The sequence below is a fragment of the Myotis nattereri genome (genome assembly GCF_964212035.1).
Source record: "Myotis nattereri genome assembly, chromosome: 7".
Lineage (NCBI taxonomy): Eukaryota > Metazoa > Chordata > Mammalia > Chiroptera > Vespertilionidae > Myotis > Myotis nattereri.
The window spans coordinates 35,144,002-35,214,223 of NC_138082.1; the positions used below are offsets into that span (position 1 = coordinate 35,144,002).

Below are 70,222 nucleotides of genomic sequence, written 5' to 3' on the forward strand. Positions count from 1 at the left end.
TGACCCTGGGCCTTGCTTCTTGGTCCTGGTAGTTCCTCAACTAACCTTGTATGGAGAGTCGGAGCTCGCCTGGCTGCTCCCTCCATCCCGCCACCGGACTCGCCGGGCAGCCTTCCTCCCTGTCATGTTAGGGGTGAGTATCGCTACCTCGATAGGCCTCGCGGGGGGGGGTCCTCGGGAACAGTCTGGTCACTGCTCAGGACTTTAATGACAAGCTCCAGTTAGCCCTGGAGTCCACTACTGCTTCTTTAGCTTCCCTACAGCAGCAGATAACATCAATAGCCCAAGTAGCCCTGCAGAACCGGCACGCCTTAGACCTTCTGACTGCAGAAAGAGGAGGAACCTGTATATTCCTTCAGGAAGAATGCTGTTATTACATCAATGAGTCCGGAGTAGTGGAACAAAAGGTACAGACCCTGACTAAGCTGAGTGAAGAACTACATGCAGGACACTTCCAGGACAACTCTCCTTTCAGCTGGTTCCAAAGCCCCTTAGCTACCTGGGTCCTACCCATGATAGGGCCCCTGATTCTCATTTGTGTCTTTTTTCTCCTAGCCCCCTGCCTCCTCAAGTTCATCCGCTCCCGGATCGCGGAGATGTCACGAGTGACTGTGAATCAGCTCCTGCTCCATCCCTACACTCGGCTCCCCTCCGATCTGCCTCTGCCTGACCCTGGCCTTTAAATCCGCTCCCCCTCGTCGCCCATGGTCAGCTGGAAGTAGCTAGAAAGAGTCGCCGTCCCTTATCACCAAAAGGCCGGGATGTTAGGTTGGAGAGAGAGCCCAGGTTCAGATGCATGCAGGCATGTGATGAGATAATGGACTTCCCCTGGAATTTCTCACAGATCAACGTGCCAGACCCCTGAATTCACATACCCCCACACAGATAAGAACTTCGTCCTGAATATTCCGCCCACTCCCCTGCAGCTGAGACTTTTCTCAGTTGAATGTCAAGATGATCCCTGCTGATCCCTGCGATGCAGACTTCCTCAGTTCAGGCCCCCCGCCCTCACCAAACACCTGAATAAAAAGATCCCCCTCCCTCCCTGGAGGCGCGACATTCACTGACCCCACCTTTTGGGTCAGTGGGTCTCGCCCGAGAACGCAAATAAACTTCTCCTTTTTCTTTCTGATTCACTCGGTTCTCTTTGTTCTCTTCGCCGCTTTTCTGGGCCACCTCACAAGATGTATAAGTGCAGGAATGTTCTACATCTTGATCGTGGTGGTGGTAACAAATGTATAGAAGCCTGAACAGTTAAAATGGGTGAATTTTATTGTATGTCAATAAAAATCAAATTTAAATTTTAAGTATAAAAAACACTCCATAAACCTATGGGCAAACTTAAAAAGAATGTCTTGAAGGTAGACAGACACACAATAGAACAAAGGTAGGAATGATAGAAGACTTCTCTACTCTGTAACCTAGAAATCAGTAGAGTAAAATCTTTAAAGTACTGAAAGAAAAAAAAACACGACCCAGAATTCTAAGGTCAGTGGAACCACTTTCAAACGTGAAGGTGCAATAAAGACTTTCAGACAAACAAAAGGTGAGAGAATTCATTGCCAGGTGACCTGTGGAAATAATAAAGGAAGGTTTTCAGACAGGAGGAGCATGACACCAGATGGAAATATTGGTCTTTACAAGGAACAAAGATGATTAAAAACGGTAAAAAAGGAATGTAAACAAAGGTATCCATTAGAAGAACTACAGCCAGACCGCCAAGCTTCCAGGTAGCGAAAAGGGTCTCTGCACCGAGCTTGTGCATGGTGGATGGAGACAGGTGGCAGAACCACCGACACTTGGCACAACCCCGGGCGTGACTTTGCACTGGTTACTGGGCGCCAACGCACAGTTCAATCCTCACCGCCCTGGGAGTGAGGGAGGCTGGCACATACTGTCCCTGCTTTATAGGAACAGAAACGGAGTCTCAGAGAAAACGAGTGACTGTCCTGGCGCAGGAAGCCATGTAACAGACAGGACTGGGCATTTTCTATCCCGTGCGAGCTTAGTCCAGTCTCCTGGGAGTCTGTGAAACAGCCACACAGATCTTGGAGGCTGTGTTGCCGTTAAACATTCCTCGGCGGCCACCTCTAACCCGGGGCGAGCACCCACTACCCGGGACCGTTAGGAGGGTCCAGGGAGAGGGCGCCGTCACTGCAGACAGGGGCGAGCCGGCTTCCGCGCGCAGCGGGGCAGGGGGCGCCGCCCGGTGGCGTCCGTTGCTAAGGCCGTGCTGCCCTGGCGACCGAGTGCCGCGGCTCCGCGCACGCGCAGTGGCGGACTCCGGTGCACTGTGGGATGGAAACCAGAGCGGCGCGTCCGGGCTGGAGCGGGCGGCGGCGGCGGGGCCGGGGCGGCAGGGCGGCGGGGCTGAGACTCGGCGGGCCGGCGGGGGTGCGGGCGACGCCGCCATGAACGCGGCGGTGGTGAAGCGGACGCAGGAGGCTCTGGGGAGGGTGATTCGGAGGCCGCCGCTGACGGAGAAGCTGCTGAGCAAGCCCCCGTTCCGCTACCTGCACGACATCATCACTGAGGTGGGCGCCAGGCCGGGGTCCAGGCCCTGGCGGGATCGGGGGCGCCTGGGTGTGGGCCGGAGTCTGGGCCCAGGTGCGGGTCGGGGCCCAGGTGTAGGTCCGGGAGCAGGGTCCGCCCGAGTGTGGGCCAGGCTGTGGGCCAGGGTCGAGGTGGGGGATCGTCGGCCGGGGTGGGGATGAGGGCTGGCGTCGGGGTCGGGCCTCGCGTGGCTGAGCGCAGCCCCTGCCCGCCGAGCCACGCTTTGACCTGGCCTTGGGCCGGAGGGGCGACCGCGGGCCCAGTTCAGTGGTGCCTGTGCGCCGGGTGCCTCTCCACTCCTGCGCCGCCCCTGTCACCCATCCCCTTGGGCCACCTCTTCCGGGGAGTCCCTGGCCATTTCTTTCCAGCCTGCCCTCGTATGTTAGAGCACATCTTACATTCTACCTGCCAGAGCGGTTTCTGTGATTTTTTCTTCAGTGCCAAGCACGTGGAAGGCGCTCAGAAATCCTGGGAGAAGGAAACGACCCTTTTTTATGGTCCCCTCTACCGCCTGGTTTTCCTCCACAGGGCCCTGCACAGGTTCTCTGCATATCGTACGTTTGGTAAATACCCGTGGGTGAATTTACTGAAGGTGGTTGTAGGGGAGAAGCTATAAAAGAGCACTTTCATATCTGCTGATCAGTGGCACAGCCTGCCTCGGTTGAGTGGTGGTAACTTTTCCCTAGTGGAAGGAAGGTGAATTCCTGAGCCATGGAGACCGTAACTTGTTGACATGTTCCGGGTGAGCTGCCCGGGTGCAGTACACAGAAGGTGCACACAAACATTCCGTTACCTAGAATCTGTCAAGACTCGTGGTAACTCCTGTGAAGACATCCATCTCCATGGTGCACCTGGGGCGGGCATTGAACTCCGGCGTGCTCTGTGGAGTTAGGACTCAGCTTGAACTTGCAGACTTCTAGGGGGTCCTGGTCTCCCCCCTTGCTGGTTCTCAAATGTCATTTATCACTCTTTCCAGCAGGTTGGGCATCTTACTCTTCCACAAACGTTGCTTTACTCATTTCTGCTGTCTTATAATATGTTTATAATATGTGTCTCTGTGTTAAAAAGCCCTAATTGTGCTTAAAACTCTCTGGAATCCCACCCACATACAAAGGGCTGTCTGGCCTCTTCCTCCTCCTGCAGCCCTGGACGATGTGTGGGGAAGGGAACCAGCCATGTGTTTCATCACCTCCAACTTGTGAAGCAGGCAGGTAGCGTCTTCTAACCCAGGAGGGTACAAGTCAGTCCCCAGGATGGGAGCCTGGCTGACTATAGCCTCACGCTTTATCTTCTGTGTTAGTCCTGTCTGCCCACTGAAACGGAGAGTCTGGAAGGGAGGTGGGGGCATGCCTCCTCCCCTGGGTCTTGGCGTGTCGTTGGGCAGACGCATTGGAAAGCATTTTCAGATAACAGGTGCAGAGCCTTGTATGAAAATTCTTTACTGCCCCTGAGTATTATAGTTAAGTCATCTCTGAGTATCTTAGCTACAGCTAAACTAACTTTGCCTCTTTCATAAATCAAATAATTGATCTTGTGATGTTAATGTGTCTTGTCACTTAAAATTATTGCTTACAATTTTAACTGCCCGCTAACTGGGAAAACCTCAAAAGAGACAAAAGTTTCCAGGAATACGAAGTACAGGGTACTCTTTTTTAAAAAAATATATTTTTATTGATTTCAGAGAAGAAGGGAGAGGGACAGAGAAAGAGAGGAACATCATTGATGAGAAAGAATCATTGATCATTGATCAGCTGCCTCCTGCACACCCCCTACTGGGGATAGAGCCTGCACCTGGGCATATGCCCCTGTCCAGAATCAAACCCGGAATCCTTGAGTCCGCAGGCCAGCACTCTATCCACTGAGCTAAACCGGCTAGGGCCAGGATACTCTTAATGTTCTACCTGTTTTCTCAGGAAAAATAATGGCACAGCTCTTACATAGTTTGATGAGGAATAAATGCTTAATCAGTAGCCTGCTGAAGCTGGGTCTCAGAGAAGCAGTTGACTTTAGCATGGGACTGTTCTGTTTTATTTTGTTTTGTTTTTAAACATGTCTTCCAGTAGTAAATATGCTTTATATCCACCTGAAATGCACACAGATAGATGTATTTATACTTACTATATAAAAACACAGTCTGATTTTTTTTGTTTCACTAAAATAATGCTATTGCTATCCACTGTGTTGATTTTATAGTAACCGACCACATTTTGAGAAAAGCTGGTCTTGGAGAACCCAGGGTCCTGGCTGTGTGTGGGGAGGAGGAGGACCAGAAAAGCTCGTGTTCGGGGTCATGGGGAGGTGCCGGTTGACTGAGGGAGAGGACAGAGGTGATGGGGCACGGAGCACCCTCTGTCCCAGGAAGTGAGGGACACAGTGAAGGAGAAAGACCTTCCACCTAGTTTCAGAAACCCAGGCTGAGCGGTTCCTCTTCTTTCTGGAATCCATTCTTTCCACTGGGCCTGAGTGACCCTTGTAAGATGTTGTCTCCTGCTTTTGAACCTCCCAGGGCCTCCTTGTGGTCCTTAGGCTAAGTCCCTATTCCTGAATGGCTTCAGAGGCCATCGGGGTCAGGCCCCTGCCTGACTCTGGCCTCAGGCTGCGATTTTCTTGGTCTGGACCTTTCCAGAGCTGTTCGCTTAGACTGGCACGTGCTTCCTCAAAACCCCCTCCCCCAACTCTTCTCCTGTATGCCTCTGGTCTCAGTTTAGGTCTGACTGATGTCTTCTGGGAGGTATTCCTTGACACCCTCACCCCTCCGGAGTTTGGATGGGTACTGTTCCCCTCTTCCCTTACCACCCCATAAGACTCTCTGATGTTTACCTGTTCCCACAGTTAGGCTGGTTTCTCCTGGTCAAGGCCTCACGCATGATAGACTTGTGTTTGTGGGGTGAGTACGTGAATTAGATCTTGGGTGCAGACAGATTCGGGGTTCAATGAATGAGGCTGATGAAGAGGCTGCCCTGTGGGGTGCTGATCATGTTTTACTTTATCTTTTGAAGGTGATTCGGATGACTGGCTTCATGAAGGGCCTGTACACGGAGGCCGAGATGAAGTCAGATAATGTGAAGGTAGGTTTGAGGGGTGCCTTAATGAATGGTTTGTTTTTTTTATAAGCTGTGTACCTTGGTGTGTGTCATTTATATGCTGATTATGGTTGGATAATTTGTGAATTGCTGTGTACTCTTTTTCATTTCATTTTCTCATTTTTGGCAACTGTATTCATGCTAATTTTATTCACTGAGAAATGGGATTAGTGTTGCAAAGGTTAGTGCTAGCACATCAACTAATATTAAAAGCTTTATTGAATTTTTTTGTTTTGTTATAGAGGGTCAGTATTTTTCAATTGACATCTAAAAATAGCTTTTTATGCAAACAGGAACTGTGCCTACCGAACATACTAAAGGTAACACAAACCATTTGAAGTATTTTATTATTTGTATTTTAAATGAAAATCTTTCAGGATAAAGATGCAAAAATTAGCTTCCTTCAGAAGGCCATAGACGTGGTTGCGATGGTCTCGGGAGAGCCATTGTCGGCGAAGCCAGCCCGGATCGTGGCGGGGCACGAGCCCGAGAGAACAAACGAGCTGCTCCAGAGAATTGGGAAGTGCTGCCTCAGCAAGGTAATGCTGCAGCCGGGCCCTTCAAACTCACCAGCACGAGAGCAGCGATTACAGAAGGAGTTTTGGGTGATGTGTGTTGGACGCTGCACTTTGAATCTGATCCCACCTAATCTGGAACCTCGGAGTTACATGGGAGTAACTTAAAACTGTGTAATGAAACAGAGACCCAGGTTCCACAGGCTTTCAGTGTAAAATTGGGACTCACAGGCCCTCGGCTCCTGGGGCCGGTGGCCTGAGGCTGTGTGCCCAGGCTTCCTGGCCTTGTCCTCCTCCTTTCGGGGCCCCTTTCAGGGCAGGTGACTGTTTCCAAGTGGGGCCCAGATACATGGAGGAACTCCTTTTCTTACTTGGGGCTCATGGAAGTCCCAGTTCTCTGCTTGCCTTCCCAGCCTCTGGTGTCGCTTCCTTCCCTCCTTTCTTCCCTATTGCCCCTCCCCTCTCCTGGTTGTTGTTTGCAGAGCTGTGCTGCCTTCAGAGAAACCCTGTTTCAATTGTACAGGGACTGGAATTGTTACTTCCTGAGGTCCTCACTATGGCCTGGAAGCATGGCCTCTGGTTAGGTGCAACCTGGTCCTGTTTGCTGAGAAGATGGAGAAGGTCATCCCCAGGGCCTGCCTTCTTTGTGGGAGCTGGGTAGCCCCCCAGGGGAGTGGGGTTGGACCTTTATGAAGGGCTAGCTAATAAAGCCCTTTGTGTACCTGGTGGGTTATGGGCTGGGGGCTAACCTTCATTGTTGCTGATAGCAGCAGTGGTGGCTACTAGGAGGCCTCAGGAGAGCCTCTCTGGTCTGTGTCCAACTCACAGGCTTGGAGATGCAGAAGCTGAGTTTGCCAGTGCGGGTGGTGGGGAGAGAGAATGTTTCTGTCCCCAATCCCCACCCCACATCCTTCATGTTGCTTCTCTTTCTAGAAAGCAAATCTGACTCCTGTCTTCCCTGCTGAATCCTTTGAGGCTTCCTGTTGCCTGGGTGTGTGTGCGTGTGTGTGTGTGTGTATGCGTGTGCACGCATAGACAGCTCTGTGATGTGGCTCATAAGGCCCAGAGAGACCTGCTGCTATTCCCCGTCCTCCAGTTCTATCTTGTCTACTGCACCTGTGCCTGCCCTGAGGTTTCCTGCCCTGGGTGTTCTCCCGCCTCCCAGTTTCATCTGGCAGCAAAGCGGGACCCCTAGCCTTTCCTCCTCCCAGGCTGGCTTGTGTTTCCATAGCACACACATAAGCACAGCCGTTTAACCATTGTAGTTAGCCATGTCTCCCAGGACATCCCTTAGTATGCGGTATATCCTCCAGGACAGCGGTGGCCAACCTTTAGGACCTCACGGACCACCGGTTGGCAACCACTGCTCCAGTAGATCCTCGCCCCGGGTCTAGTGCCTCCTGTGGAGAGAGTGCGGGAGTGTGAGGTGTGCCCAGGCTCTGGCCGGTGGGCGGGGTGCTGCAGAGGGATTCTCTCATTTCCTTCCTTCAGGCCTTTAATGCTGGGTGTCTGTGACCCTGTAGGGACTGGGAGGCATTCATGGAGTTGTCCTGGAACAGTGTGTCCACACTTCAAGCACGATTCATTGGGCTCGGGTGGGTTCTGCTGTCCACACTGCAGTGCTGCTAGTGTACTGCCAGCAGGTGGCGTACTTTGTGGCGACAGCACTTCCTCTTCACCTCTTATCCTTCGAATCTCACTGATAGACGAGGAATCTGTAATGAGCTGCCTTTGAGTTCATGTTTGTCACGTGTGCTAATCCCAATTTCACCCGCATTTCATTTCCTCCCGTTGGGACAACAAGCTGTCCAGCGATGATGCGGTGAAGAGAGTGCTAGCTGGAGAGAAGGACGTGAAGGGAAGGGCCTCACTGACGTCGAAACCTCAAGAACCGGACAACAGGAATGTGAGGGAAGAGGAGCCCAGGGTTCCTAAAGATGAAGAGGTGATTCCGAGGCGACATATTGGGGCATGAGACAGCGAGTCTTTTTGTAGGTCAGGCAATGACATCTGTAAATGAGCTTGTTATTTGACTTCTTTTCTCCAGGGCAGAAAAAATTCTGAAATAAATGAGAGAAGTACAAGCAGAGATCGCAAACAAAAAGAAGAATTGAGAGAAGAAAGCAAACAGAGGGAAAAAGAAAGGGACAAGGAGAAGACCAAGGAGAATGACCGTGATCGGCATAAAGACTCTGAGAGAGACAAGGCCCGCGAAGGGGAGAGAGAGAGGGCCAGGGCCAGGGCCAGGCCCGACAGGGACAGAGACAGAGGCAACAGGGACCGCGACAAGGATGTGGACCGTGCGCGCGAGAGGAGAAACGAGGGAGGAAAAGAAAAGGAGCGGTGGAAAGACAGGGAGAAGGAGCGCGAGCGAGACAAGGGCAGGGACAGGGATAGGGACAGGCGGAGGGTGAAAAACGGGGAGCATGCCCGGGACCCCGTCAAGGAAAAGAGCCGAGAGCATGATAAGCCGGAGAAGAAGGTAAAGTCCTCTTTGAAAGTGTGAGCCTCTAACTTAGAGTTTGTGGTGTTCTCTGAAATGATTTTTGTCTTCATTAGAATGTGACTAGGAAACTGATTTTTTAATTGCCAATTTAAAATTAAGAGGGTCTTGGATTCTCAGTAGAAACTGGGAGAGATGCCAGTTTTTTGCAGGTGGTTTCAGATTTGCTCTGTGCTGTGAGTGGTGTTTGGGTGTTTTTCTGAAGTCTGTGGAACGGCCGGGACCCAGCGTTGTGATTAGTGTGCACAGGCTGGCTCAGTGGTGTGTGGGCCTAGGAGCCTGGTTGTGGCTGCATTCATTAAGGATTATGGCTACTTCCTGAGTCTTGTAGGTATTAGTGGGCAAGTACAGTAAGTCCTTGGTTTCTGTATTTCTTGTTTAGTTAAATGTTCAGATAAATTTAGGATTGACCAGAAAATTAGTTTGGTTTCAGTGTTTTCTGAATGTACAAGTTGCTTTGGGTTCCCTATGGATGGTATAGGTGTCCTGTCAGGCTAGTGTTCCAGCTGTCTGTTCTCCTGGGGGCATCATGTGGTTCTAGAGTGTTCTGGGAAGAAGGTTGTGGGGGTCTTCTGGCCTCTAGCTGCTAGAAAGGAGGGACCCAAGGTCTAGAAAGGTTCAAGGTCAGTTCAAGGTGGTGAGGGGCGAGGCCTGAGCTGTGCTGCCTCCAGGGACAGCCCTCTGGTTTTGTAGCATGGTACCTCAGGGTGCTGCACAGGGGGCCCAGGGGTAGATGGGCCTGGCTCTGCGGAAGGCCTGGGCACTGCACATAGGTTTGGTTAGTAATTGAGTTGTGATCTACTGGGAGCCTTGGGGTCCCCATGGGCCCTGGAGTAATATAACCTATGGCAGGTGTCATGAAAACCAGGGTCACCGCAAGAGTCTGAGAAATACAAAGACATTCCCCATGTTCTCTCACGCATCGATGCTCTCTCTCTCTCTCTGTCTCTTTCTCTCTCTCCCTTCCTCTTTTCCTCCCTTCCATTCCCTCCCCCTCCCTCCCTCTCTCTCTTCTTCTCTCTGAGATCAGTTAAAAAAGAGAATGTTTAAAAAAAAAAAAAAGACATCCCCCATGTTTTGCTCTTTCCAGAGGTCTAAGAAGTTTGTCACCAACCTGCTTTTTCTGAGGCGCTGGCACATTCTGGTGTGTTTTACTGTGCGCTAGGCAGCGAAGTGAATGGCCAGTGCTCCCACCTGTTCTGTTCACTACACTTGCTGGTGCTGTGACGAGGTTTTGATGGAGAGACAATTCTAAAGAGCGGTTTTGCGGGTGGATATGTGGCACCTATTGGAGCCAAGTAAGAGCAGTGGTTTTGTGTAAATGTATGTGAGACCAGGGAGAAGGCACTGTTCCTGCTTGGAGCTGGGCCGCCAGAGAGAGACAGACAGACAACAGTCCCGACTTCTGTATGTAACTGGTAGCTTAGGAGGTGGGAGTTGCCTCCCTTCGACTTCTGTCCAGCTTAGATGGCATTCTCAGCCTCCCTCTGGGGTTTGTGAGGAAAAGGTGAAATGGTGGATGTGAAGTGCTCTGAGAAGTCACAGTGACATGTGTGGGGGTGAAGGACCCAGGCCATCTGTGGGCGTGACACCCTGTCTCCTCTGAGGAGACAGCTGGGTGCACCTGGGCTGGGGGCGCCCCGAGCAGGGTCATTATGGCCAGTGCCGTCTGTCCCGTCAGGACTAAGTGATGAGGACATTTAGTCGTCGAAATGCTGACGAGGCATAATGCCCTCTGACTTCACAGAGGAACCTCAGTGATTGTATCTCCTCTCCCAGTACGAGATGTGTCTTCCAGGGAATTTGATTCAAGGTGCGAGGTGGTTTTCACAGTTTCCCTGCAATTTGTCTAAAGAGGGCTTTCCTGGCGCACAATCTGGAGCCTCCCTTTGAGGGTGCCTGGCTCTCAGAGCCGGGGCGGGAGCGGGCCACTCTCCCCCACGGCCGGGTCCCTGTCTCTCACTAGGATGTGCCCGAGAGGTTTGGCCTGGCGCCAGGAGACACTGTCCTGCAGTTTCCCCGAGAGGCACTGCCCTGAGTGTGCTTCCCCTGCTCTGCCCCATGTGGGAGTGGTCTGGATGGTCTTTTGGGATCCAAGCAGCTAACAGCCACAGGGGTCCGATGTGCAGTGGGACACGGGGAATGGTTATCTCACTGTTGTCAGCAAGAAGCATCTTGCATTTGGATGTCATTTTAGATGTAGTGAATTTGAATAATTATAGAATTTGAAGAAAAACACTTTTTTTTTATAGTCATCAAGCTCCGGGGAGATATCTAAAAAGTTGTCCGATGGATCTTTTAAAGACTCCAAAGCTGAAACAGAGGTAAGCTTTTAAAAATAACTTTAAGAGACGCAAAGCTGTGGCTGTGTGGAAATAGTAACTGCTGTGCCGGGGCCTCTCCTAGCCACAAGACGGGAGGAGCGCGCAGCGTGGGCTGCAGGCTGGAGGGCCCTGTTCAGCTTGTCGTAGGAGCGATGATTTGAGTGGCTTACTGCCTGGACACACAGCTGGGGAGTGCAATCCTCCGGTCTCCTGTGTGGACCCCTGGGCTTCCTTAAAGCTTCATTTGGCAAGTGCTATGTGTGGTGTACAAAGGGACAAGGTAGTCATTTGGGAGAGGGGGAGGTGGCACTTTGGATGAGTCTGGGAGAGGACTAGTCACCAGGCAGACAGGGAGACAGAGGCCAAGCTCTGCGGGGCTGTGTGGGACCCTGCAGCGTCTCCAGTGGCAGGGGGTGGTTGAGGCTGGGCCCTTCCTCTCCACGTGGGCCATCCTAGGGAGGTCAGACTTCCCAGCTCTCACAATCTAACTTGCTTTCAGAGAGCGCCCCCAGGCAGCTACAGGAAAGAGGGACGAGGGGTGGGACTGAGGTTGGGAGGCCAGTTAGGAGGTCAGTTAGGAGGCCGTCATGGCTGGTTGAGGGAGGTTGCAAGGCAGGAACTGCCAGTGGTGGGAGGGGTGGGGTGAGCTGTTTTCTCTGACCTGGGCTCACAGTTGTCTACGGATGCGTGATCAAGTGTATAGCCATAGCGGTTGAATAAGGTGTGGTTGGCAAGTTTCTGGCCTGCTCAGGGCTGTACAGAAGACAGGATCCTAAATCTAGAGCGAGAGCGGGCTCAGCCTCCCTCTGCCTCCTCAGGCCTGGAGTGCTTTCAGTGCACCTAGTTGGTGTCAGTCCCTCTAAAGAGTATGGATGGCCTTGTTCTGTGTCCTGTTCTTCCTCGAGCGGAGCTTGGATCATAAATCTGCTCGTGAGTCTCTGAGGGATGCATCAATTAATTTTTTTTATTCTCTTTAAGACGGAGGTTTCCAGTAGAGCACCCAGGTCAATGGCAACAAAGACTTCAAAACGGCGATCTAAAACCTCATTGGAAGGTACAGCAAACTGTATCATATAAGTGCCTAAACATGTGGAGAGTCATTTCTTTGCCTTAATCACAGTATCTATGGGAAAACACTCCTGTGGCTTGAAAGCAGTTCTGCCATTGTGGGGATGAACAAAGACTGGGAAAGTGATGAAGATATGTGGCTCTTACACACATACATGAGCTCATGACACTGGAGCAGAGAGCACCTCCTTACTGGAGATCACACCTAGAAGATGTGATCCAATTTTAATTCTCTGGAAATATGTACCAGTCATCCATGTTTCAGCGACTCTTACCTTTGTATGATTGGCTGCATTTAATCCTGATGCAGGAGGGACAGCAAGAGCCTCCTGTTCTCAGGCAGATGGTCCCTGTGCGTTTAAAACAGCAGAAGCTATCTCTGGGAAGCTGCAGGGAACAGGCCTAGCCTGGGTTTGCCGAAGGATAGACTCATATGACAGAAATAACTAGGTGGGGAGAGAGCGAGCCAGTGCAGGGAAGTGCTGTTGAAGGCTTTCAGTTCAGTATAAGGTTACTTTTCCTAAGTTGTGGAAGTAAAGAAGTGAGGCAAGGATGTCATCTTTGAAATTTTTCACTTAGAAATGAAGCTTGGGTGTTTGTTTTGCGTTTTTTGGACATGGAATCGTCCATCCCCTTTAACCATAACATGTAATACTTAATGAACGTCTGTGTGGGATGGGTTCCCGGAAGGGTAAGCGCTGGCACGAAGCTTTTAGCTGCGGGGACCTGCCGTGCCCTCTGCCCCCTCCTGCTCCAGGGCTTCAGAGGCTCGCTGTCTCCCTGGGCTTCCTAGTGAAACTGCATCCTCTGTGGGCCAGTAATTCTCATCGACTTCCTCATTTGTCTGTTCTTCCCTTTGCCTGATTCCTGATTACTCTCCTCAGAGCCTCAGTCTTAATTTGCATAACTTCCCTGTACATGAGGGACATCTGCCAATTTTTAAAAAAGTGTTTGTTTTTTACATTTTTTAAAGTTCATTTCTATTAATTATGTTTGATTTCTGACTTGCCCAAGTGTTTAATTTGTTTGCATTGGAAGCTGCCAGTCTTTTTTTTCTTTTTGTCCAGAGATTTGAGAGATGAAGACTTTGTCTTTTGTCATACATTATTATCATTAATTGTTTTAGCTATTTCTTACTTTAATTCAGGGGTCCTCAAACTTTTTAAACAGGGGGCCAGTTCACTGTCCCTCAGACCGTTGGAGTGCGGACTATAGTTTTAAAAAAAAAACTATGAACAAATTCCTATGCACACTGCACATATCTTATCTTGAAGTAAAAAAACAAAATGGGAACAAATACAATATTTGTATTTGCATGTGGCCCGCGGGCCGTAGTTTGAGGACCCCTGCTTTAATTTATGGTGGAAGGTGAGGTTTCAGAGTCTTTCTTTCTTTCTTTCTTTCTTTCTTTCTTTCTTTCTTTCTTTCTCTCTTTCTTCTTTTCTTTTCTTTTCTTTTCTTTTCTTTTCTTTCCTTTCCTTTTCTTTTCTTTCCTTTCTTTTCCTTTCCTTTCCTTTCCTTTCCTTTTCTTTTCTTTCTTTTTTTTTTTTTTCCAGAATAACTCAGCAGTATTCCAGGATCACTTACTAGTGATTTTCCTTCCCTCTGCTCTCTGGTCTCCCTACATGCCTTTTTAAACTTCCACTGTTTTACTACTGGTTTCCTATCATTGTTCTTTAAAACAGCTTTCAGCCCTTTTGTCTACTCTTCCAGATGTATTTTTAAATCACTTGATGAGTCAAAGAATCCCATGACCCAGAAACAAAACTACCTTAACTTCCCTGGATTTAGTTGGATATGTGTTAAACTCAGGCTTCATTATGTGGGGAAGATTGGATACCTCTAATTTGGAGTTATGCAGGCGTCTCCTTCCTCCCAAGATGTGTGTGCATGTGTGTCTGTGAGTCAAGGTTTATTTGATCATTCGTTTTGTTTTTAGTTTTTTGGAAGTGGAATCTTTCTTCCCCTCATCATTTTTAGTGATTATTGTTAGAATGTAGATGCTTTATTGATTGTTGCAGTTGTATCCTAAATCAAGTCTTGTCATAGTTCTTCTGTTGACTTTTTGGGTTTTCGGAGCTGACAGTCATATTGAGTGCTTTTCTTTTCTGTGTCTGAATTCATGGGCGAGCTTGCACTATAGAGTTCCTTTAGCAGCGGTTCTCAACCTGTGGGTCGCGACCCCTTTGGGGGTCGAATGACCCTTTCACAGGGGTTGCCTAAGACCATTGGAAAACACATATATAATTACATACTGTTTTTGTGATTAATCATTATGCTTTAATTATGTTCAATTTGTAACAATGAAAATACATCCTGCATATCAGATATTTACATTACGATTCATAACAGTAGCAAAATTACAGTTATGAAGTAGCAACGAAAATAATTTTATGGTTGGGGGTCACCACAACCTTAGGAACTGTATTAAAGGGTCGCGGCATTGGGAACGTTGAGAACCACTGCTTTAGAGGTTCTTTAACACATTCAACTGTCGGAGGTTTGCAAGCTATGTGGAATTACTGAGCTGTCAGCAAATTGGTGGACTCTCTTCTTTCTTGCCTGCTAGCCGGGGCACTGACCTCATGTGGATCCTCACCCAGCAAAGCGGGCACTCCCCCCTGACACTGACTTGTTGGCATGAGAGCATCGGGAAAAGGGCATGAGGCCCAGGAACTCTGTTCAGCTTGAAAGATAAGCCTGTATGTACTGGGGTGTGAGGTGTTATGCTGTTGGACACATAGAATCGTAAAGCCATTCTAGAACCCATATAGAATCCAGAAAACATTCTGCATGAGAAGATAACTTTTGCCTGTTCTTAAATAGTACATTATAGCACATCTAGTCACTTTGAGTTGGTGAGTGCATTTAAATTTCATTTGATAACTGCAGCATTACAAATTCAGTTTAGTACATATTTTCATTGTATAATTTCATGTTAGGAAGAAGGGGCTTAGAACAAGTGAACCTAGTCTTCCCTCTGACAAAGAACGTACCCCTCCTGCAGGAAAGCTAAGAAGGAGCATGGAAAACCTGGGCTGCCCTGCCCGACGGAGGCTGTGCAGGATGTTTGAGAGCCGGCCCCTTAGCCACCTGTCCTCTGCTTCCTATTATTATGGACCAGGTGGAGCTCGGTGGGTGGTCAGCAAAGGTTCCACCTGGGGCCTGGGCTCTAGACACCGCCTGTGGAGCAGAGCAGGACACATGTGCCCCGCTCGCCGAGCTGCAGGGCTGCGAGGATTTCCTGCCATGAGTCTGTCCCAGGCGAGTGTGTGCATTGGAGCCTTTGTTTCTTCATTCGGCAAATGTCTGTGGACAGTGATCGAGAGGGAGAAGACAGGTAGCCAGGAGAACACAGCATGCATACATTCATGTTAGTTAGCCAGGAGACTTGGAGGGAAGTGGAGGAGTGGGTAAGGTTGGGCGGTGTGCAGGCAGGGAGGGCCTCTGGGGAGGGGACATCCGGACAGAGCTGGCTGGGGTGAAGGAGGACCTGTAGGTGTCCAGGAACGGGCAGAAGCTCTGAGCTGGGCACAGGCTTGCCTGTTTGAGTGACAGGAAGCAGGTCCTGAGGCTGGAGCTGAGAGAGGATGTGATGGGAGGAGGGGCTCACGAGTGGGCGGCCTGAGTTGCGGGACCACATTGCAGAGTTCCTAGGGATGAGGAGGATAGGGACATGATTTGACTTCTGTTTTAGAAGCACCTCCTTTTAAAACTGTAGAGGGGCGACCATAGAGGCAGGGGAGCAGTCAGGAAGCAGTGTCCAGGTGAGGGACCTTGCTGTGGGACCCAAGTGTCACTGGTGAGAACAGACTGGGGGTGGGGTGCAGGTACACGTGCCGATGGGTTGGATGGCGTTTGTTAGAAAGGAGAGGAATCAAAGGTAAGGTCCATTTGGGGAGGGTCTTGGCATTACGGAAGTGGGAAGGCTTTGGAAGAAGTTGGGTGAGGAATGGTGGCATTGGCAGGCATTTTGTTTCAGAGACACCTGTGACACAACCAGATAGGGGTGTTGAGACAGTGGTCAGGTGTATAGGCCTGGAGTTCAGGGACAGAGTTGGAGAACCTGAAGGTGAAAACGAAGAGTTGGGAATTTGTAGCAGGCAGTTGATCTTTCTCACTCGGGCCATCTTGTGATCATCAGTCTGGGAGGGTACGTAGGTAACATGCTCTGGGCCACCCAGCTGCACAGGCCCGGAGAGCAGGAGGCAGCTCTGGCAGGGGGCACAGAAGTTGGAGGAAAGTTTAGAGACTGGGTGTCCTGAAAGCCAAGGGGAGGCACTTCAGGAGGGGGTGTCTTGTTGAATGCTTTTTAGAGGGGCGTCCCGTGGAGGCCGAGACTGTTAGTGACCTTGGCATTGGCCCCTGTGAATGCCGGCTGAAGCAATCAACTCAAAGGCCTTGGCAACACGGTGCTCTCTCGTTGACTACTTTATGTCAGGAGGGAAGGAGGGTCGTGTTTCAGCTAACATTTTAGGCCCCATAGTGTCTGGATTAAATAATGAACCAGATCAGGAAACTACAGATTCAGAAATAGATAAGAAAAATAAACTCTTTAGTTTAAATTTCTAACCACTTTGGTATGAAATAGTTATATCTTAATGTAGGTATAAATTATTATTATTTTTATTCTAACTACTTTGATGTTCATTGTAATGTCCTGAAGGTCAGAAATGAGTTGCTATTCTGTTTACTTTAACTTGCTATGTTAGATGATAAAGATGAATAACAGTTTTTCCATGCCCTTTTTTGTACAACTTAATTTTTTTATGGTGGTTAATCCTCACCTGAGGATATTTTTCCCATTGATTTTTTTTGAATATTTTTTTTATTGACTTCAAAGAGGAAGGGAAAAGGAGAGAGAAATAGAAACATCAGTGACGAGAGAGAATCATTGATTGGCTGCTTCCTGCATGCCCCCTACTGGGGATCGAGCCTGCAACTTGGGCTTGTGCCCTGGCTGGGAATTGAACCGTGACCTCCTGGTTCATAGGTAGAAGCTGAACCACCGAGCCATGCTGGCAGGGCTTTCATTGATTTTTTAGAGTGGAAGAGAGGGAGGAAAGGGGGGAAAGAGAGAGAGAGAGAAAGGAACACTGATGCAAGAGAGACACATCAATTGGTTGTCTCCCACATGTGCCCCGACCAAGGCCTGGGATTGAACCTGCAACCCAGGTACGCGCCCTTGACCAAGAATTGAACCTGAGACCCTTCGGTGCACAGGCCGACGCTCTCACCACTGAGAAACACTGGCCAGGGCAGTACAACTTATTTTTGCATCTAAACCAGTGATTTACAATGTGGGGCACATGCCTCACAGGGAGGCAGTTTGATTTTTTAGGGGGGGCAATTCTAGACTGAGATATTAACAGTGAATTTTTTGCATTTCTTATGGTTCTAGGGGCCTCATATACAGTATATAAATATATAATGTGACATATTTATGCATTTCAGTTCTCTATTGTATGTTTTGAATATTTGTTATTTTTTCATATCACTTCATATTATTATTATTATTTTTAACAATTTCATGGATGCCATGTTCTTTGGAAGCTTGTTTGGACCAAGTTAATGGTCTTTAGGCTTCCCCCATGTGAATAGGAGTTCACTTTTTGAATAATAAGAATTATATGTCACAGGTAGGGGGTGTAATCTGGATTTTAAAGATGCTTAGATGGGGCAGAGCCAAAAAAAAGGTTGGGAATCACTGATCTAAACCAAAATGCTGTCTTCATCTTGCTGTTGGGATTTTACAAAATGATGTGGGTGTTAGAAAAATCATCTTCCAGGTTTCCATACTTTTCCACTCTGTTCTAGAAAATGCCCACAGGGAAGACTGGGAAGTGCTTGCTGTGGGCACTTGGGGAGCTGTTCTGTGGCTTGCCTTTCTTTTTCTGTTTGAGGTCGGCAGTGTGACGTGGGCACGGAGCCTCGCCTGCTGATAAGGAGCAATTAGATGTATGAATTTGAAATTCAAATGGGATGATGTTAATTAAATACCAGCAATTGTAGCCTTCTGTGATGTTAAAGTAAATTTTTCAGAAATACTAGAATTCTTTAGTGTCATTGAAGGGAAAAAAGAGTGTAAATCTGACTGTAGGGAAAAATAAAAATTTTTAGGCTGAACTTACCTTATATCTCTGACTTTTAAAATGTTGTACCTGTGGCTGGAAGCATGATAGGCATGTCTTTCCTACCATGTGTTTCCCCCTAAGATAAGAACCACATTTCTGAAAGTTGTGTGTCTGCAGCCCTGCTCCAGTGGGGTCCCCAGGCCCTGCGTGAGGTGGCCTTGCTGTTTGTTCCAAGTGGGTCAGCTCTGTGTTTTATCTGGGTCTCCAGCACTGCGGGACGACTGAACAAAGGGCACTGACTGAACTGGAGCAGGATGACTCCTTACAATGAAAACGCTCTCACAAAGGGCCCACGTGCTGCAGTGCAGTCGCTTCTTGGGGTGGTGCATTTATGTCATCTTTGCGGGAGCTTCTCTGGGTCCAGGCGGGAGCTCCCAGGCAGTCCCTGGGCCAAAGGAGAGGGGTGGGGCATGGAGTGGCCGGTGTAGTCCCAGGCCTTGGGAATAATTCCACCCCCCAACCCCTGCAAGCCCATGGATCCTCCTTTCATTGGCACGTGGGTCAAAGTGAATGAGATGATATCCACAAGGTGGCTGGCCTGTCTCAGGCATGCCATACCACTCTGCTCCTTACACACACGTTAGTTTACTGAGAGCCCCTGGTGCCCATGTTGTGCCAACCCACCGAGGCCCTGCTGCCCTGTGCCCAATGCCAGATGGCTGGCTTTGTGTTGTCAGGGATAGCAGGAGAGTTCATGTTTTTGTTGTTATCATTTGCTTTTTCAGGTGGATTAAAGAATCCCACAAGGAATTTTTCCATTTAATTTTAAAGTGTGAACTGTTTCTCCCCCTCCTGAGACTGTGGTGCAGGCTGCCTGCTCAGCCTGCTCTCTTTACTGCGGTTTGACAGTCCCAGCCTTCCGGAACAGGAAGCCGTCCGTGCCTTTACTTTGCTTGAGTCCCTCATTTAATTTTGTTTTATTGTTTAAATTTTCTTACTGTGAAAGATACAGAAGTAGAGCGATTAGAATGATTAAGACCCATATATCTCTCACCTAGATCCATCAAGATGACATTTGGTCATATTTGCTTCATTAGTAGCTGTGTAATTTTATTTATTTTTAATTCTTTATTGCCGAAAGTATTACATATGTCTCCCTTACTCCCCCATTGACTTCCTCCAGCCCACGCCCCCCCAACCCCGGCCCAGGTTCTCCCCCCGTGCATATATGCATAGCCTCATTTGTGTCCATGGGTTATACATATATGCATGTAAGGTCCCATCCTCCACCTTTTCTCCAAGATTCCACACTCTGTTCCATGCTTCCATGTTTCTGGATCCACTCCGTTCATCAGTTAATTTTGTTACTTAGATTCTACATATGAGTAAGATCATGTGATACTTTTCTTTCTCTGACTGACTTATTTCACTTAGCATGATACTCTGCAGGTCCCTCCATGCTATCTCAAAGGATAAGAGATTCTTCTTTTTTACTGCTACGTAGTATTCCATGGTATAAATGTACCACAGCTTTTTTAGCCACTCATCTACTGATGGGCACTTGGGCTGTCTCCAGATCTTACATAGCTATGTATTTTTATGAAATATTTCACAGTATATTGAAAACATCCTAACAGTTTACCTCTGCATATTTCCCTTTAAATATCTCAGCATGTAGCCCAAAAAATAAAAAAAAATAAATAAAAAAGACATACTCCTACACAGCACAAAATTATTGTTGCACCTAACAAAATTCTCTTGCTATCTGACCCCGATACACCTAAAAACCCAGGCTGTATTCTGATTGTGTCAAAAAAGTTCTTATGTTTTTAAAAACCAGGATCCAGTTAAGATTAATACACTATATTTTTATTATAATTTTTGCCTCTTTACTTTGAATTTGGAATAACCCTCCTCCTCCCACCCCCGCTCTTTTTTGGAGAGAATAGGTTGTTTGCCTTGTAGAATGTTCACTTTCTGGATTTGTCTGGTTGTTTCTTTGTGGTGTCGTTTAACTTATGACACCCCTTTACTCCCCACCGCCCCATATTTCTGTTAGACCTGAAGGCCTGCTTGGATCGGGCAGAGCGTTTTGCTTCCCCTTCACCCCGATGCAGGTGCACTGTGCTCTTTCCCTTGTTTCCCATTGGGGTGCACCGGGATCTCGTTGGACACAGCTGCAGGCTGCGGCTCAGGAAGGGCAGCAGAACATGAGAGGTCTTGATGCCCGGTCCACACCTGACCTGCAAGGTTCCTTGGTTCCTGGTAGTTTAGACAACAGATGGCGCTAGTGTGCCTTTTTTTTCTTTCCAGTTTATAGTAATTTTAATGAGTGTATTATTTCTTTGAGTGTTATTTGGCAAACTGGTTAACCTTCCCTCTGTGATTAAGAATTAGTTGTATAATTAGTAAATATTTAGCCTGTTTCTTGGTTCTATTTGTGTGAATTTGAAGCTTACTCAAGAAAATAACCAGAAGTTTAAAAAGATAAAATTGTGCCAAGTGTCACTAGTCTCCTTGAACGACAGAATAAAGATAGTACATTTGTAGCTTACTTATTGTACTAGTGGCTTTTGTAGAGTATAGAAAATATTTGACTTTTCAAATAAAATGTAACTTAAAACTATTGGGGTGTTTTCTTCTAAAATTGATAATCTATAGCTGCCAAGCTGATGCTTATGTTTGTCTAGAACAGCCGTGGGCAAACTACGGCCCGCGGGCCGGATCCGGCCCCTTTGAAATGAATAAAACTATTGAAAAAAAAGACCATACCCTTTTATGTAACGATGTTTACTTTGAATTTATATTCACACAAAAAATCCATCCATGCTTTTGTTCCGGCCCTCCAGTCCAGTTTAAGAACCCATTGTGGCCCTCGAGTCAAAAAGTTTGCCCACCCCTGGTCTAGAACTTAATATTTCATATTGCTTCCTTGTCTGCCCTCTATAAGATATCATAAGTAATTAACCACATGAATCAGATTGTCTGCATCATTTTAAACATTTTTAAAAAAAGCACCTTAGAAGATTATGTCATCTATTTATGTACTTCTGTTACATAAAATAAAGCAGTTCTTTGATAGTCAATGGCAGGTTGATATAAACTATTTCTTTGAATACTTTTGAGAAATTATAAGTTGTGTTTCAGGAAAGGGAACATTTTTTTATTTTATTTTTGTCTCCCAATATTATTTTCTTCTTAGACAGTGGGGTCCTTCAGTGATAGGTCACTTTCAAGCCCAGGGTCCTGCCACAGTTGAGAATCTGTCCCTCCTGTACCTCCTTGCCCCTCCCCCCTTTTTTTAAAATAGGAAAAACATTTCTCAGATATTGGATATATTTTTTTTTCTAATTTTATCAACATTGGCACATTAATCATTAATTGGTAGGCAGGTAGTTGGGAGCATTTAAGATATCTAGACCTTTACACCATGCCAAAAGTATTTTTCTTTTCCTCCTGCTTTCCTGAGATTACTGCCTATTTGCAGCTTCTCAACTCCCAGGCCTGGCGGTAGTGGGAGACGCTTCTAGAAATGGAGGAGGGGGGCCAGGCCCCCACCTGGGCTGAGTGGGCCTCGCCCTGCTCACAGGCTGCACCCTTCCTTCCCTCTGGACCCCAGAGCCACACTTGGGGACCTTTTTTTAATTTTTGAATTTTTATGAGTTTATTTGAGCCAAAGTGAGGACATATGCCTGGGAGCAAGATCTCGAATGCTTCCCCTGGGATCGCCTTTGGTGCGTCCACTATACACTGCGGGTCACCTGGTGGTCAATAGCTCTGTGGTAAAGCCACCAGCCCGCAGTGCACAGTCTTAACTACCCGTTTCAAACTGTTTCATATCAGGACCGACAGAAGCTAATACTAACTCAGCTAGTGTTTCAGATGGTAACTCACCTAGTCTGTGGCGGGACAACCCCGAGCCAGAACCAGCAGTGAAGCAGAAAGGTAAGGACGGCTTTTTCACTCCTTTCCTGGGGCGCTGAGTCCCCCGACGCGGTGTTGCCTGTGGGCATCTCCCTTCTTGGGGTCCTGTCAGAGCTGTGGCCCACACGGGGCCCTGTCCTTACCTTCATACGCCAGGCCTAGACCTGGCCATGACTCCCTTTCTCCTCTACATAAACGAGAGCGGAATATTCTAGTCGTTGCTGGATAGACCAGCCTGTCCCTTGTCCTGGGAGTTTTTCCGGAGGGAGGTAAAGTGGCAGACCCTGGAGTGTAGGAATGACCCTGAAGCCAGCCTCAGCCACTGCTGGGCTTCCCGCAGGCCAAGCACACACCACTGATTTCATGTTCAAAGATGACTTTCATCAGCTCACAACACTGTCATCAGCTCACAACACTCTCATGACCATGGTTTTCTGTCTGTAATGTTCTTTCAGTGTCTTAAGTTGCACCTGGTTAGTCTCTGCTTTTGGCATAGTTTTCTTAGCATTTTAAAAAAAGTTGTGATGAAATGCACATTCTGCATTTGTCTTCTAAGGCCTGGAGTTTCTAACGGGCTAGGGGGGTGCCAGGGCCTCCTCGATGTCGTGCCCCAGAAGCAGGGCTGTGCGGGCCGGTTGCTGGGTGGCCAGGGGCTGCTGGGGCTGGTGTGGCCGGGTGGGGCTGACATTTGTCCATTTGCTCAAACAGAAAACACCTGTTGGAGGCCTAATGTGACAGGCCCCGGGCAGTGAGTGTGTTAGTGTGCACAAAGCGGACAGAGGACAGCCGTGTCAGGCCCCGGGCAGTGATTGTGTTAGTGTGCACAAAGCGGGCAGAGGACAGCGGTGTCAGGCTGTGGGCAGTGAGTGTGTTAGTGTGCACAAAGCGGACAGAGGACAGCGGTGTCAGGCTGTGGGCAGTGAGTGTGTTAGTGTGCACAAAGCGGACAGAGGACAGCGGTGTCAGGCCGTGGGCAGTGAGTGTGTTAGTGTGCACAAAGCGGACTGAGGACAGCGGTGTCAGGCTGTGGGCAGTGAGTGTGTTAGTGTGCACAAAGCGGACTGAGGACAGCGGTGTCAGGCTGTGGGCAGTGAGTGTGTTAGTGTGCACAAAGCGGACTGAGGACAGCGGTGTCAGGCTGTGGGCAGTGAGTGTGTTAGTGTGCACAAAGCGGACTGAGGACAGCGGTGTCAGGCTGTGGGCAGTGAGTGTGTTAGTGTGCACAAAGCAGACAGAGGACAGCGGTGTCAGTCCCCGGGCAGTGAGTGTGTTAGTGTGCACAAAGCGGACAGAGGACAGCGGTGTCAGGCCGTGGGCAGTGAGTGTGTTAGTGTGCACAAAGCGGACAGAGGACAGCCGTGTCAGGCCGTGGGCAGTGAGTGTGTTAGTGTGCACAAAGCGGACAGAGGACAGCGGTGTCAGTCCCCGGGCAGTGATTGTGTTAGTGTGCACAAAGCGGACAGAGGACAGCGGTGTCAGTCCCCGGGCAGTGATTGTGTTAGTGTGCACAAAGCGGACAGAGGACAGCGGTGTCAGGCCGTGGGCAGTGAGTGTGTTAGTGTGCACAAAGCGGACAGAGGACAGCCGTGTCAGGCCGTGGGCAGTGAGTGTGTTAGTGTGCACAAAGCGGACTGAGGACAGCGGTGTCAGGCTGTGGGCAGTGAGTGTGTTAGTGTGCACAAAGCGGACAGAGGACAGCCGTGTCAGGCCGTGGGCAGTGAGTGTGTTAGTGTGCACAAAGCGGACAGAGGACAGCGGTGTCAGTCCCCGGGCAGTGAGTGTGTTAGTGTGCACAAAGCGGACAGAGGACAGCGGTGTCAGGCCGTGGGCAGTGAGTGTGTTAGTGTGCACAAAGCGGACAGAGGACAGCCGTGTCAGGCCGTGGGCAGTGAGTGTGTTAGTGTGCACAAAGCGGACAGAGGACAGCAGTGTCAGGCCCCTTGCAGTGAGTGTGTTAGTGTGCACAAAGCGGACAGAGGACAGCAGTGTCAGGCCGTGGGCAGTGAGTGTGTTAGTGTGCACAAAGCGGACAGAGGACAGCGGTGTCAGGCCCTTTGCAGTGAGTGTGTTAGTGTGCACAAAGCGGACTGAGGACAGCGGTGTGCACCAGAGCTGGAAGGGACTTGGCCACCGGGTCAGGGACAGACTGTGGGTAGGAGGAGGACACAGGCCGGCCACCAGGAACCTCGAAGCACAGAGGGCCATTGGGGGACAGGATCATCGGGACGTGCTCCCACTAGGAGTCGTGGCCATATGGGAGTTTAGCAGCAGGGAGCCATGATGCTTTCAGGAGTGGCTTAGTCACACCGCGTCATGGGACTTAAATTGCCACGTGCACGTTCTCACACCTTGGTGTCATCTAGAGCAGCGGTTCTCAACCTGTGGGTCGCGACCCCTTTGGGGGGTCTAACGACTCTTTCACAGGGGCCGCCTAAGACCATCGGAGAAAACATATATAATTACATATTGTTTTTGTGAGTTATCTCTATGCTTTAATTTTGATCAGTTTGTAACAATGAAAATACATCTTGCATATCAGATATTTATATTACTATTCATAACAGTAGCAACATTACAGTTATGAAGTAGCAACGAAAATAATTTTATGGTTGGGGGTCACCACAACATGAGGAACTGTATTCAAGGGTCGCGGCATTAGGAAGGTTGAGAACCACTGGTCTAGAGCCACATTCTCCAGGCCCCTTTTAACCGCCCCTCAAGTTCCTCGGGCCCCACTGGTCACCAGGCCTGTCCTCTGCTCTCACTCTGTGGGGTCTTGTGGGGCCTCCCGGTTCCCGCTGCCCCTGGGGCACTGTTGCTGTGGCTCTGTGTGGTGTTCCATAGTCAGTGGAGAGTCAAGTCCTCCTGCAGGTGGACCGAGCAGGGGGCCGAGAGTGCTCCTCACCCTGCGTTGGCCTGTGGGTCCTCCCAGTGACCCAGGGGCGTGCAGTTTCGGCTCTTCTGCACATGTGTTCGTGCATTCTCAGAGTAACACAAAAAAGGACGATCCACCTGTGGGTTGAACCCACCCACCCTACAACCCTATAGTGCTTCTCTCAGCTACCTGTGCCCTGAGCAACACTTGGAGGAAAAGGATCCCGGTGACAAGTGCAAAGGTTGCTCCTGTGGAGCTTGAGAAAGTTTCTTCTAATTTAGGAGCTGGTGGAAAAGTCCTCACTGACCAGTTGTGGGAGGCTGGTTGCTTGGTCTCACCCAAGTCCTAACCGTGGCCGGCGGTTCCTTCGAGGAATGGCCTAGACCCGTACATTTGGAGTCAGTCTTGTTTGTCCTATGACACACTTTCTTCATACCAATTTCCTGTTATAACATGTTGTGAGTCATAGTTTTCTTTGTTCTTTGTTTTTCTACCTTTGAAAACAAAATAGTGAGTGTGACTAGAAAAGAAGTTTTGAAGAAATGACCATTTTCCCCCTAATAAAACCCAAATTGTTTATTATGTATTTTTCTCTAATACTGTTCTGCTTCTTTTGTATACTGAGGTTTACTAACACAAAAGTGAATTTCTGATGTGTTCTTTTTCTTTTTTTCAGGTGATTCCCCTAGTGTTTCAGGTAAGGAATGGCGCTGAGTGAGTGCTCGGTATGAATTGTGTGTACAAGTGTGTACACATGCAGACATGCTCTCAGATTTATGTCTTACAGGTGTGTCAGTAAAACACGTCTCCACTGTCCCAATTTAAGATTTAATCTGCATGTTTTATGTGTCAAAAATACATTTCAAGCCCTAGCCTGTTGGCTCAGTGAGTAGAGCGTAGGCCTTTAGACTGAAGGGTCCCAGGTTTGATTCCAGTCAAGGGCACATGCCTGGATTGCCGGCTTGATCCCCAGTAGGGGGCGTACAAGAGGCAGCCAATCAATGATTCTCTCTCATCACTGATGTTTCTATCTCTCCCTCTCCCTTCCTCTCTGAAATCAATAAAAATATATTTAAAAAAACATTTCAAAGGATTTCTTTCCAAAGTATAAAGTATATTTTGAATATTCAAATTCTGATGGATTTTCACCTTTACTTTAAATAGTGGAGTAAATGTAATTGTCTTTAATAGTTTGGACTTGTTATTTACAGATTAAATCATTTTATCAAAGTGAAGACAATTTTGTTCAGATTATAAATATAATATGGTGTACTCAAAGTAGAAAATTTTTAAAATGAAGAAAATGAAAAGCACTGGGAATTCCACTGCTCACAACTTAAATGAAGACCTTCTAGAACCCCATGTATGGACATGCAGTTATTAGATGTATCGCTGTACTCTGCTGGTTACATGTTAAAATGACGGCACTATTTACACTGAAAGGTCTTGCGTGTGGCGATGCCGTATTGGCCAGATTGCCTGTTGTTAGTCACTCGTGGTGACGGGAGCCTCCTGGCACGTGTGTTACTTAACGTGTCCATTTCTTTAGGTTGTATTTTCTTTAAGTTAAAGTGCTGAATTGATTGATCTACCTTTTTCGTTTTGTTTCTGGAGGAGTTGAGCCAGCGTTGGAGGGAGCCCGTTTCCCTGGTCCTCACCAGAGTTAGATGCCAAGTGTCTGTTTTCATCAGGATGATGGATGAGAAAGCTCATTTATATTTGCAATTACTTGGTTACTGTCTTCTCCAGTATGTATCTGTTGTTTCTGTTCCTTCCTTTGCAAACTGCTGACTGGGGTGCCGTCCCCTCAGAAGGAGAAGTGGGACCCATCAACCAGGAGAAGTCAGAGGTGCCCGAGAACCCTGAGGTCCCCCCCGAGCTCCCGTCCGGCGCCAGGTCTGTGCTCCCCCATGCGGAGCTGACACGCTCCTCTCTATCTCCTGCAGTTCATGTAATGCTTGAGCTTAATTCTGAGGAGACATTTGTACTAAGAAGCAAAAACCGTGTATTTTATTTAGTCTTCCTGTTCCTGGGTGACAACTAACTACACATAGAACATTTTAGAGATTTAGGGGAATGCATACTTATGGCTAAATTATGTCATATTTTGATTACTGATAGTTATTTTTGTACCTTAAAATTAATGAAAATATAAGATTAAAAGATGGGTCCTTTTAGGTTAATGGCATTTCTTAATATCCTGAGCATATGTGCAGACTAGGAGGCAGATGGTGGCTGGAAGGCAGTGCTGAGCTGACCTGGGTTTTCTGTTGTCTACTTTGAAATGTGGGAGTGTTTATACCCCTGATTTGGTTTTCCACTGTCTGGTTTTAGAAGAATTCCTCGGCCTGGGAGTGCCAGGCCAGCGCCTCCCCGAGTGAAACGGCAAGACAGCGCGGAGGTGTTAACAGCGGACAGGTGAGGTGCGCTCTAACCGGAGGGGCAAGGGGCTTCTCCCGGTGTGTGGGACCTCCGGATCGATGGGAATCGGGCACATGCTGCAGGGGAAGGGTGGACTGGATGGTGCTGGGAAAACTTGCTGTTGAGAAAAAGAAAAATCAGGTTAGACCCTCACCTGAAACCACACATGGCCTCACTTTTCAGATGGGTGAGAGAACACAGGCACTCCCACAGTTAGACCTTCACAGTACGTGGGGAGGATGTTCGGGTGCATTTCTCTGACCTCTGGGTGGAGGGTTTTCTAAGCATAAACACAGTGAGGGGGAAAATAGGAAAAAAGATTTAAAGGTTTAATTGCACAGAAATAAAAAAACAAAGGTTATGAGAAAATCATAAACAATATAAAGGCCAGCGCCAGGTAGGGCTTTTGTAAGTTTACAACCTGCCAGTGAATGCAGTAGGATCTGTAAGGTACAGAAGTCAACAGGCTGGGTCGGGTGTTTCAGATAGGGCAGGAGGTCGGACTTGGAAACGGCAGGTGTAGGCATTTACTCAGGTTTTGTTGCAAAGAGACAGAAGCAAAGGAAGGGCAGTAGGGAGTGGGAAGGAAGGCAGGGCCGAGGGAAGTTACTGGTTCTTGTTTTGAAGACGAGAGAATGAGCACATTTTTGGGTGACAGGATGATCCTGTGGGGGCGGATTTGGTGATGTGGGCGAAGCAGGCTGGGGGTGTTGGAACAGAATCCCTGAGTGGGCAAGGGGGCGTGGAGAGTTAATATGTGGGTGAGACTCTGGGAGGTGAGTTCTCTCTGCGGATCGGTTTTCCTCATTCACCAGGAGTCTGGGGAGGAGGAGCAGGAGGTCTCCACAAGAGGGGGCTGTACAGAGGTCCTCATCCAGGGGTCACCCCACCCCCGGGGATGTTGGGGCCATGTCTGGAGTGGTGACATGACTGGGGAGGAGGTGGAGGGAAAGTTCTTGGCATCCAGTTGGGGGGTTTGGGGCCAGGGCTGCTGCTAAACATCCTACAGTGGACCGGCAGCCTCCCACCGAGAGCGACAGGCCCCTGTGCTGAGCTGCTCTCACATAACCTCGCACTCAGCTCCAGATGCACGGGGTGGATGAAAACATCATCGACAAGATTTCTAATTTAATCTGATTTCTTTGTATTCAGGACAGGAAGTGGTCAGACCGTCTCCAATGTGATTGTCGATGTGCAGAACTCTGAGAACGAAGAGGACGACCAGTTTGTGGTGGAGGCTGCGCCCCCTCTCTCTGAGGTGTCAGAACTCGAAGTGGTTAGTGCCCTGGCCTGGGGGTTTGGTAATGACACTTTCACTCCAGCGTTCAGATTTATGCAGACAGAACTTCTAATTTTTCAGTTAGTTTTCTACCCTAATTTCGCCATTCCTCTGATGAGATCCGTGAAGGTAGGATTTTGAGAATTCAGCAAACCCGAATCTCCTTTCTTCTCCTTCCTTTCCTGCTCAGGCACACGCAGTGGAACTGGAGGAAGATGAGAAGCACGGTGAGTGCTGGTGTTGGTGTGGGCTGGAGGGGTCAGACGCGGGAGTCCGACCAGCAGTAGATAGGGCTCCATGGGCACGGGTCCCTCTGAGGTTGGTGCTTTTTATTCTGGGAGATGATGGATGCTGCTCCCATCCTGGGGGACCCAGGGGCACCCCGACCCTGGAGGTCAGGTGTGAGCTGTTTCGTAGGTGACTCCTTTTCTTATCCGTGTGATTACATTTGGAATTGCATGACCTCCAAGGTCCTTCCCAGGTGGACAGTTCTGCAATGTGATCTGCTTTATTTCGTACACCTATGAAAGCAGAGAATAGGCTAGTGACCCCTTGTCCCCATCACACAGCTCCCACAGTGAGGCTGATCTTGTTTTATTTCAGCCTCCACCCCCCCAACCCCACTCCCCAGGCCCTTTGCAAGTCCCAGGGCATCATTTCTTCGGGAAACACACCGTATGTAGCTCTAAAAGATAAGAGCTCTTTTAAAAAAATATAGCCATAAATTCATTGCCATATGTACAAAAAAATTACTTAGTATCATCCATGCCTCTTTTTCCAGTTTTGTGTGTTTTTTCAGTTTGGCAGTCCAGACCAGGTCCCTGCATTACAGTTGATCTGACTGAAGTCTCCCCTAACTCGGGGCCCTCCCACCCTTCCCCTCATGATGTATTTATTGAAGCCAGTCGTCTGAGTTTCTCACGCCGAGGTGCTGCTTATCATACCCTCTAGTATGCCTTCTTCCCCATTCTTGTAACTTAGTTCTAGGGCAGTGGTTCTCAGCCTTGGCTGCACATTAGAATCACCTGGGAATCTTTTTAAAATCCTGATTTCTGGGCCTCGTCCTCCGGAAATTCTGTTTCTTTGTTATGGGGTGGGGCCACAACATTAGTAACAAAGAAACAGAATTTCCGGAGGATGAGGCCCAGAAATCAGGATTTTAAAAAGATTCCCAGGTGATTCTAATGTGCAGCCAAGGTTGAGAACCACTGTTCTAGAGAGTTGATCAGATTCAGGTTTTTTAAAATTTTAAATATGTTTTTATTGATTTGAGAGAGAGAGAAAGGGAGAGGGAGAGAGAGAAACATTGATGTGAGAGAGCAGCACCCATCGGCTAACTCCTGTACACCACCTACTGGGGACTGAGCCTGCAACTGGGGCATGTGCCCTGACCAGGAATCAGACCTTCAATGCTCAACCACTGAGCCAGCTGCTGGCTCTACATTTCTTCTTCATCTTTGGAAACAGAAGAGAAAATCTATTTTATTTCTAAAGATTATTTTTCCCTTTCAAGGAGCTGATTTCTTTGAAACAATATGAAACTGTAGAGTTAGTTTCTACCACTAGTTGTATCAGTCTGATGCGGGCTGTCTTTATCAAATAAAGGTTATTGAAGCTGTTTTGAGTGTAGAAGGAGAAGAATAAGGACTTGGGTGTTCTTGCCAGCCCTCTGCCCAATCAGAGTAGAGTAGCTTCAAAGGGCAGAGAACAACTGGAGCATAAAGCTGCTGCTTCTCAACAGGAGGACTCGTCAAAAAAATTCTGGAGACAAAGAAAGATTATGAGAAGCTGCAGCTGTCACCCAAACCTGGAGAGAAGGTAATGGAATGTCTTGTAAATATCAGCATGTTAAGTGTCTGTTTCATACATTTACTTGAAAAAACTAGAAGCACCGTTGGAACGTGGTTATACAGTAATGTCTGTTTATATGTAGAAAAGCGCCCCCTCCCTCAGTGGGGAGGGAAGACACTGCGGCTCTTGCAGTGGCTGTCACCTCCCCGGACCTGGGTCAGGTCTGCCCTGGGTGGACAGCAGTCTCGCTTGGGGGCTCAGGAGTTAAGGGCCAGGGCCTGCTCTGCTCTGACTCCATGGCTCTCCCCTTCCTGCCTCATCCATCCCTTCGTTGTGCAGAGCCAGGAGCAGGCCGCCTGGCGCTGGCTGATCGAGAGGCTAGGGGGGAACTTTCAAGTCTGGCTTTTAAATACAGTCTCCTGGTATCAGGCCTCCCAGCAGCCTTTCTCACAGTGTGTGATGAGGCTTTGTTGGGACCCATGGCCTCCTGCCTGCCACTGCCCCTTAGGCATGTGACCCTGGGGTGAACACCTGCAGGCCAGGCAGTGTGCCGCAAATGTCATCATGTCCAGGTTTCTGTTACATTCGCTTAAAAAAATAGCAATAAATATTTATTGTGTGTTTTTTACAGAAAACAATTTCTTAGAGAGTTCGTTGTATCAGCAGCCACAGTTCCCATGTTTTACACATACTCACACACATGTTGATTTAATAGTGGTTTTAGATAATTCGGCTTAAAATGACCTCGTTTTGTCGTGGAGATGTGGCCTGAAATAGCCTATGAGAACCATGCAGTGAGAATACCACCAGGGGGAGCCTTTAGATCAGTGGTTCTCAACCTTGACTGCACATTAGAATCACCTGGGAATGTTTTTAAAATCCTGATTTCTGGGCCTCATCCTCCGGAAATTCTGTTTCTTTGTTATGGGATGGGGCCACAACATTAGTAACAAAGAAACAGAATTTCCGGAGGATGAGGCCCAGAAATCAGGATTTTAAAAACATTCCCAGGTGATTCTAATGTGCAGCCAAGGTTGAGAACCACTGCGTTAGATGCTCACAGGAGAAACATGTTGCCCGAGGCTTCACGTAAGAGCACTGCTTGCTCCCCTGAAGGAGGCCGACCTCTGGCCTGCTGTGTGTGGCTGTGGAATTTCAGTCTCAGAGTCCTTTCCACAGGCCAGGCATTGCCCTGCCAGTCCTCGCTGTGTCCCCAGCCCAGTGCAGGGGCCTGCCTCCAGGCCGGGACTGGAGTGGTCAGCCTTCGTAATTGGTTGTGGTTCTACTTTGCGTTTCTTCTGTGGCTGAGGATCCTGCCGTCCGGTGGCTGGTTCCTGCTCTTCTCACTCAGTGCTGTTGAAGTCCTGAGGCGGCTGGCTGCCCTCTTCTCTCAAACTGGTCCTTCCTGTCCCTTTTACCAAGTCAGCTTCCTTAGTGGGTAATTCTGTTTTCCTATTTCCTTTTTAGTTTCTTTTGGTAATTAGTATTTGAATCAGGATCAAGTTGACCTACGAGTGAAGGAAAGATCCGGAACAGTAGTGGCTTACATGAGGTAGAAAGTGCTTTAGCTCATGCGCCAGAGCCTGGAGTGGCAGTGATCCAGACGCCTTCCACCTCTTTCCTCCTGACCTCCATGCCTCAGGGCACCTCCTGGGCCCAGATGGCTGCCCAGTTCCAGCCTTCAGGACTGCATTCCAGCCAGAAGGAAGGAGGAAAAGGGAAGTAGGAGAAGGGCACACCCCTTCTCTCTCAGGCTATTGATTGGGAGTTGTGCACACCACTTCCACTTACATTATGTTGGCCACATTTTTGTCACTGAGGGAACCATGAAGTGACATTTTTATTGCAGGCATCAGTTTGCTTGGCTAACCATCAAGGGTTCCATTAACACAGACTAAAACTTTCCAGGTTTCCTCACTGCCTGGCACACTCAGAAATGATAATATTTGCAAGGCACATGGGTCAGTGGAGGAGGCTGCCTGCCTGGCTGGGGCCGAGGATTTCTGGAACTAGCACGGCTACCACATGTGGCTGCTCTCAGTGGCAGGAAGCTTGTCAGAGGTCAGAAACGGGGTTGACCAGCAGTCTCTCCACGGTGCTTCTCCAGGAAGTTGTTCGTTTCATTCATGTTTTCCAAAGTCATGGCAAGAACATGTTTGACGTATACTTTATGATTTAAAAATATATCTATAGTTACAGTTTTCCTTTCCTTCTGGAAATGTCATCTTTTTTTTTTTCTCCTTGAAGTGACTTTTGTAAAACTACTGAAGTAGGCACTCCCTAGCAAAGAATTAGCTTTGGTTTTGTAGATACTCACTTTTGTGTTGTTTTCATTTCAGTGATTTCTGCTCTTTTTTCTTTTAATTTCTTTTTTAAAAAAATATATTTTTATTGATTTCAGAGAGGAAGGGAGAGGGAGAGAGAAAAACATCAGTGATGAGAGAGAATCATTGATCGGCTGCCTTCTGCATGCCCCCTGCTGGGGATAGAGCTCACAACCCGGGCATGTGCCCTTGACCGGAATTGAACCCAGGACCCTTCAGTCCACAGGCCAACGCTCTATCCACTGAGCCAAACCAGCTAAGGCCCTTTTAATTTCTTTTTTATTTTTATTTTTTTCCTTTTAATTCCTTTACGCATTTACTTTTTCGAGCCTCTTGTGTAAAACTTAGCTCATTTATTTTTAGTTTTTGTCATTTTAAAAATTAATATATTCACGACTATACATTTCTCTTTAAGCATGCTTTAACCTTGATTTTTAAATTTCTTAAATAACAAATTAATATTAAATTTTCTCAAATTTTAATATGAAGTCCTTTGTTGTTATTTCTTTTAGACATGTAGACTACTTGGGAGTCTGTTCTTTAGCTTTCAAATATAAGACTTTTTAAAAAGTCTTTTTTCTTTTTAAATCCTCACCCAAGGACATGTTCATTGATTTTTTTAGAGAGAGGTTAAAGGGGCGGGGAGAGAGAGAAACACTGATTGGTTGCCTCCTGTCCATGTCCTGACCAGGGCTGGTCATCAAACCTGCAATCCTGGCATGTGCCCTGACTGGGAATCGAACCTGAGACCTTTTGGTGTATGGGACGGTGCTCCAGATAACTGAGCCACACGACCAGAGCTGAAAAGTCTTTTTATTGACAGTACCTAAAATAATTGCACATTCAGAGAGCATGGTCTACATGATATTGATTATTTGGAAGTGAGCCTTTCTTCTCGGCCTGGCTGTGATCGGTGTTTGTAAAAGCTTAGAGTGCTCACACATTTCTACCTTCTACACTTTGGGGCTGGGCTTCAGTACACCCTGTGGACTATCTGGGGAGGTGATTGTAATGTATTCAGTGCCTGTGGGCTGTAGTTGCCTGTTATTATTGATTTATACAGATTAATCATAATATTACTTGCATATCTGCTATCTCTAAAAATTCAAATACTAGTCCTGGGTGGTGTACTCAGTAGTTAGAGCATTGCCCCATACACTGAAGGGTCTTGGTTTTGATTCTAGTCAAGGGCATGTACCCTGATTGCAGGTTCAATCCCCAGCCCCAGTAGGGGTGCATGTCAGAGGCAACCAATTGATGTATCTCTCTGACATAGATGTTTCTCTCTCTCTCCTTCCCTTCCCTACCATTCTCTCTAAAAGTGATTGGAAAAATATCCGCGGGTGAGGATTAACAACAACACAACAAATTCAAATACTAGGTGTTTTCTCTGCTTTTCACATATAAGTTATAGTGTGCCCTTAGTCTTAGTACTTTTTACTTTTTTTGGAGGGAGCTTTTTTTTTTCAATGCTAAGGAAATACATATTTGTAATCTGGGCATCTCTCCAGCCTGTCTTTGAAGTTTTGTTGGAAGAAAAGTCATTTCTTAGTGTACTAATGGATTGAATAATATATTATAAAATAAATATGTGAATCAGATTGCTTTGAGCATTTTTTCATTATCCTGACTTATTTGTTCCCTTTTCAAGAGGAAATATTAAACTTTGCTAATAGTAAGATATTAGTTCATGCCAACATTTTTTCTTCAGATTTATGAAGTTTTTGAAAAACAACCAGAAAAGCACTTTTATTAGTGTTAGTTATACTTTAAAAATACTTGTGTTTTAAACTTTGTAAATGAAGATGCTTTGGAATAATAACCAGTGATTTCAAAGGTGGTTAACTCACTTTTGGGGACTATGTGAAGACTGTTCTCTTCTGATTTTTCAGTCTTTTTTTCATGTTATATCTATTCTAATTGAATGTAAATTTCATACTTTCTTTTTTTTAAAGGGTTTTTTTGTTGTTGTTGTTAATGCTCGTCTGAGGATATTGCTTTTCAGGAGAGTGGGAGGAAGGGGGGAGGAGAAGGAGAGAGAGAAACATTGATGTGAGAGAGAGACATGGACTAGTTGCCTCCCCTATGCACCCTGAGAGGAGTGAACCCACAACCCAGGTAAGTGACCGGAATCTAACCTGGGACCCTTTAGTCCGAAGGCCAACAACACTCTATCCACTGAGCCAAACTGGCTAGGGCAAAGTATGTCCAGTTTGGTTGACTTTGACAGCCTAAGTCTGTAGGTGTAAATTCAGTTACTAAGTAGTGTAGACCTGGTATTTAAATATATTAACTGACACATTAAGGAGTGTGTGAGGAGTTGACATCACATTAGCCACAGGATGAAAATCAGTGGGTAGAACCGGAATCCAGGTTGGGTTTAGTCAGACTGAGTGTGACGTGAGTGAAGCTTGGGAAAGTGCAGGTGGTCGGGAAAGCAGTCGTTGGGAAAACAGCAGGGACTTGGTCCCATGGTACAGAAGCTGGAGCTGCCCGGTGACCTTGGGTCCAGCAACGGAAGACTAGCCCTCAGTAGTTTGAAGAGGTCTGAGGACAAAGTCCTTCAAACTACTGAGGATTCGTCTTTGTTAGGAGGCGTAACGGACATTTCCCATGAGGCCTAGGGTCAGGGCACAGTGAGGAGGGGCCATGGCCTCGGTGAGCCCCACAGAATCTGCTGGGTGAAGCTGTTTTAGCCCCTGCAGTGCAGCCGACCTGACTGCAGGCCCTGGCAGTTGGGGCCCGGCTCAGCTCTCTGGCTCCTGTTTTCTGCCACAACTTGGAAATTTGTAGTTTGGACAGTAATACAGATTTCCAAGAGAAGTGTGATAGGAATGAAGTTAAAACAGCGTCTGACCTAGATTAGTATGACATTAAACATAAAGCATGCTATTTTAGAGGCACTGTGGTACTTCTATGAAAGCAAGAAGCTTAACCTGCTGTGAGTCTGCACTCAGCGCTTTTATGTTCTGGGTACAAAGGGAACTCTCAGTATTGGAAGGGCAGAGGGTGGCCCTGAGCTGACCCTCGTCACAGGTGGCGCTGGGACACTTGAAAAGTGGCAGATCCATGCTGAAGCGCCTCAAGTGTGAAATACACAGCTGATTTCAAAGACAGGAGGAAAGAAGGACATAAAATTCCGTTAGTAATTTTTATACTAACTATATGTTGAAACAATATTTTGGATATATTGAGTTAAATAAATTTTTTGAAATTAATTTCACCCATTTATTTTTAAACGAAACTATTGGAAATGTTAAATTGTCTATGTGGTCCACATATTTCTATTGGCCAGCATTGGTGTGGATGAAATGAATTAAGCTGAGCATTAAAACCAGTTAAGCAAGTAGAATTGAACATAACTCTCACTACAGAATTTAATGCAAAAGCCCTAAACCAGTTTTCAAAAAATTAGAGTATAGAAAAATAATATCATAATGGATAGTAGGGTATAGGGTCAAGGGAGTTAAAACCACATTAAAATCATAATTTATTCCAAAGTATTTTTTCAGTTGATAGAGAAAGTGAGAGAGGGAGGGGGACACACAGAGAGAGAAAGATCAATATGAGAAACATCCATTGGTTGCCTCCTGAACTCACCCTGACCGGGGATCAAACCTGAAACTTGGGTATGCCCTGCCCTGGGAATTGAACCTGTCACCTTTTGGTGTATGAGACGGTACTCAAAACCAGGGGCCGCCAACCTTTCAGACCTCACGGATCTCCAGTGGTCCGCGGACCATGGGTTGGTGACCACTGCTCTAACCAACTGAGCCACCTGGCCAGGGTGCAGAAGCTTTTTTCTTCACTTACTTTAAGGTGTCTTGATGGCTGAGTTTTTTACTTTAGTTTTTAACTTTTCTCAGTCTTATCTATTACGATTAGTGCTTTTTTTTGGCCTCAATTAAGAAACCTCTGTTTTGCCAATCAGAAAGGATATATGCACCCCTATGTTCATAGCAGCACAATTCACCATAGCTAAGATTTGGAAACAGCCTAAGTGCCCATCAGCAGATGAGTGGATTAGAAAACTGTGGTACATCTACACAATGGAATACTATGCTGCGGTTAAAAAAAAAGGGAACTCTTGCCTTTTGCAACAGCATGGATGGAACTGGAGAGCATTATGCTAAGTGAAATAAGCCAGTCAGAGAAAGATAAATACCACATGATCTCACTCATTTGTGGATTATAGAGAACAACATAGACTGATGAAAAGGGACAGACCCAAAGACTGAGAAACAGCGATCAGGCTATCAATCCCCAGAAGGAAAGTAGGGGAGGGCGGGGGTAAGGGGAAGAGATCAACCGAAAGACTTGTATACATGTATATAAGCCAAACCAATGGACATGGACAGCAGGGGAATGGGAGCATGAGTGTGTGTGTGTGGGGGGGGAGGTTGGGGGTTAATGGGGGGGATGAGGACACATTTGTAATACCTTAACTAATAATAATAATAATAATAATAATAATAATAATAATAAAAAGAAACCTCTGTTTTAAGGTCAGAAAGATACTTTTTTTTTTTTTTAATGAAAGCTTTTTTGGGCAGTTGAATCCTTAATCCACCTGGAGTTCGTCTTCCTATTCTGTGAGAGGAGGTGTGTGTGTGTTCCATATAGATAACCAGTGTCTCCCCTTTCCACACTCATCTGCTGTGTCGGGGGCTCTTTTTGGATTCACTGCACCGGGGGTCAGCACACTTTTCCTGGAAAGGGTAGTTGGGATTTTCAGCTGAGAGAGCCTTGCTCTTTGTCCTCCCGCTCGGTGGTGCCCTGGTGAATGAGCCTGCCTAGGTTCCAATACAACCTCATGTGTGGAAGTTGAATTTTATAGAACTTTCTTGTGTGTCACAAAGTATCTTCTTTACATATTGTCTTGAACTATTTAAGGATGTGAAAACTGTTCTTAGTCCATGGGCTTGTCCCCAGACTGTGGGCTTAAGCTGTCTCCCTGGCCCAGCCCAACTCCCCCTGCTTTACCTCCTGCAGCTTCCTCGGGCCCCACGGCTGGTGGCCGGGCTGGCACACGGGTCGGTCCTCTCACTGCCGGGCAGGCGCTGTGACCAGCTCACTGAGTGCCTTGGAAGCTGGCTTGGGGTTTAGCGGAAGTGTTTGTGCCTGGCCCTCTGCAGTGTGTCTCTGTAAACGGGTTCGATTTTCTTTGCTGAGGTTGTGCCCATCTTTAGCTACATTGCATCCGGGTACTCTTGAGTTTATTCTGCTGTTGTAACACTGCATGCTTTAACTTGGTGTTCTAATTCTTTATTGCCAGGAGGTAGGAATGCTGTTGACACAACCAGCCTCATTGATACACTGATCGTTTTCAAAATGTGTCTGTTGATTTTCTTATGTTTCTGTGCTTTAATAGCGGCTGGATACTGACTGGATGATAGAGAGGTACAGGTGGGGTCTCAGGAGGTTAAGGGACTTACCTGAGATGGCACTGGGGACACCAGTGAGCGGCAGAGTTGGGTTCACACCCAGGTGTTCTGGCCCCAGGCTGTGCTCTTTCTTATGAGCCTCACTGGCTGTTCTTGTCACCCTGAGTCACAGCCTTAATTTCCCCCTTCCCATCCTTGCACTTTCCTTTTATTGCCTGATTGCTCTGGCCACCTGTTCCCTTCCTGATTTTTCATGGGAACACTTTTGGAATTTACCCTTGGCTGGTATTTGTTGTAGCAAACAGATGGGGAAAGTACAGTTTTCCCCCAGTATGGGACTTTATCATGAATTGAGTGGTAATTTTACTAAATTCTTTTTCTGTGATGAATGACATGATTCTGTTAACTTACTAAATGCCATTTATAGCTTTTCTAATATTAAATTATTCTTACATTTTTGGAATAAAACCAGCATTGTAATGTTATATTATCTTTCTACTAGAGGCCCAGCGCGCTTGAAATCGAAATTGTGTGCGAGTAGCTCGCCTCTGCTTGCCTCAGCTGGCTACCCCGCCCATCATAGCTTGTAGCTCTCGCCCACCCTCTCCGCCGCTCAGTAGCTCTCTGCCGCTAGTAGTTCGAGCCCTGCCTGCCACGAGAGCCGCTGATCGTTTGACGTCACGACCACAATTGTACCCGTTTACAGAGGCACATTTCAGAGGGCCATGTTGGTGTCATGACCACAGGCCTTTTATGATATAGATCTATTCACTGTTAGATTGTAGTTGATAATTACTATTTATATTCATGGATGAAATGGGCCTGTGATTTTCTTTCCTGCTCTTGTCTGAGTGCCAGGTTTAAAATGAATGGGGAGTGTTCTCTTCTCTAGAATAGATTGTAGGTAGAATGATATTGTGTCTTGACAACTGGTGGGACTCACCTGTAAAACTGTCTGAGCGTCATGTTTCTTTGGTGGAAAAAATTGAAACTACTGCTTTTATTTTTATATTAATTATGGGAGTATTTAGGCTTTCTGTTTCTTCTCAAGTCAGCCCCAGTTACCACTTTCTTTAGAAATTTTCAAGTTTATTGTCTTGATAAAATTCTTTTAAATATCTGCTCTACTTATAGTTTAGTTTTTCTCTCTTTTTACTAATTATATTACCTATTTGTGCTTTTTGTTGTTTTTTGTTTTTTTGTTTTTTTCCAGAAATTTGTCTGTCTTCTTAAACCACCAACTTTTGGCTTTGTTTATTTTCTCTTTGAATTTTTTCTTTTCTTTTCACTGATATCTCTGATTTTTAAACAAATTGCTTTCCATCCTGGCTGGTGTTGCTCTGGGCTTAGAGCATTGGCCCAAGCACCAAGCTGTCTCAGGTTCGATTCCCAGTCAAGGGCACATATCTGGATTGCAGGTTTGATCCCCCGTCTGATCTCTCTCACATCGGTATCTCTCTATCTCTTTCTCTCTCTCTATCCCCCCCCTTTTGCCCTTCCACTCTTGCTAAATATCCTTGGGAAAAATATCCTTGGGTGAATATTAACAAAACAAAAATTTTCTTTCACTCTGTGTTTATTCTGGAAGAATAAAAGTCAAGGTTAGGAATTACTAAAGCATGTATTTTATTATATAATTTAACAGTGAAGTAGAATATATTCTAGGATTGAAAACTGTTCCTTATTGGAGAAATATAGTCTCATCTGTTTCCTTTGTCAATTTCTTCCTCATTTGTACTGCTACATCAGGTAAAGAGTCAGATGTTTCAGTTAAAAAACATTCGTCAGTTGTAGCATCCATTAAACGTGGCTTGCTTATCTTACATTTAACCAAAAAATTACTCTCGAACCAAATAATATCACCTGTAAGGGTGTTGTCTCTTAAAAATAAGTGGCATATGTACAATTCAGCACCCATTGCGATGCAAACTCACCTGAACTGGGGTAGAAAGGTACTTTGAACCAGGGGAGCAGGAAGGCCCGCGCCGAGTGCTCAGCATCCGATGCCGCAGCAAGGGGCTGCAGCGACTTCTACCAGGTTCAGGTACAGGGATGGGATTTGACCCGGCTGAGATGTTCTGGAGGCTCAGGCCAGTGCCAGAGAAATGAGATGTGATTCTGGAAGGGAGACAAGGTGTCACCATATTTGAAGATGACAACAGTTTGTCAAGGAAATCAACCCCCAAAGTTAAAACTGTTAGAAACAAATGTATTAGATGGCAGGTGACAAATAAATACACAGAGGTCAGTATTTTTCCTATATGTCAGCAGTCAGCAGTGAAAACAGTGTCCCCTGCAGAGCTAGAGACAAAACTGACTTCCCGGGGCATGCGTGCTTTTAAAAGGACTTTTCTAGGAACTAGATTGAGAAGCCAAGGAATTTTACCAAGAAATATAAAAGTCTGGAAAAAAATCAAGACACTGTGCTCCTGGATGGGAAACTCAATGTTATAGAGATGTCATTTCTCTGAAATTAACTTATAAATTTAATGTAATTCTAATAAATGTTCAGTGGAGGTTTGGAACTTGGCAAAGAATATTCTTAAGTTCATCTGGAAGATAAATATATGAGAATAGTCTTTCATAAAAATGTTTGGCCAGTAATGTCACATTCTTAACTTACTTTCATTTCTTTAGGTAGAGAAGGGAGCCTTTTAGTTGAGAAATTGAGTTCTGCATTTCCCTGTTGCCTGCTTGCTTTGTTAATGTCAGTGTTAAATTATTTCCCCTTTTCAGGTTGGTGGGAAAGGTGGGTCTGAACGTTGTCTCCTCTGTCCTGTACACTAACCTTTGCTTTAGCCACAGTGACCCCTGGTCTCAGGCCAGCATCCCTACGCTGACCTTACCCAGACTTCCAAGGCCGTCCCTTGGTCCTTCGCAAGGACAGAACTGTTTGTAGGAGTAGCTGACATCGAATGATCTGTATCGGCTGTGGGAGGTCCCTTATCAGCCAATTGGTTATTCTTCGTTGTGGGCAATATAATCATTATAGCAATAGCTGACATTACAGAGCGCTTCTTATGACTGAGGACTTACATATGTCTTTTTATTTAATCCTCAGTGATCTATGAGGCAGGTGTCTTCCCCATTTTCTAGTTAGGAAACTAAAGCACAAACGTTATCTTGACCGAGATGACATAGACAGTAAGTTGCAGAGGTCAGACATCACCCCAGTCCGATGGGCCCCAGTCTGCGCAGTGAAACCACAGGTGGTACAGCTCGTACCTGCATCCAGGAGCCTCCCGCTCATGTGATTTCTGTCTGTAGTTGCTTCGTGTGCAGGCTCTGCACCTAGGAGGTTGCTTGCTTGGGGTCATGCATGTTCTGACCTGAGCGGCAGCTTCTCTCTGCGGCCAGGGCCCTGGCTCAGTGCCGACTGCCTGCACCTGTCACTGCAGAGCTGCCACTGACTCGGCAGCTCTCAGAGCTCACGAATACAATACTGCTTCATGAACCATATTTGACGTCAATAGCCCTTTTGGGAACTGTTTGACATTGTGTCCCAAGGTTAGAGGCAGGCATACCCTTTGACCCCTAGTGGCCCTACACATGGCATGTCCGGGCCCTTGTGTGCTGGGATGTGTGTGAGATTATTCAGAGCTGCATGGTTTGTAAGAGCCCAGTCCAAGAATGACCCACGTGTCCGTCAGCCTTGGGGAGGATGAATAAATCATGGGTAGTCCTAAAATGAAATGCCAGTCAGCAAAGCAAATGAGTAAAATATGCGTGCAGGTGCAGCATGGCTGACCCTTGAACCACGGGTGTGGACATACGATTCCCTTTGTCCTGTGGGATGGAACAGGCAGGGAGATAGCCAGCAGGCCAAGGTGCCCTCCAGGACTGTCACCTCGGAGGATGCCTCGGCCCGGGGACGCAGCCTGCCCGTGTCACTTTATCATTTGTTAACACTGCTTCCATGTTTCCTGTGCTTTTCTGTGAGTGTGGGAAGGTTAACACGTGCTTTATGAAGGAGTTTGATGCTGGAATATTTCTGGGTGAACAGCACACTCGATAGTCGGTGTCTGCTCTTCTGTTGTAACTTGAACACAGGCATTCTCAGTTTATGAAAACAAGGAACTTTAAAAAAATCCTCACCTGAGTATATGTTTTCTAAGTTTAGAAAGAGGAAGGGGGAGAAGGAGGATGAAAGGGGAAAGGGGGCGGCGGGAGAGAAACTTCCGTGGGTTGCCTCCCTTACACATCTCCACGGGGGATGGAGCCCACAACCCAGGTCTGAGCCCTGACCAGGCTGAACCGGCAGCCCGCTCCCGTGCCCTCCTGCCATCCAACTGAGGATGTTTCTTTCCTTCTCCCGCTGACGGTAGGAGAAGTCCCTGGCCTTGGAGTCAGCGTGGAAGAAGGAGAAGGACATCGTTTCCAAGGAGATAGAGAAGCTCCGCCTGTCCATCCAGACGCTGTGCAAGAGTGCGCTGCCCCTGGGCAAAATCATGGACTACCTCCAGGAGGACGCGGACGCCATGCAGAATGAGCTGCAGCTGTGGCACCAGGAGAACCAGCAGCATGCCGAGGCCCTGCAGAAGGAGCAGAGGTCAGGGCGGGTACGGGTGGAGCGGGTGTGGGGCAGTGTCAGGACTCCCCCAAGTCTGCAGGCCTCTGGGCACCCCTGTCATCTTGGTTCCTCATTCCCATCAGGGTGTGCATTTCTTTTGTAGCAGTTAGAAGAGATTGGCAGTTAATGTTCATACACAAAACAGATTTAGGCATTAAAAGATAGAGGAAACTTTGCAATTTGGATACCATATTTTTCATGTGTTTTATCAAAATTCCCCAAGTTTTATCTGTTTGCAGTTCAAAAGTATTTTATTTTTTTACTCTAAAAGAACTGCTAGTGAACCCATTTTGAAATTGCTACGATAAAAGAAATGTAATAGTCATTAAAAAGATTATTTTAGAACGATGTTTGATACTCGGTATTTATAATCAGTGAATCTAGGATGCATGTAACTGTATCAACTGTTGTGTTTTTGCCCTGGCCAGCATGTTCAGTGGTTAGAGCATCAGCCCATTCACTGAAGAGTCTTGGGTTTGATTTCCCATCAAGGGCATATACCTAGGTTGCAGGTTCGATCCCAACCTGGTGGGGGCATGTGAGGGAGGCATCAATGTTTCTCTCTCTCCTTCCCTCCCTCCCGGTCACGCTCTAAAAAAATCAGTGGATAAAAGGAAGAAATACTAGCCTCCTTTGTATAAATTTCATGTTTGACTTCACTTTTGGTTGTGGCTGGATCTTCCCCAGGCATGAGGTTTCTGTCCCTTTATGTCATTATCATGTACACTTATATTTTTGCCCTTTTTCTTTGGATGAGATAAGCATTTTGTAGTCTTTCAGTGTTTTAATTAAGAAGCAAATCTAAAATGAGATGGGATACTTACGAGCCGCTGGTTTTGTTCCCGTCAGTATCACGGACAGTGCCGTGGAACCCTTGAAGGTGGAGCTGGCGGAGCTGGAGCAGCTGATTAAAGACCAGCAGGACAAGATCTGTGCCGTGAAGGCCAACATCCTGAAGAACGAGGAGAAAATTCAGAAAATGGTGTACAGTATCAATCTGAGTTCAAGAAGGTGAAAGCTAAAAAATTTCAAAGATTTGAAGTCATCCTCAGTCATCCTTTTTGAAAATAAAAAGGCAGATAGAACATTATTTCTCTTTAACTCTCAATTTGCAAAAAAAAAAAAAAAAGAACAATTTATAATGTTAATGTTATCCAGCTAATTTTCAGAGCTTTCAAAACTGTAGGCACATTCAGTGTATAAAAGACCCTGTTTTCTACCTTCCTCAGGCTAGGCTGCTCACTGGTTACAGACAGCTCTTCCAGACACCGGTGGGAATTTCTCTGCAGGCATGTTCTGTCCGCAGCAGCCTGTGTTGGTCAGTTCTACACTGACATTCTCTGGCAGGAGTGCTGTTGGCATACCAAGGCGAACAGTGGTCATAGATTTCACTTTCAGGTTTGGTGAGGACTTCTGCAAGTCAGACACTGGATGAGGGATGACTGTGCTTTTTGAGGCACTTTATAAATAGAATGTGGCCTGAACATGAATGGATTATATTTTTAATCCATTTGCACTTGAAAAGGGTTAAAGGGTGTATTTTTATAAGGATGCAGGTGAACTCTTTAAACCTCTTCATAATTGTATATAATTCTTTATGTAACTTTTTTATTGGTTCCTGTTATCTTTTGCTTGTGTTTCTAACCTGTAAAGTTCATACATTTAAGAAGGCAATTTCAGTGTGGCCATCATGACATTGTCTGGACATGAGTTTGTCCCGGCCATCCTCACTTTCTTTGGCGTCAGCCCTGCGCTTCCCCAGGTGGGCGCTTGTGTGGCTCTGCAGGAGGCCTGCTCTCCCAGGCCTGGAGCACGTCTTCCCTTCGGACAGGTCTATGCACCTGTGCACCCGAGAGATGGGTAGTTTAGGGGAATCTGAGAAAGGAAGACTTTAAAGGAGGCACAATTTACCAATTTTTTATAAGACCTTTTTATGGGGGGAGGAAATTATTTTTTAAAGCCAAATTTTTTTAAATATGGTTTATATTTAGTTTTTCATTTACATACAATACCGTACATATCTTCAAGTTTGTATATAAAGGGTTTCACCATTCAGAGATGTACTTACTGGTCCTGATACTTGTATTTCTAGATGCTGTATTTATTATGTAAACCAAGGCATGCTGGTTACGTGTTGGAATTGCCTGAGGAAGTTTTGTTTCTCTGAGGGCTAACACAAATGGCACAGCTTGAATTTTTCTTAGTGTGATTTCCAAAATAAATCTTTTACTAAGGTAGTTATATGATTTTCTAAGCTGAGTAAGTTCAAGATCAGATTACCAAGATCTGCCATTTAGAAACACTGGTCTTTTTCTCCTTTCTAAAGTGCACCGGAAAGTTCTGTTTGATCTGATTATACTAAATAGTTTATTGGAGGCGGGGAGGCATTCTAGCTAACTAGTCCTTCATATACATACAGTCTGTTTTCTTCTGAATTGAATGACTTAGCCACAATCCCAAATGGCCCTGTTTTGCTTCAAGATAAGATGTCTGCCCTTTATGAATTTGTATATATGACTAGAATTTTTGTTGCAAAAAATTACATACATTGTATGTGGGTAAAATTTTGTATGAAGTAGTCTTTCAAATTGTACCATAAAATTTATTTTTTCTTTTATACATAAATCATTAAAAATAATCGTATTTTTTCTATAAATATATGGGTTGTGCAATTCAGTTCATACCTGGAAGAAGTTTACAAGCATTTGGATTTTTTAAATTTTTGAATGTCCTTTTTTTCTTTGAAGAAAGTTCAGGGAAATGTAACTTTTCATTCATATTGTGACATTTGCTTCTTTTCTGTATAAATTGAAGTTTTATAAGACAAGCATTTATCAAATTTTAAGATCATTCATGAAGCTTTACAAAGTCCGATTATAACTGTGTCTTATAGATGAGTTAAATCCTGGTGTTGCTTATTATTTTGATAAACTACACAGTTGGGATTATTAAATGTTTTCTCTACTTTGGTTTATAAGTTTTCAGGAAGTACTGGAGTCATACTTCATAATTTTAGTTCTAAAGTTTAGCTGAGTCCAGCCGGTGTGGTTCAATGGTTGAGTGTCAACCTATGAACCAGGAGGTCATGGTTTGATTCCTGGTCAGGGCACATGCCTGGGTTGTGGGCTCAGTCTCCAGTAGTGGGTGTGCAGGAGGCAGCCAATCAGTGATTCTCTGTCATCATTGATATTTCTATCTCTCTCTCCCTCTCCCTTCCTCTCTGAAATCAATAAAAAATATATATTGAAAAACTATTGTCAGGGCCCAGGGCACTTTAGGAGACCATGAAAGTGTAAATTCTTAGAAGACAAAAGTGAACTTTTAAGTCAAAGCAAATATTTTAATATGTGATATTTTTGCCTTTATAGCAATGCAGTTATAAACATTTTAATCTTTTGTATGGAGGAAGGGCCCATGGGCTGATGTCCTGGGCTATTGTGCAGCCTGAGTTGGTCACTGGGACTCACACCTATTGGTCCCCTGTGGCTAGACCCACCGTGAAGGTGACCTCCTTCTGCTCTCCACCTGGGACCTGGGGAGCAGAGCAGCACCCGCATTCTTCCGGCAGGTTTTCCATTTCCAGGGATTAAGGCTCTGAAGGAAGGCGTCTTTGGGGCAGTTTCAATACAAACACGGATGCATTTAAAAATAGAACTTTCAAATAAAAACTCCTAAACCAGGGATTTGAAGCATTAAGCTCATTTGGATAATTGCAAAATCAAAACCTGGAGTCAGCATGTGGCCTTGGCACACTTGGCCTGCAGCGCCCCAGCTGAGAGCAGGCCCGGCTCCCCCCGGAGCCTCCTGTCGCCTGTAAAACTGCACACCCATGTCGCTATTTCCCCTCCTGCCACACCTGCCAAAACAACCATTTGTGGGATTAAAATAAAAGTCTTGGACTCCTCACCAATGAACAAGGTCACAATTTATAAAGAGCCAAGTAGTCCCCGGGTGAGTTGGACTGTGTTAAGGGGTCCCCTCACTTCCTCCCTGCCCCGCCCCCAAAAGGATGAGCCTGGCAGAACCCAGCCTGTGGGGCGCTTCATGTCCACACTTGGCCACCACCTGCCAACTCCCAGACCCTGCCCTAGACATGGGCTTACTGGGGCCTGCACTTTTGGTCTCCTGCTGCAGATGACTATTAAACTTCCAGGAAGTTTTCAAGCCATTATGTTAAAACAAGAATATTAGCCTGGCCGGTGTTGCTCAGTGGTTGAGTGTCAACCTATGAACCAGGCGGTCACGGTTCAATTCCTGGTCAGAGCACATGCTTGGGTTCTGGGCTTGATCGCCAGTAGGGGGTGTGCAGGAGGCAGCCGATCAGTGATTTTCTCATCATTGAGGTTTCTCTCTCCCTCTCCCTTCCTCTCTGAAATCAATAAAAACATATTTAAAAAAATAAGAGTAGTAGATACTGAAAACTCATCACTTAATTTCTTTTATTACATTTACTGTTCCCTACGCCCTTGAGGCTGCCTGTGCCTTGTATCGGTAGGATGGAAATACTTTGTGCCACGGCCCAGCTCTTCCTGGCTCAGGTTCAGTGCAGTCACTTCTGGCCAAGGTGGGAGGAGTCGCACTGTGGAAATGGGCAGATGCCATAGGGTGAAAGGTAATGATGCACTTTAACCAAAAAGTGTGTTTTATCTGCAGCCGTTCATTATGAACAGCACAAAAAGTGGAGGTAGTTCCTTCCAGTGTTCAAAAACTACCATTCAGTCCAGCAAGGACGTCACCTGTGTCACTGCCGAGCAAGTGACATCCTCGCAGCTCCCGCTTTTCTCTTGTTAAAGTAAGTGAAGGTCAGAACTACACTTGTTTCTCACCTGCAACCGTAGTTTGGCTATGGATTTGCCAGTTCAGCAAAAATCTGCAAAAGCCTATGAGAACCAATCACCTACATGGAAGTTACAAAAGAGAGCACTTTATATTTTATTATATGGAAATTGTGGGCTACACATCTTTATCTCACTAATTTTTTCAAAATATGTGTTATGTCATTGTTAACATTTATAATTCACCTCCCCCGGACCAGGGGAGGAGGTGGTCTCTGGTTTGGTCCTCTAGGTTCTGACTGGGAGCTAGTGCTCTCTTAGTGTCCTAGGCAGAGGGGCCCCTGGAAAATTCAGCTCTCCTCCCACGCCAGGGTAGGCCCTGGAGATCCCCTCTTATAATGGGGTTTGTCCTCCCTTCTGAGATCATCTGTTTCCTTAACAGCTCCTTCCAGTTGTGTTCCCCGAGTCCCCCGCCGCGGTAAAGGCCAGTGTGCTGGATCTGGGAGCAGGTGGAGGGGCCGCTGGGATGGCGCCCGGGAGGGAAGCTGATTGCTTTCCAAGTGACTACACCTGTCGTCCTTCCCCACAAAATAGCCACTTGAGGTTCCAACAGACATGCTTAAGGGCTTCGGATATGGCCTCCTACCCCTCAATTTATGCACATACAACACACACATAAGCACACATATGTACACTGTTCTCATACCATTACTTGAATAGCTGCATGCTAGTTCACTGATACCTTATTTTGGTTCAGTTGCAAGCATTTTCTCATTCCATAATGGTTTCTTCATTGCCAAATACATGTCTCATTCCCCATTCCTCTCCCCTCAACGGCCTAGCACACTGTCAGTTCCATAAAAGGTCCATCTAATTTTTTTTTTTTTTACCATTTATCATTTTTTTGGATTTAAACATTTTGCATGTCATTTCCCCCACCCCCTTTTTATTGTGATAAAATACACATAACATTTACCATTTTAACCATCTTTAAGTATGTAGTTTAGTGGTATTAAGTACATTCACATTGTTATGCAACCATCACCACCATCCCCAGAACGTTTCCATTTTCCCAAACAGAGACTCTTCTCCATTAAACAGTAACTCCCCATCCCCTCCCCCAGCCCCTGGCCACCCTATTCTTTCTGTCCCCAGAATCTGGCTACTGTGGGTCCCCCGCATGTGTGGACTCGGTATTTGTCCTTATGTGACGGGCTTACTTTGCTCAGCACAATGTCTTCGAGGTTCATCCTTGTGTAGAAGGTGTCAGAATTCATTTTCTTTTCAAGGCTGAGTCGTAGTCCATGTGTGTCTGAACCACGTTTATTTATCCATTCGCCCTTGATGAACACTGACTGCTCTCACCCCTTGGCCATTGTGAATAATGCTGCTGTGAACAGGGTGAACACGTATCTGTTTGTGTACTTGCTTTCCATTCTTTTGGATATGTACCCAGAGTTGGAATTGGTAGTTCTCTGTGTAATTTTTTTGAGGATCTGCCGGGCTGTTTTCCACAGTGGCTGGACCATTTTCTATTCCCTCCAGTTGAGCACAAGGGGCCATTTCCCTACATTTTTTGCCACACTTGATATTTTTGTTTCCCATATTTTAAAAATCCATCCTTTCAAATTATTAGGTACAATGTGATATCTGTGTGTGCTCATGCTGTCGTGTCTGGATTGTCTTGTCCAAATCCATGTCCTAATAGACATTTTTTATGGGATTCATCACTTACTGGCAGGGCTGTGTTCAAGTCTCCCACCCACTCTGATGGTTAATTGATTTCTCCTTGACATATTTTGTCATCTTTTGCCTTTAAATCTATCTGAATTATTATATTTTAATTGTGTCTTGAAAACATTTGGTTGTTGTTATGGAGGATTTATTCCTGTTGGGTTTATTATACCATCTCATTAAAATGAGCTCTCTAGCCCTGACCCGTTTGGCTCAGTGGATAGAGCGTCGGCCTAGGGACTAAAGGGTCCCAGGTTTGATTCCAGTCAAGGGCATGTACCTTGGTTGCGGGCATATCCCCAGGAGGGGTGTGCAGGAGGCAGCTGATCGATGTTTCTCTCTCATCGATGTTTCTAACTCTCTATCCCTCTCCCTTCCTCTCTGTAAAAAAATCAATAAAATATATTTTAAAAAAAATAAAATGAGCTATTTCCCCCTCTGTTTTTTTTTTTTTTTTCCAGACTCACTTTTTTGGGGCCTAGTTTTGGAAATAGAAAAATTTTTATCCTGTCTTTTTTTATTCACTTTGTTTAGATCTGTCTGGTTTGGAGATAACGCTTTATATGGTGGTTATTCTGGTGGTTACCTCAGCAACTCTCATACTGACAGTTTACAAAGTCTGATATGTATCCAATTCTTCAATTTTCAACAAAACAAGGACAACCCCAACTTATATGCTTTATGATCTGGTCTTTTAGTTTTGTCCTGTTTCTTAGCTCACGAATTAAAGGTTTTACTGTTGTTTAGGCAGCCAAGGTTTGTCCAGATTGACCCATATAGTTCGCCATTTCTGTTATTCCTTCTTGTATCTCAGTCCTACCCTGAATCCATCTTTCTTTCTAAAATTGACCCTGGAGAATTTACATTCCGGAACGGGCCGGGCCGATGTGCAGGCGTGAAATCACCTGCACACTCACCAAGTGCCTGGATGGCGGTCAGTGGGGACGGCTTGCCCTCATGCCACCCTGTCTGTTAGCAGGAGGGGCTGCAGGCCCAGCCACCCTGGTCCCAGGCCACCACAGCGCCATCTCCAGGCTGTTGGCAGTCTCTGGGGGTGGCTGTCTTTGTAAGAGGTGTGTGGGAAACTGGATTAAACTGAACAGACTTCCTACAGGAAACACAATCGCGCTGCTGCTAACGTCGCTTTTATGGACGTTTCCCCAAGAAATATTTCTCTCTGGAAAAATAAATTCACAGGATACAGTTAAAGCACTTGGTGTGTATGTTGGCCTGGGCGCCTCGTAAGTGCTTCAGCAAGCGGGCCACCAAATAAAGAAATGAAGGCTGGCTTTGTTCACGTCCAGCAACAATGATCTTTATTACCTGTGGCCCAGGGCGTTCTGTTACATGTAGGCTCAGAAGCAGCCTTTCCTCGGGCCCCTGGGCCTGACCCCTGTGTGACCGCTGCGCCGGGGAACAGCAGTGGGGGTGGCACTGCATCCCCTGGATAAAGGCAACCGTCTCAACTTCATTCCATGGTTGAATGGCATGTGTTTTCTGTCTAATGACCCTTGAAAAAATAAATTTATCTGGTCTTCAAACATCAGAAAAGTTACTTTCTGAAAAAAAAAAAGTTTCCAAAGCAATGTGCTTTTTAAAATACACACATATATTTTTACTGATTTCAGAGAGGAAGGGAGAGGGATGGAAACATCAATGATGAGAGAGAACCATTGATTGGCTGCCTCCTGCACGCTCCCCACTAGGGATTGAGCCCGAAACCCAGACTCGTGCCCTGACCAGGAATCGAACTGTAACCTCCTGGTTTATAGGTCAACACTCAGCCCCTAAGCCACCCTGGCAATGTGCTTATATTTTTTAAAATTGATGTATTTTAGAGAGAAAGATACAGAAAGAAAGAAACATTTATTCGCTGTTGCAATACATTCTTTGGGCCCGAGGAAAGGCTGCTTCTGAACCCATAGGGTAACAGAATGCCCTGGGCTATAGGTAACAAAGATCATTGTTACTAGACCTGAAGGCAGACCCGCAACCTTGGTGCATCGGGATGATGCTTCAGCCAACTGAGCTACTCGGCCAGGGTTAGCAAAGCAATGTGCTTTTGAGCAGCAAGGCTCAGAGGAGCTACATGGCTGTGCTGTCTTCTTTTATCTTCTTCCTGTTCATTTTTTGCTTGTTCTTTTGGGGAACTCCTCCTTCACTCCAGTGCCCTGGTGGAGGCCCCAGGGATGGGGCTTCACTGGCCCCAGCGAAGGGCACAGGGCCACAGCAGGGAAATCTGAGTATTTCCTGTGAGTGACATGTGATGTGGGTGAGAGATGGTGTGTCCTGCGGTTGCTGAGCTAGGAGTTTGAAGGTCTGTGGTGACGCCACACAGAGGAAACTGTTACAGTGCGTGCTGCATGAAGAAGAAAGCAAGGCTGCAGATGACTGAGACCTAGGGCCAGACTTTGAGCTCCTGGATCCAGCCATGCCTGAAACCATCCCATCCTGGACATCTCTATTCTATAGATGTCTTAGCAGGTGTGATGGCTCAATTTTATCTCAGCTTGGCTAGGTCGTGGTGCTCAGTTATTTGGTCAAATACCATTCTAGATGTTGCTGTGAAGCTACTTTGTAAATGGGATTAACATCTATAATCAGATGACTTTAAATTTAGGCTATTACCCTTAACAATCTGGGTGGCCCTTATCCAATCAGTCGGAGGGTTTAAGGGCATAAACAGGTAACCCTGAGAAAAGGAATTCTGCCTCAGGACTGCAGAGAAGACACCCTCTTGAAGTTTCCAGCTTGCTAGCCTGCCCTACAGATTTCAAGATGATAACGTCAGCTCTTGTTGAGTTTCCAGCCTGGATTTCAGAATGCTAGCCTTCACAGTCACGTGAGCCAATTCCTCAAAATAAATCTCTTTAATTAAGTTATGTCCATTGTTTTAGACATAATGCTATTGTATACCTAATAGACTACAGTATAGTGTGAATATAACATTTATATGTTCTGGGAAACCAAAAAACAAAACATGTGACTCGCTTTATTGTGATATTTGCTTTATTGCTGTGGTCTGGAACCAAGCCTACAATGTCTCCAGGGTCTGCCTGCACATACCTTCATTTTAAAAACGTTATTGTTGCCCTGGCCAGTGTGGTTCAGTTGGTTGAGTGTCCTCCCAGGCACAGGGAAGTTGCCGATTCAGCTTGCAGGCTCGATCCCCAGTAGGGGGCGTGCAGGAGACATCCAATCAATGTTTCATCACCCATGTTTCTCTCTCCTTCTCTAAAATCAATAAAAACATATTTTTAAAAAAACTTTATTGTTAAAAAAAATGCTGACCAGTATCTGAGACTTCAGCGAGTGTTAATCTTTGTGCTGGTGGAGGGTCTTGCCTTGATGTTGCTGAAAATGCAGTATCTCTGAAGCACACTAAAGTGAAACACAATAAAGTGAGGTCTGTGTACAGCCTCGGAGTCCAGGCTTCAAGCAGGGGCTGCTGGGCCAGAGGAACCTGGCCACAGCCACCTGACTGGCCAGAGCTCTGTCCCCAGAATGTGAACTGAGAGGCTTAGGGTAGAGGTGGATATCGGAGCTGATGGTCAGAGGGTCAGGCTTGAGTCTTTGACTTGGTGGGACCAATGGCCAGTCACAGGGGCCAGGAAGGCCACGTGCAGGGAGGGGCAGGCAATGCACAGGGACAGGCAGAGGAGGTGTGGTGAGCTAAGAGAGACAAACAGAAGGACAGAAAGACAGGGTGCTAAAGAGACAGAGAAAGTCAAGTTCAGGGAAACAGTGAGAGACAAAGATAGAGAGAGAGAGAAATAGCTGAGACCCTTAATCCCTTAATTACATCTGCAAAACCCCTTTTCCAAAATGAGGTGCCAGAGGTGAAGAAGTGGACTTATCTGTTTGGGGACTCTCATTCACCCGCCTCCCTGCCTGGATGAGACGGCTGTGGAGTGACTTTATCCATTTGTTCAATAATCAGCCCCGGGGACTCAGGTGAGAGAATCAGGATTTCCGTGTGACCAGAGGCAGCTTTCCAGGAACGCCACGTCTGCCGGGGTTGATAGGCTAGGACCGCCCGTGGCAGTGAGTCAGCGTGAGAGGCACCTACTGGAGAGGAGATGGGTGGAGTCGGCATTGGGCCCAGGCACCCAGCTGCTGGGGAGGGACTGGGGGAGGCATCTGGCGAGCTGGCCATCCCAGGGCGGGGTGCTGGAATGGAGGGGTCCCACGTGTGTAGACCCTGGGCTCCGGAGGGAGAGTTGGGAACTGCAGGGGTGGGGAGGCTGGAGGAGCATGCTTTTCTTTAACTGTCTGGAACCCCCTCAGTTCAGGGCCAACTGAGGTAGTTGGTCATCCTCGAGTGGGCAGTCACCCTCTAAGAACCTGCCACTTCTGCTGCGAGGCAGGGGTTCAGGCCTCGCTGCTCTGATTCTGAGTACCCCTCCCCCTCACCCCTCCTCCCCTGCAGCCATTGTGCACAGTAGGTGCTCACCTGGTCTCATACCTGTGGAAAACTCAGACACCTGTGGGGGTACACACATAGGGCACCTGCATGCCAAGGCTGTCCTTGGTGTCCCAGCAGGTCCGTAGGCTCAGGGGTCCAGGGTGGGCGGTGTGTGTAGGAGGCTTTGATCCCTGCTTCTCCCCCAGTGAGGGCAGCGAATGAGGTGAGTTCCCACCCAGGGAAGGGGTGTGGGAGGAGGTGGGCCTGGCTCCAGTTTAGCTTCTTGCTGCCCTACTCAGCAAAGGGACACCGTCCTGGGCACTAGCGGCCATGGCACTGCTGCCCATGCTGCTCCGAGGCTCTCACACCGGAAGTGCATGTCACCTTCTATGGGATTCTGTGTCTTCTCCACAGCCCTGTAGGCAGGTGTTCTTATTCCATCTACGGACAGGAGACAGGCCTGCAAGAGCTGCTCCTTGTCCAGGTCCCTCAGCCAGAAGGATGTGGCCTCGGGGCCCCTGACTGCTCCTTTCTAGGGCAGACACCTCTGCGGATACCAGCTCCCCACCGGAGGCTCTGAGGGAGGCAGGTCTGCAGAGCAGGGCTGGTCAAAATGTTTCCAGGGCAAAGCCCAGAGTGCAGGCTGCCCTGATTTGTGGTCTCCCCTGGGTAAGCCTGAAGAATGCCTCTGCTCCCTCCTCAGGGGGCCAAGGGCAGAAGAGGAGGAGAACGGGGCGGGGGGGGGGGGGAGGAGAGGGGGGAGGACGGGGGATAAAAGAGATCTCCAAAAGAGGAGGGAGGCCCGAGGGAGTAGCCACCCCAATGCAGGCCCAAGGGGTGGACCAGGAGAGCTGCTTGTCTCCTGCCCTGCAGGGTGGCATCTGGTCCCCATTCCCAGAGCTGGGCTGTGGGGCTCCAGCTGACAGCAGCACCAGCACCCCAAGCTCTGGGGTGGGGTCCTCCCCACAGGCAGCAGTGAGGCTCAGGCTTCCAGCCGCTCTGCATACCTGTGGTATTTGCAGAAGAGGCCCTGGCTCTCTGCGCGGGGAGGGGACCCAGGTGGGACTAGTGCAGCCGTGGGCAAACTACTGCCCGCGGGCCGCCCGTTTGCAATGAATAAAACTAAAAAAAAAAAAAAGACCGTACCCTTTTATGTAATGATGTTTACTTTGAATTTATATTAGTTCACACAAACACTCCATCCATGCTTTTGTTCCGGCCCTCTGGTCCAGTTTAAGAACCTATTGTGGCCCTCAAGTCAAAAAGTTTGCCCACCCCTGGACTAGTGACTGGTTAATATGAGGAGTCCCAGCTCCTTCCCAGACCTCCTGAGCCAGAAAACCATTGTTGGGCATTTTTGGTATAAAAATTATGTTTAATGAGCACCGCTGTAGCTAAATCTCTCACATGCCTTAAAATAAATGCTTAGAAGAGGAATTTCTTTCTTTTTCTTTTCTTGTTAATCCTCACCAGAGGATATTTTCCCCATTGATTTTGAGAGAGAGAGGAGGGAGGGAGGGAGGGGGAGAGAAGGAGAGAGAGAAAGATGTGAGACAGACGCATCAACTGGTTGCCTCTTGCACATGCCCCGACCAAGGTCAGGGCCTGGGACCAAACCTGCGACCCAGGTGCGTGCCTTTGACCAGGTATTGAACCTGAGACCCTTTGGTGCAAGGCCAACACTCTAACTATTGAGTACACTGGCCAGGGTAGAATTTCTAATTAAGGATTAGAAACATTTCAAAAAATATATATTTTCGGAGAGGAAGAGATAGAAACATCAATGATGAGAGTTTGATCAATTGGCTGCCTCCTGCAAGCCCCCCACTGGGGGTTGAGCCCGAAACCTGGGCATGTGCCCTGACCAGGAATCAAACCGTGACCTCCTGGTTCATAGGTCAACACTCAACCACTGAGCCACACTGGCTGGACAAGGATTAGGAACATTTTATGCCAAGCTATGCCCCAGAAACATTGGGCTAGACTCCAAGGAGGAGTCATTATGGGGTGCTGGGCGTTTTATTTGGGGACATAGATGAGAGGCCTGAGCTGTCAGATAGCGAGAGGATTCAGGGTGTGTGTGATTATCGGGTGGGAGGAAGTGGGGAGGCAAATGCAAAGGTGCTGCTGGGACTTGGAGGGGGCAGGGAAAGCTCCCACGTTGCCTGAGGTGGCACGCTCCCAGGGTGCCCACGACTGTGATGGCATGGCCACATTCCTGTTGACGGCAGGCCATGTGATCTGAATGAGTTTCATCCACAGCAGTCACTGTGCAGCCCTTTGTTGGTGGGCGTTTAGGGCTTAAAGGACCCAGAGGAAGTGGGACCCTGGATAGAAGGTGAGCCTTGAGGAGAAGGGGTTCGAGCCCTGTCTCCCGCCACTGTGTGTTTTGTGCATGGCAGGGAGCCCCTGACCTCAGGTCCTGAACAGTGGGGTGAGGGTTAGTGCTACAGCCAGGACCTGCTGGTGTAGAGAACAGTGCCCTGAGCCAGTGGGCATTTCAGAAGAGGGGGTGGACCCACTGGAGCTTCAGGCCCTTCTACAAGAGATAGGGCTCCTAGGGCAACATCAGAGCCAGGCCCAGGCACGTCACCTCTGGTCAGGCCCCTGAACCCCTCAGTGCAAAGGTGCTGACGACAGGGCAACCCACTGCAGGTGAAATCACCCGGAAGCCTCAAAATCTCTCTGTCCAGGTCACACCCAGACCAACTGCATGGGGATCTCAATGTGGGGCGAGTGGGACCATGCATGCTTCCTTTCTTGTATTGTGGTAATATATACGTAATAAACATTACCACCTCAACCTTTCAAAAGGTATATTCACGTTGGCATGCAACCAATCTCCAGAACTTTATTCTCTTCCCACCCTAAAATTGTCCATTAAACCCCTCATTTCCCCTCCCCGCCCAGCCCCAGGCACCCACCCTTCTACTTTGTCTCTGTGGAACCGTATGTAAGTGGAATCATACAGTGCGTGTCCTTTTTGTGACTGGCTTATTTCACTCAGTATGACGTCCTCCAGGTTCATCCATGTCGAAGCCTGTGACAGAATGTCCTTCCGTTTCAAGACTGAGTACTACCCCATTGCATGGGCAGACCACACTTTATCCACTCATCCCCTGATGAATGCTGGGTTGTTTCCAGGCTCCGTGTTTTGAAAACTCCCACGTGCTTGTGTGTGCAGTTCTGTTCCCTGCAGGGCAGCACCATGGGCGTCACCCTGGCCCTCGTGCCAAGGGTGCTCTCTGCTGTTATCAAGTCCAAACAGTGCTTCCTCCAACAAACACCAGGAGGGCCTGCCGAGTTTGCAGCAGGGGGCCAGTCCCAGCAAGGGACACCAGCTCTCATCTCTGCGGCTCCCCTTACTCCAGCCTGGTCCTGTTATTACAACACCAGAAGGGCCAGCGGCTCACATGCACAGTGTTGGGGTGGGGCGGGGTGGGGGTGAGGGGCTGCGGCCTCACACTCATCAGTTCCCCGCTGTACCGCCCACTTCGCCTCTCAAACCTGTCCACGCGCGCCCTCCCGGCATCCACTGAGGCCCTCCTGCTCCTTCCGCAGAAGCCCTCTCTGTAACCCGGCGGGGAGCACGAGAGGAGCCAGGGAACCCACGCTAAAGCACGACTCAATGCACATGACTTGACAGCAGCTCGTGGAAGGAATTTTGGGGGAACAGTCATCGAATACCACGTTAACATAAGCCCAGCGCTGCGGGAACCCTCCGACAAAGCCTGCTGCGGAACAGAGCCGGGAGGACCGCGTCTTCGCATCCGCGCGCTCCGGGACGGCTCCGAGCCCACGGCTGAGCGGGCGGGGGACATGGTGGAGCGGGGCCGCTGCTGCCTGGGGCAGGCCTCCCCGCACCCGCGCTCCCGGGGACCTCCCACCCGCGAGGCTAAGGTGGGGCTCGAACCGGCCTCCCGGCGCACCTGAGGCCCCGCCCACCCCCGCCAGGCTGATGGCCACGCCCTTTCCGTGGGGGCGGGGACGGGCGCGACCAACCGCAGCTCCCAGGGCCTCGCGAGCTCGGTCCCGCCCCCGGCGAGCGTGTTTTCCCAGACTCCTCTGCGTGTCGTGCGGGGAAAGTGCAGGCTCGCCCTCCGGCCGGGTAGCGAGGCGGGACGCGGAGGCTCCGGGAGCCCGTGCGGGCGGGGCGCGGTTGTCGGAAGTCGTTGCCTGGACGCGACCTACCTGCCCGCGGCCCGGAAGTGGTCGCGGTCGCGCTGGTTCCGGTCGGCGGGGCGCGCTGGGGCCGGGGAGGCGGGCAGCGGACGGGCCGAAGATCGGCGTGCCCATGGCGGAGGGCGGCGGCCCCGACGGGCGGGCCGGGCCCGGGCCCGCAGGTAACGTGCGGGCAGCGGGGTGAGGGCAGGCCCCGGCGACCCTCGCTCCTCGCCTGGCGGGAGCAGCCCCCGCGCCGGACGTCCTTTCCCAGGGAACCTGCATCTTTAACTGCCTGCCGGTTAGGACCCATCGTGAGCATAGTGGCCGCCTGCCAGCTCGGAGGGCACCTGCCCGGGCAGACCCAGAGCCGGCCCCTCGCGGCAGGTGCCTCTTCTCGGTGCTGCCACCCACGCGCAGCGGCCTCGCCGTTGCAGCGAGCTTTCGGTGACAGCTCGCCCAGGGCCTCGTCCCTCCAGCAGAGGAGGCAGCCCTGTCACACTGCGTTCCGGCAGCTGGGAAGACACGCCCACCACTCACAGTAGCCGTCCGACTTAGGGCCTCTCCCCGACATGCGTGTTCCTGCCGTGCAGATGGGAATGGGTAGGGGCAGTGCATCGGCCGCAGGTGCTCAGGACCGCTTCCCTCTTCACCTGTGGGTCCCCACCTCGCCTGTTGTCGGAATTCGCCCTGTGTACCAGCTGCTGTTATGTGCGCTGGACTTTCCATGCTCATCTGTGTGCTTGGAGAGAGACCCCCTCCACAGGGCTTGTTAGTACTTAGTGATAAACAAGAGCCTTCCTACTGTGACTCATAAGCGTGCCTTGATTTAAGATACAGTGTTGACTTGGAGACCAGAGCAAGCAGCGCTTTGCATTCCTCCCTCCCGCAAACATTCATTGAGGGCCCGGTATTGGCCTGACCTCACCTCGCTGGAGCTGGGACACCCCCATGAATAAGAACAAGTCAGACAAGACCCCTTCTGCCCTGGGCTTTGGACGGTATTGACTTTGACTCCGGGGACACCAGGACCTTAGGGGCTGGGATGTCATTTCATGTGAGAGTGAGGGATGGAGTGAGAGGTGTTCCGTTGGGAAGGGAGAAGGACTGACAGCTGCTCCCCAGTGGAGAGAGGGGTCTTGTGGAAGAAAGGTTGGCGCTGTCCTTACCTACAGGGGCTTGTATACAGAAGGCACTCAAAAGAGCTTTGACTTGAATATAAGAAGCATCTTCAGCCCTGGAAAAAGCCTGCCTGCGGAGGGGGAGCTGTCCAGCTGTGCTTTGTCCCACGCTGGCTCGGTGGGGACGTGGACGCAGGCAGCCCGTGGTCCTCATCTCGCCTCTTGCCCAGCTGTGTACTTGTTTTCAAGTCTTGTTTTACTTAGGATCTTCTATGTCAAGTAGGTTTGGCTCACCATCCCCCATCTCACAATGTTTTTAAAATTATTGTTCTTGTCAGGTTTGGTGTCAGGAGTGTGCTACTTTTATTAAGGGAAACTTTCTATATTTTCCTGTGCTCTGATGTTTCTGGAGCATGGGAACGATTTATTCTGGAGGGAAAGGGATTGCTGTAGATGGCGCCCCCTTTTGGTTGGTGTGGGCAGGATTTCCGGAGCTGACAGGAGCTCCTCTCTTCAGTGCAGGTCCTAATCTGAAGGAGTGGCTGAGGGAGCAGTTTTGTGACCACCCGCTGGAGCACTGTGAGGACACGAGGCTCCATGACGCCGCCTACGTGGGGGACCTCCAGACCCTCAGGAGCCTGTTGCAGGAGGAGAGCTACCGCCGGTGAGCATCGCTGCCGGGGGGGCTGCCCCGTACGTGGGCTCTGTGGGTCTGCACGCAGCCGAGGCTCACGACCCAGGTGGGAGGCACACTGTCTGGTTGTGCTGCTTTCCAGTTTTAGAGGACAGGGAAGAAAGGAGGTGGAGGAACATGGCCAGACTCCTAGGAGACAGCCAGATACTGAGGTCAGGGAGACCTGAGTTCAAGTCCAGCTGTCATTTGACCTTTATATTTTCTGGCAGCTTCTGGCCTCGTGGTGTCAGCTTCTTCGGTGTTACTCTCTCCAGCAGCGGCAGCCCTGCCCCTGTGAAAGTCTCTGGCTCTTTATGCCAAGTGGTACACTACAGTCACCTTCCTCGTGTATTTTCTTCTGGTTATCCCCTGGGGGTTCAGATCGCCTGATGGACCACACCTGACCTCATTCCTGGCGTACTCCTCTCTGGCTTCTCAGGTCCTCAGTCATCTGCCTCCAGGGCCTGGGGATAGCTGTCTCATCCACCAGGCCTGTGCTCGGTGCTCAGTTTCTCGTTCACTTTGTCCATAGTGCCCTGCCTGTTGCCCTGCCAACTCTAGTCAGTCCCTTCAACGCGGCTCAAGCTCTTTCTTCCCAGCAGTGGAATCTTGCGACTCCTTCTTCCTACTTGGCACACCTGGGAGAGATCAGAGGCTTCCTGCTTTCTGGGGTGTTTTCTGATTGCTTGGGTGCTGAAGACTGGAGTCCCAGCTAGATTTGAAACTGCAACCGAACATCACCATGCTTTTTCCGTGTTTTTCTTTCCCCTTCAGGACTGAGTTGAGAGGAGAAATGCTTGCATGTGGATACGAATCCAATACCACCTTTGTGGATAGTTCCCCAAAAAAGGGTTTTTGCCCTGGCTGTGTGGCTCAGTTGGTTGGACCATCATCCTGTACACCGAAAGGTTGCAGGCTTGATCCCTGGTCAGGGTGCCGATGGGCGGCAACTGATCGATGTTTCTCTCTCACATAGATATTTCTCTCTCTTCTTCTTTCCTCTCTCTCAAAAATCAATGAAAATAACCCTGTCTGGTGACCCACACACCGCAGGGTTGTGGGTTCAATTTCTGGTGAAGGCCACGTACCTGGGTTTCAGGTTCTATTCTCAGCTTTGGTCAGGGTGTGTGCAGGAGGCAGCCAACTAATCTGTCTCTCTCACATCGATGTTTCTCTCTCTCCCTCCCTCCCTCTCTTCCACACTCTATGAAAAAAATCAATGGAAAAAATATTCTTGGGTGAGGATTAACAAAAAGAAATAATAATATAAAACAAATGAAAATATATTCTCTGGTGAGGATTAAAAAGAAAGGGTTTCTAACACTATAGAAATAGGTTTCTTTCTGCTTTTCCTTATAATATCTCAGTATTAATCCCTTACAGCAGATATTAGTATTAAGAAAAAGCTCTAAATGTCCATAAAGAATTGTTATACAGAGACATCAGGTGGATTACACACAAATGTTCAATGTGAATGACTCAAGCCCAAAGCAAACCTTAAGTTTGCTGCTTACCAGTAGAATAAAAACAGCAGAATAACGTCGAGTGCAGCTAGGTTTTAGATCAACCGTTTTTATATTGCTTTTCCAAGTGCTTCTCTCTTCTTTCTTTACTTAAGTACAGTGACTCCTGCTTGCTGATGATGTTTTTGCTGCTGTGTATTTCTTTGGGGAGGTGTCCTAGGAGTGTCCCTTGGCCTTCTTGGCCAGTGGAAGCTAGTTCCCAGCTGAAGGAGGAGCCCGACCCACTGCATATTTCTGCGTCACTGCTCCTGTGGTCGGGGCTCCTGAGCGGTGTCCCAGGCTGCCTGGGGAACTTGAGGTGAACCGTGCCTCAGTTGGTGACTTGGAGGGTCAGTGGGTTGCACGGATGGCATTCCTGGGCAGCGAGCCCTGGTCTGATTGTCACTTCCGATGAGCGCTGAGTCTGCACAGGCTCCCTCCATTGCTGTTGGCCAGGAGTGTCGGCCTGTGCAGCTTTAGTGGTCCTGCAGGCTGTCATTTGTGCTGTGTCAGATCAGAGGGCCCACAGTGGTCACCTAGTCCCCGGGAGAATACCAAGGCGCAGAGCGTGGTCCAGCCTTAGGCCTTCGCAGGTAGGCCCAAGCCGGGGATAAGGGGCCTGGGCCTGAGCAGATTCCCGTGAGTGCTGTCCTCCAGGCTGGCCCGCCTCCCTAGGCAGACCCTACCCTCTGTGGAGCAGCCCGAGATCTTCCCTAGTGTCCGTCCGTGTACCTGGGCCTCGGATTTCTTTTCTGTAGAATGGATCCAGCAGGGTGAACATGTGAGCGCTGTGGAAGCAAAGGGGTGGCTGTTTTAGGAGCTTGGCCCCCTACTCTCTGTTTCCTAGTCTCGGTATGAGGGGAGGCACAGCAGCTTGTGGGTTTCCCAGTGCCGCCCCTCATGGCCTGGATCCCTGTGTTCTCTCTCAGCCGCATCAACGAGAAGTCCGTCTGGTGCTGTGGCTGGCTCCCCTGCACACCGCTGCGCATCGCGGCCACTGCTGGCCACGGGAACTGTGTGGACTTCCTTATCCGGAAGGGGGCCGAGGTGGACCTCGTGGATGTGAAGGGACAGACGGCCCTGTATGTGGCCGTGGTGAATGGACACCTGGAGAGTGCCCAGATCCTCCTTGAAGCCGGGGCTGACCCCAATGGAAGCCGGCACCATCGCAGCACTCCGGTCTACCACGCCTCCCGCGTGGGCAGGGCCGACATACTGAAGGCCCTCATCAGGTCAGTACTGCCAGGCCCGGCCCCCATGGCCTCTGAGGGCCACCACGGGGAACTGCAGCCATGGTCTCAGTCCTTGATTTCCATATTTGCTTGTGTTTTTTTTCTCTCTTTCAAATTAGACTTGTTAGAGGATTTGTCTATTTTGTTAATCTTTTTAAAGAGTTACTTCTTACCTGTATCAGTTTTCTTGTGTGTTTTTTTTTTATTGATTAATTGCTATTTTTAATCTCTGTTTTCCATAACTTTTGAGTTATATGCTTAGTCACGTTTTTCTGGATTAATAATGTAAATATTTGCCTATAGCTTTGGCCATCCACTAGGCTTTTTCCTCATTTTTAAATGTAGTTGAAGTTGAGTTCTTTTTTTTAATAAATCTTTTTACTGATTTCAGAGAGGAAGGGAGAGGGAGAGAGAGATAGAAACATCAATGATGAGAGAGAATCATTGATTGTCTGCCTCCTGCTCGCCCCACACTGGGGATTAAGCCCTGCAACCTGGGCATGTGCCCTGACTGGAAAAACAACCATGACTTCCTGGTTCAATGCTCAACCACTGAGCCACACTGGCCAGGCAAGTTTAGTTCTTTGTTCTTACAGTTATGGAGAAGAAAGTTTTATCTAATTGTATCGTATTGTGCTCAGATAATATGGTCCACCTAATTTCCATTTTGGGGATTCTTTGAATTAAATATTTTTTTGTGAATGTTAGACTACATTGTTGTGGGTGCTTGTAATACAGTACATGATCATGGGTGTTTTGTGTGTGTAGTACAGTATGGTTGCCTCAATTATGTGACTCAGAGTTCCTTTCTCTGTTTTTACATTTTTAACCAAATTCAGAGACTCTGTTCCTGTCTAATCACTGTTGTAATTTGTTTCCCCTGTATTTCTAATAGTTTTTGCTTTCTGTATTTTGATGCTAATTGAGTTCATAAAAGTTCTTGCTTATTGATTATGCTCATTATCAAAACAAAAGTGTTTTTTTGAATGAAAAACCTATTAGTTTCATTGAAGGCTCCTTTACTTAGCACTCTGTAACTGAGAGCTTTAATCTTCCCAGGTTAATCTTGGTGTTCACCTTTAATCTTGGTGTTCACCTTTAATCTTGGTGTTCACCTTTATTATTTGACTGTCTGGGGTTCTTTGTTTTTAATACAGTTAACATTATTGCTGTAGCTGCTGTTAGGTCTGTTTCTTAACTGTTCTACAGCTTATGTCTTTGTTCCATGATCTATGCTTTCTTTGCTTTCTCTTTCTAGCATTTTGGATGGTTTGTGGTCTTACTTTAATTGTGCTGGTGGTTACCTTTTTTCCTTATTTGAACCAGGTTGCGTTTTCATTTTCCATATCTCCAGTGACTTCTTTCTACCAAAGATGCCCTTTTCCCTCCCTTACTCAGGAGGCAGCTCCTCTGTGGTTGACCGAGTGCAGTTTAGGTACCGGTTCTCAGAGTCAAAGGACTAGGTAAGGGTTCTGTAGTTTCAGGTTGCAGTGGGGTGGTTCAGGGAGCAGGGACCTGACATTCCCGTTGGCCAGCACAGAACGTGGTTTTGAATTCAGGTACCGAGAATATATTAATTCTGTTCTGTATTAAATGGCTATGAAATTGACCTTTGGGACGGCAAATGGGATGATATGGCTGCGATATTGAGGGTGGTAGAGCGGTGATGCCTTTTCTCCTTGTCAAGGCTTTCTAGCCTGATAGGCTAAGCCCTGTATTTTTGCGTCTCAGAGAACATAAATCATTAACTTGGAAATGTTTCTGGGTAGGTGAAGTTTCATCTTGGTCCCTGAGGTTCCTCTGGGCACTTCAGTTGTCCTGATGCACGGCTGCTTTGAATTAAGTGAGGCCTGGCTTTGAGAGATGCACTCGCAGTGCCTTGTGGAGAAAGGTCATTCAGGCATCTGGTTCCCTCCTGGAGCACGGACACTACTTTCACAGTGAGGTCCCCAGAACACGTGCTACGCTATTGAAAGTTTGTGTGTTCTCAGTGGTGAAGTCAGTGACTTGGGAAATGGGAGTGCTGTGGTTGGTTCCTGATGGACAGTCCGACCTGAGCATCCCCTGCCTTCCCACCATTTCCCCAGGCCAGGCTTTCTTCTAGCACTGGTAGTGGTGTCCTCTGCAAGTAAGCCTCCGTTCCGTTGCTTGGTGTATGTTGCTGATGCTTTTTTAAAAAGGTAAGGAGTGGTATTTCTCTATGTGCAAGTTACGTTGATTTATTGAGTTGTCCCAGGGGTTCCTTGCCAGTGATATTAAAAGCAGTAGGGAATTTTGGAAAATATTCAGGATTAAAATGAACTGGCTCTCATCCAATATATTTTTATGAGTGGATGCAGGGCTGTCTTTCTCATAGCTCAGCTAATACCAGATTGTCATATTGCCCAAAATTACAAACATTTTGGAAAACAAACCCCTGAGAATGAGGAAAAAAAAAATCAATGCTTGAAACCTAGTTCCCTTTTCTTAATTGATTGAGTGTGTGAAATGAAATAGAGTTTCTGCGTGGTTTGGTGTGTGTTTTAGAATGTTTCCTCCTCCCTCCTAGGGTGTCTGGGAGTGATGTTTGCACTTGTAGTGTCGGATGATGCCACACGGTGGCGTCAGTGGGAGGTCCATGCTGTCTTTTCTTTACAGGCCTGTGCTGCTGGAGCGTGGCAGTGCGGGTTCCACAGGACACTGGGACAGAGCACAAGCGTGGTGCTGGCTGTGACTGCAGGCCGGCCATTTTTGGGAAGGCATGGGAAACAGTGCTGTTCCCTCTGCCCCGTCGTCATACTGCCTACAAACTCCCATTTCCTAATTCAGATGAAGTGTGTGATGACAAAGCTTGGGAGGCACAGCAGCACTGGCTCAAGGCCACAGGTGCTGGCTGTCTGGTGTTTACTCGATTAGAGTAGGTACTGCCTCTTTGCCTGGACCCCCGGAAGTGAGGCTGCATGTGACTCCAGTTGTTCCTGATACCGCTGACGTCCCGGCGATTTTGTGGTTAACGTGGCGTCTGCCAGGTTATTCTTTTTCCCTCTGTAATTAATTAACTTGTGGAGAGGTATACTTTGCAAACATGCATATCTCCTATTCCTCATCAGGTTTTTAATTCATTTATTTATGTTAGACTCGTGGATTCCTGTATTACCCACTGAGTTATTATTTAATTATATTGTTAATTATTTTGATGCTTTAGCTGCTTCAGATTTGTCTTTGGGACCCCCAGCCAGCCATCTCTCTGTTTTGGACACATCCCCATCTTAGAGCAGTTCCCCACTTTCTCACATAACAAATTGTTCTAGGCTCATCTTGTGCTTTCTGTCTCAGCCCTGGAATTTGAGTCCTGGTTTCTTTGAGTGGAGAATGTGTTTAGAAACCAAGATCAGACACGAGGGGTGCTTATTGCGTGTGGTGTCACTGTTTCCAGGCCCTCTTACTGTGCAGAGCTCAGTCACTTACACACATTCGATCTGTTTCTCTGTCTGTGAACATCAGCAGGTAGGTGTTCACGTGGATGCCTCCAGCTTCTCTTTTCCAACCAGAGAGACCTGGTTTCCCTGTCCTTAACATACTTACTTATTTTGTAACCCAATCTCTATTAATGACTGTTTTGTGGAGAGGTATACTTTACAACCATCTCCTATTACCACTGCCCCTTCCCACACATGCCCCTCACCCACGCCATACCAGGCACATCCTCAGCAGGCATCCTCTTCACTTGGCCAGGATGCGACATCCTGAGCAGGTCTCCCTGCCCACTGTAATCAGCGGCCCCTGCTTAGAGTAAAATGACCCAGGTTGGTAGCTTGTGCTTGGCCAAGGAAAACTCCAAATGCCTAATAGAACGTGTCCCTGAATGCAGTGACAAGGCCAGTCCTTGTGGGGGCCCTGAAGGCTCTCTCTGTAGAGTCCTTTAGAGACTGGCTGGTACACGCCTGCTCGGGTGAGATCATTTCCTACTTCCTGGGCTGTCACTGGAGTGAGAGGAGGAGGCTCTGAGACAGCCTTAGGGATTAGCTCAGGGACCCCTGAGCAGCCCACCTGGGGGCTGTGTGAACCTCCCTGTGCTTCCTGTCCTCATCCTTCCAGGTGACTGATGCACTTAGCAAGCCAGCCTGTCTGGATGTGTAGTATACCTGATGGCACCAGCTGGTACATAGTTGAATTCAAGTGTTTCTTTTGCTTTCAGTTTTTAGGGATTGCTCTTTATGTAACAACTAGAGGCCTGGTGCACAGATTCGTGCACAGATTCGTGCACCGGTGGGGTCCCTCAGCCTGGCTTGCGGGGATCAGGCCTAAACCAGCTCTCCAGCATCCCTCGAGGGGTCCCAGATGGCGAGAGGTGCAGGCCAGGCTGAGGGACCCCACTGGTACATGATCAGGGCTGGGGAGGGACCGTGGGAGGGCTCCAGGGTGTGACCAGACCATCTCACCCAGTCCCAATTGGGGCGGCCAGCTGGGGACAGACTGCAGGAGGGCTCCAGGGTGTGTCCAGCCCATTTTGCCCAGTCCTGATTGGGGCAGCCGGCTGGGGAGAGACTGCAGGAGGGCTCCAGGATGTGTCCAGCCTGTCTTGCCCAGTCCCAGTTGGCCAGATCCCAGTGGCAAGCTAACCTACCGGTCGGAGCGTCTGCCTCCTGGTGGTCAGTGTGCGTCATAGCGAATGGTCGAACGGTTGGACACTTAGCATATAAGGCTTTTATTATATAGGATATACTTCACAACACACAGGTGCGCAAAAGTAGGTTTGCAGTATGCAAAATAGTGTTTATTCTTGTATTATTATTTATTTGTATTATAACTGTAAGCCAACTTTTGCCCACTCTGTATATTTACATGGTTTAGAGTCAAGTCTATAAATCAATGTACAGTTGACCCTGGGAGTTAGGGGTGCTGTCCCTTGTGCCATCTAAAATCTGAGTGTAACTTTTGAGTCCTCCAAAATTTAACTGTAGTTGTACCTCAGTATCCCCAGGGGCGGAGGGCTTGGTTCCAGGACCCTCACAGATACCAAAATTCACAGATGCTGAAGTCCCTTATATAAAACTAGAGGCCCGGTGCACAAAAATTTGTGCACTCGGGGGGAAGGGAGGGCCCCTCAGCCTGGCCTGTGCCCTCTCGCAGTCTGGGACCCCTCCGGAGATAACGCCCTGCTGGCTTAGGCCTCCTCCCGGGTGGCAGAGGGCAGGCCCAATCCCTAGGTGCAGCCCCTGGTCAGGCTCAGAGCAGGGCCAATTGGGGAGTTGGGGCGCCACCCCCTGTCATGCACAGAGCAGGGCGGATCGGGAGGTTGCGATGCCACCTCCAGTCACGCTCAGGGTAGGGCCGATTGGGGGGTTGGGACACCGCCCCCTGTCACACTCAAGGCAGGGTCGATGGGGAGGTTGCGGCGCCACCCCCTGTCACGCACAGAGCAGGGCCAATCGGGGGTTGGGGCGCTGCCCCCTGTCACGCACAGAGCAGGGCCCATCAGGGGGTTGAGGAGCTCCCCCCTGTCATTCAGAGAGTAGGGCCAATAGGGGAGTTGGGGCACCGCCCCCTGTCACACACAGAGCAGGGGGGATCAGGGGGTTGGGGCGCCGCCCTCTATCACCCACAGAGCAGGGCCGATCAGGGGGTTGGGATGCCACCACTCTCACACTCAGGGCAGGGCCGATGGGGAGGTTATGGCTCTACCCCATCACACACAGAGCAGGGCCCATGGGAGGGGTGGGGTTGTGGTGCCTCCCTCTATCACCCACAGAGCAGGGCAGGGCCGATGGGGAGGTGATGGCTCTACCCTGTCACACACAGAGCAGGGCCCGTGGGGGGCGGGGGGGTTGGGGTGCCGCACCCTGTCACACACAGAGCCGCAGGGCGATCAGAGGTTGGGGAGCTCCCCCGTATCAGGCACAGAGCAGGGTTGATCAGGAGGTTGGGGCACCTTTCCCTGTCACAGAGCTGCAGGGCGATCAGGGGGTTTGGGCGCTGCTCCCTGTCACGCTGATCCCAGTGCCGGGAGGCCTCTCGGCTCCGCTGATCCCGGTGCTGGGAGGCATATTACCCTTTTACTATATAGCATAGAGGCCTGGTGCATGGGTGGGGCTGGCTGGTTTGCCCTGAAGGGTGTCCTGGATCAGGGTGGGGGTCCCCACTGTGGTGCCTGGCCAGCCTGGGTGAGGGGATGATGGCTGTTTGCAGCTGGTCACACACCATTCAGGGTGGGGGTCCCCACTGGGGTGCCTGGCCAGTCTGGGTGAGGGGCTGAGGGCTGTTTTCAGGCTGGCGGGTGACAGAAGCTCCCAACCGCTCCTTTTTTTCTTTTTCTTTTTTTAATTCTGGGCCAGCTTTAGCTCTGAGGCTCCAGCTCTTAGGCCTCCACTGCTGAAAGTAGGTATCTGGTTTGTTTCGTTTCGAAACAATGTATAACTCCAGCTCTGACTCTAGCTCCGAGATCCCAGCTCGCTGAAAGCTGGTTTCTGGGTTTTTTTTAGCTTCTATGTTTGTTACAATGTTCAAACTGCAGGCTCAGAGGCCGGCAAGGCAGGCGGGGAACGTTGATTTCCTCCGTCACTGAAGCAAGCAAGCCTCATGTTAGTTTCAAGCTGCCTGACTGCCGGCCGCCATCTTGGCTGACAGTTAATTTGCATATCTCCCTGATTAGCCAATGGAAAGGGTAGCGGTCGTACGCCAATTACCATGTTTCTCTTTTATTAGATTAGATGACATAGAACAATGCATACAGTTGGCCCTTACAACCAAGATTCCCACCCTTGGATCAGAATGCTGTATTCAAACTGTGGTTGGTTGAATCTGTAGCTACGAAGCCCCAGGGATACAGGGGGCCAACTGAATATTGAAAAATACTCGCGTATAAGTGGACCCATGTGGTTCAAACCCACCTTCAAGGGTCAACTTTATTTTATAATTTTCCTCATGCAAATCTTGGATACACCGTTAAGTTTATGCTTAGCTATCTCACTTTAACATTTATTTTGCTATCATAAATGCGTTCTTTCCCTCTTTATATTTATTTATTTATTTTATTTTTTAAAAATATATTTTATTGATTTTTCACAGAGAGGAAGGGAGAGAGACAGAGAGTTAGAAACATCGATGAGAGAGAAACATCGATCAGCTGCCTCCTGCACATCTCCCACTGGGGACATGCCCGCAACCCAGGTACATGCCCTTGACCGGAATCGAACCTGGGACCCTTCAGTCCGCAGGCCGACGCTCTATCCACTGAGCCAAACCGGTTTCGGCCCCATTTTATATTTAAGTTGTTTTTGTTTGTATATATGAAGGCTTTTGTTTTACAACTTGCTACTGTAATAAAGCTCATTGCTTGTTAGTTGTATTTTCAGTAATTATGTAGGGCTTTCCAGACACAGTCATGGCCTCTGAAAACAGGAAGTTTTACCTCTTCCTTTCCATCTTAATAAGCTCATTTTTCCTCTTGTCTAATTGCACTAATACCTTTATTTACAGAAGGTAGGAGTGTGCGTTGCTCCTGGCTTTAGTGGGAAAGCCAAGTGTTTCCTGACTTCTGGGGTCAGGAAGTCATTTTTATTGTGTTAAGGAAACATCTATCATTTACTGTCTTATTAGAGTTTTTAAACATGCATAAGTGTTGAGTTTTATCATGTGCCTTTTCTTTTGCATCTATAGAGGCAAACACGATTTTCCCCTTAGTTCTCTGAATATGATGGGTTATCTCAATAGCGTTTCTAATATTGGAACTACCCTGGCATTCTTGCAGTAATCCCCCTGAGGTCCTGGTATGTTGCTTTCTTAATGTTTTTGGATTCTCTTTGCTAACATAAGTGTAGTTTGTTGGCAGTTTTTCTTTATGGTGTGGCCTTCATCAGGTTTGGGGAATATTGTTTTGGTGATCTCATAAGATAAATTTGGAAGTTTTCCTTTGTTTAGTAGTTTAGCTGTGGGATTGTTGGATCTTTGAA

General features: G+C 48.0%; 2 protein-coding genes across 13 annotated transcripts in view; both read left to right on the forward strand.

Annotated features, from left to right (window-relative positions):
- Positions 1-2,291: 2,291 nt before the first annotated feature.
- On the forward strand, positions 2,292-45,663 carry TRAF3IP1 (TRAF3 interacting protein 1). Of its 12 annotated transcripts, none has more exons than XM_081095835.1 (17): positions 2,292-2,534; positions 5,553-5,621; positions 6,014-6,175; positions 7,956-8,096; positions 8,199-8,633; positions 10,907-10,978; positions 11,061-11,225; positions 11,957-12,032; positions 21,964-22,065; positions 25,596-25,616; positions 26,731-26,815; positions 27,254-27,337; positions 28,493-28,616; positions 28,810-28,846; positions 30,361-30,437; positions 42,444-42,667; positions 43,538-45,663. In XM_081095835.1, exons 1-17 carry the CDS (start codon positions 2,412-2,414, stop codon positions 43,701-43,703), a joined length of 2,163 nt encoding a protein of 720 aa, XP_080951961.1. In that variant the 5' UTR covers positions 2,292-2,411; the 3' UTR covers positions 43,704-45,663. The 12 variants fall into 12 exon arrangements, with proteins under 12 accessions (XP_080951961.1, XP_080951965.1, XP_080951964.1 ...); XM_081095839.1 differs by having other exon boundaries at positions 28,493-28,598; XM_081095838.1 differs by lacking the exon at positions 11,061-11,225 and adding an exon at positions 16,488-16,583.
- Positions 45,664-57,896: 12,233 nt separating this feature from the next.
- ASB1 (ankyrin repeat and SOCS box containing 1) overlaps positions 57,897-70,222 on the forward strand; it is a gene marked incomplete at its 5' end in the record, with an annotated part of 18,257 nt that continues 5,931 nt past the window's right edge. The window contains 4 exons of the mRNA XM_081095856.1: positions 57,897-57,945; positions 59,407-59,548; positions 60,332-60,472; positions 61,989-62,291. Coding sequence (XP_080951982.1) covers positions 57,897-57,945; positions 59,407-59,548; positions 60,332-60,472; positions 61,989-62,291 — 635 coding nt within the window. The remainder of the gene's footprint in view (positions 57,946-59,406; positions 59,549-60,331; positions 60,473-61,988; positions 62,292-70,222) is intronic.

Excerpts from the sequence above, each read along its gene's own strand:
- TRAF3IP1 (XM_081095835.1), top strand. The coding sequence starts at position 2,412 with ATGAACGCGGCGGTGGTGAAGCGGACGCAGGAGGCTCTGGGGAGGGTG. Across the intron at positions 11,226-11,956 it reads CTTCCTTAAAGCTTCATTTG|ACGGAGGTTTCCAGTAGAGC; the intron begins GCAAGTGCTATG and ends ATTCTCTTTAAG. Across the intron at positions 22,066-25,595 it reads ACCAGCAGTGAAGCAGAAAG|GTGATTCCCCTAGTGTTTCA; the intron begins GTAAGGACGGCT and ends TCTTTTTTTCAG.